Raw genomic sequence first — 72,089 nt, forward strand, 5'->3', positions numbered from 1 at the left:
TGTGTCCATCAGTTTCAACATGATGGCAACCTCCATGGGCAGCTTCTTCCCAGTTTCATCCTGAAACATCACAACAGAGTGGAGGATGAGAGAGAACCATGTTTCATCCATAATACATTCAGAAACAGAGTGCAGTGTTGAATACAGAAGATTTTAACAGCAGCAGGTGTTGCTCACTCACCACATCATAGTGAATGTTCTTCTTGGGAATGTGTTTGATGGCAACCTACGAGATACAAAAAAGACTTGTGTTAGCACGCCCTGACCATATCTCGCGTGCGTGCGTGCGTGCGTGCGTGCGTGCGTGCGTGCGTGCGTGCGTGCGTGCGTGCGTGCGTGCCACTTACAGGTAGATTATCTGCTCTGCGATAGCCATCAAACACAGTTCCAAATCCTCCTTTACCAAGCTGATCCTCCTGTTTGTATTTGGCCCCAAATTCAGCTGAACAGAACAACACATATGATGTCTTAATACAGTTGTAACACCGAATATATGCTACCTAAGCTCTAATATGAAACCTTCCTGTATTATACTTAATATAGATCCTAATTTTACACTAAGATGAGGTCAAACCTTACATTTAATAATAATATAATAACAATAATAATATTAATTTATTTATTAATTAATATTAACAATAATAATAACGTAGTTTATATAGGACATTTAAAAAAAGAGTTTACAAAGTGCTTTGACAGACAAAGCAGCAAAAGCAAGGCAATAGTAACAACACTATACTGACCTTTTAAGGCATATAGAGACTGACTGGTCTTCTTCAGGTCTGTCATTTTCTTTTTGGTCTTTGGTCCTTCATCATCGGCGGCGGCGGCCTTCCTCTTACCGACTCTCACATCCTCCACAGATGTATTGCAGCTTTCTACAGAGGAGAAAAACACCCAGAGGATCATCAACTGTATGGTATTGTTGTGTTAGCTTTTTGTAAAGACTTACACTGATATGTTAACACATGTGAGGCACATGCGAACCCACAGTTACACACCCAAATATTCTTTTAAGTGTGTTTATCCTGGATGTCATAGAGCTTTCCAGAAGTTCAGAACATTGTGTTTCTAAAGTTTTTATTATGTTTGTTTTACAGTCACTCGTCATCAGAGATTGAGGGTACCAGCCAGACTCTGCAGTCAAGTCCTCTTTCAAGGTGTTCTCTCTCTTTATTGTTTTCATTCATGTGTGAGTTCATGCAGTTCAAATTAACTATAAATGTGTATACGACTTGTTATCAAGCTAGACTGTGAAGTAGTTCTATTACACTGTTCTTGATACTACTTTAATTCAATGTTACACTGTTGATGCGAATGAGTTCAGGTCATTAACGATTTTATTGGTTTATTAGTTTTCTTCTAAACATGCAGTACATTGTGAGTTTTGTGATTTAATACAAATGTCCCTTTATTATTTGAGAACAAGTAATGAACTGCAACATTTGTGTATTGAATGTCTTGTGACTATTTTATTTGTTGGGAATTAAATGCAAAAGTAGCGGGTTGTATTACCCTTTGTAAATAAACGGTAACATTATGGCACCGTAAAATCACGGTAAAACCTAGTTATCCTACTATGACCTACCGTAATCCAGTAAATTACCGTTAATTTACTAAGATGAGGTCAAACCTTACATTTAATAATAATGTTATTTATATAGCACCTTTAAAAAAAGAGTTTACAAAGTGCTTTGACAGACAAAGCAGCAAAAGCAAGGCAATAGTAACAACACTATACTGACCTCTTAAGCCATATACAGACTGTCTGGTCTTCTTCAGGTCTGTCCTCCTCTTCTTTTTGGTCTTTGGTCCTTCATCATCGGCAGCGGCCTTCCTCTTACCGACTCTCACATCCTCCACAGATGTATTGCAGGTTTCTACAGAGGATAAAAACACCCAGAGGAACATCAACTGTATGGTATTGTTGTGTTAGCTTTTTGTAAAGAAATATAATTTCTGTTGATGCTAATGAGTTCAGTTAAGCTGGTCATTAACGATTTTATTGGTTTATTAGTTTTCTTCTAAACATGCAGTACATTGTGAGTTTTGTGATGCAATACATATGTCCCTTTATTATTTGAGAACAAGTAATGAACTGCAACAATTATGTATTGAATGTCTATTGTGAATATTTTATTTGTTGGGAATTAAATGCAAAAGTAGTGGGTTGTATCACCCTTTGTAAATAAACTAACATTCTGGCACCATAAAATCACGGTAAAACCTAGTTATCCTACTATCACCTACCGTAATCCAGTAAATTACCGTTAATTTATGGTGAAATAATTTAGTGTGGACAATAGACATCCTCCATACTAAATGACAAAATGGACAGATTCAAAAATAGTTTGCCTGCCAAAACCTCGATAAAAATAAAATGTCTCACTGTCCTCTAGTGTAATCTATCCAAGCAGGTAGTTTTATCTGTCCAGTTTTTGACATATCGGTCTCTAGCCCAATACAATTAAGGTGAATGCAATTTAGTTTCCTTTGCTCACAGCATTGAAACATTTAACAACAACATCTATTTCCAAAAACAGGCTCCTTGTGACTCTGGATAATCTACAAGCCTCACTGTAATCAGTATCTATTGGACCAACCTTCTACCAAATAAATAGTCCAAATGAAACTATAGCGTGTTCGATAGATTATCCATCCAGGGTACGTTTTGGGAAAGATATGTTGCTTTTGAATTTTAAAATGTTAATTGTTGATGCTGTGAACACCAAAAATGAAATTCCTCTTTAACACCTGGGTGAAATCAAAACTCTCAGACACAGATCTTTTAAAACCTGAGGAAACTTGGGAGAAATTATCCAAACTATCTGCATAAATAGATACCATTAGAGGGAAGGGATAATTTGTTTTCTTTGTAATTTAAGTGAACTGAAGTCTATTTAGATCAATATACCAACACCCCAGTTGATGTACATTTCTGTAAGAGATCTGAGTACATCTTCCACCACTGTCTGAACCCCGTGTTTAGTAAACTGATGATTGGATACACTCCCAACAGCAGATTCACATGATCAGCTTACCTTTCCCAGAGTGCTTTGAGAAGGATGCCGACTCCTTGCCAAACAGGTTGAGGTCAAGTCTTCCCTCTTTCTCCTTCTTGGTTGGTTTTCCCTCTCCATCTTCTGTGGCTTTCCTCTTCACTCCTCTCGCACCGAAGCATTCCTTGGAGGTGGTTGGGTCGTTACTTTCTGAAAGCCTTTTCCTTTTGTTGGGGGTTAAACTATCCAGACAGGTCTTTCTTTTAACCCCCCTAGTCGTGTCATCGTTTCCGGGAGCTGAACGTTTTGACCACATGCTGATATAGTTGTGAACTAATTATATGTAGATAGATAGATAGATAGATAGATAGATAGATAGATAGATAGATAGATAGATATACACACACACACGATAACTTCAGAGCAACCAGTGTGTCGAATCAATGCTTGACTCTAACTGACTGAATTTGCCAATGTGTGTGTTCTTAATTAATCTGTGGTGAATAGAATGTGGAACATGATGAGTTGTTCTATGATGAGGTCATGTCTGTACCATCACAGTCAAAGTTCTGGAATATGCAAATGAGTGTTTAGTGCTTTTAATTGAATTGTGTGTATATTCTTATCCACTGAAACGATGCATACAATGCATAAAATAAACAAGCGTACAATGCTTGATATTGACTCCATCAGTCAACTGGATGACTTTACCTATTGAAATACCTGTAGGTTGTTTTTATGAACCATTCATATTGATCTAAAGTCAAACATTTTAAGGAATAAATGCAAAACTATTCTTTGCTTTCTGGTTGGCAATGTTGTTCAGTCTGTCAAGCCACCATTTTGGTCCAGACTGAAATATCTCAACAACTGTTGGATGGATTGAACTTTGGTCCCGTCTATCCTACTGACTTTAGGTGATCACCTCATTTTTATCAAGCAACGCCAAGCGGTTGACATCTGTGGTTTTTGCATGTGAAGAAATACACTTTCCTGCCAATGTTATAACATTGTTCCACTGATCATTAGATAACAGTAATATCAGTAATATGCCAACACAATTATAATGCTGCACTGTGCCAGCAAAAGGCAGGGAACAACACAGCTAGCAAGTGAAAATGGATAAGCAATAACAATGCATTTAAAAAAATAAAAGAAATCCACATTGCTTTTTTTTACAATATAAGGGACATTTTTGTCCAGAGTGAGCTCTTGTCTGTAATTGCCAACTAGCTGGCCTTACTGTTTTTTTCATATTGAACCAAAATGTCGTTTGTACACAGGGGGAAAAGTTGTAATGGGCCGATTGCCATGATATTTACAGAGCACATTCATGTTTTCCAGAGGATACAGTATTTTACGACACCTTTGCGTCTCCTCTGGAGCCACTCTCAATTATACTTTACAAGTTCAGCCCAACACTGGTAAGACTGAAAGACAAGCAAAATCATGTGTGCTTCAACAAGAACGATACACTCACATAGAAAGGCGATGAACACTGACTTTTGTTCTGTTCATTAACATATCAATTATCGTTGCAATAAAAACATTAAGCTAACAAAACGGATATTCAGACACACGCACTTTTGTCCTGCATCTACATTGGCGTTTGGGAACAACATGTACTCAGTCCCAGCAGAGCGTGAATGAATGATTGTTCTCCGTCCTGCCCAGAGTCACAGATCATGCTGGTTGTCTGGGAGGAAAACAAAGCTTGAGACCCAAGATAAAGGGAATGTTGGAATAAATATAAAATATTTAACTGCAAAGTAGTAATGAGTGTTTGATAGCTTAATTTGTTTGCATTAAATCATTCTGCGATGTTTGCTGAAATTGATTGAAACTAGGGATGGGTTAAATGCAGAGGTCAAATGTTGTGTATGTGTATAGGACAATAAAAAGACATTATCTGGTTTCATTACGAACAGAATCATTCCATCTAACTTTCTCCCCTCCGTCACCAGTAAATGCCACAAACAATCTGAATGCTACGAAATGGATACAGTGCAATGCTTTGAAAGTTAATAGATCATTTAGCTTCTGAGACACTTTGTGCATGAAGAAAATAAAGAAGAATTCCTCCATCAAGCAGAAGACGAAGACTTTGAAGGGCAGCCTCCCCTGGACATGGTGCTCTGTGTGATGCTAAGTGAAGTGGACTCAGAGGAGGGTTAGTGAGGTGGCTGAGGCTGCAGTCAACAGAGGACTCTCTGAACATCAGAGGGCTGTATTTTAGCTACAGTTCAAGAGGTTCTGCTATGTCACTGGGCCTCATTCATGAATTTGTTACATTTTCTAAAATTTGCTGTAGAAACAAAATAAAAGAAAAAAAGAGACACCTTTAATGTCCCCAAAGGACCAATTTGTGGTACAGCCAAGTAAACAAACTATAGTATAGACACAATTAAAACACTGAACAGAGATAAGACCATGATCGTGATCAATCAATAAATAAGACAAATTTTGCACATCCCTATGTTTTGCATGCCCTTCAATCTATGAGTCAACATTAGATCCTTTGACTCTTCAGTATGTTGCACGTCGCCACATCACAGCTCGGATACAATCATAAATCCTGTAAAGATTGACAAAAAAACCAATGTGTGTGAATGCGCTTCAGTGTTGGTAACATAACAGACTGTCAAAGTAAACGCTGGTTTGTTTGCGCAGGTAGCTCTGAAAATCACTGCTGAGTGACTCAAAGCAGGAAGAGTCGAAATAAATGACAGAATGTATAGTTCCATGTGGAAAATAAACTATCTTTTTGTAGAGAAATATGTTTCACTATTGTTACGTCCCCGTTCGGATGGTTCAGGGAAGGATTAGGGGCCAACATAAAAACAACCCAAATGATAAACAAATAGCTCATGTACCGTAAATAATATTTATTAAGCTCACTTACAGTCAAATATGAGTGAGTCTTAACACAAGATTGGGAGAGGATGTGACAGGTGTGGTCGTGCCAAACAATTGAAACAAATATAACAAAACTTGGCCTAACTAACTAACCTCCGAAATCAAACAAACAAAATGGCTTCTCAAGTTTATCTAAATGTGCTCGACCAAAACCCAAATACAGATAAGGCACCGACCAATAAGCCTTGTGTATCTAGACACAGAAAATCAACTACGTGTGTGTCAATGTACAGGGTACCCCAGACTCACCTACTGTCCACAACCTCTCACCACAAACTCTAACAAGTTCAGCTCTCAGCATTGACAGAAAAACAGTACAAAGTGAAGTCCCCCTTGAACTCCGAGGATTCCTGCCTTTATCTGCGGCTCTGCCGATTGGCCAGCCTGCATCACGACCGGCCCCCACAGGTGGAATCCAATCAACTGATTGACCCCTGTTAGGAATAGGTGCGAGAGAGAGCGAGAGAGAGAGAGAGAAAAAAAAAGGGCAGGAGGGGGAAAGCACAACACATAACACCCCCACCCATATAATCTCAAACATAATGTTTGATTCTACAGCGCACGCGACAAAGCATCCACAAGAACATTTTCAGACCCCTTTTTATGAATGATTTCCAGATTGTAGTTTTGAATGATTAGAGACCAACGCATAAGACGCTGGTTGTAGTTATACATCCTGGAGATGAACACAAGTGGGTTATGATCAGTGAAAACGTTAATAGGCTTAACACTTGACCCAAGGTAAACCTCAAAATGTTGTAGGGCGAACAACATTGCTAGAGCTTCCTTCTCTATGGTGGAATATCTAAGTTGATGTGTGTGGAACTTCCGGGAGAAGTAACTCACAGGATGATCGATGCCCTGGTCATCCTCTTGCAGAAGAACTGCCCCAGCTCCAACCGCACTGGTATCAACTTCCAGTTTGAAAGGCGAAGAGAAATCTGGGGTGGTCAGGACAGGAGTACAACACATTATACTTTTAAGACTTTCGAAAGACTGTTTGCACTCACTAGACCACACAAAGGGCTTTGAGGGACTGGTTAAATCAGTCAGTGGAGCTGACCACTGTATCTATAATGTAATCTATAATATCCTGCCATCCCAAGGAAACGGCACAGCTCTCTCCTGGTGGTTGGTGCAGGAAATGTCGCAATGGCTGCGATCTTGGCCTCTGCAGGACGAACCTGTCCTTGACCAACCTGCTGTCAGGTTGGTCAAGACAACGTCGTGAGTTATGACAGAAGTTTGGGAGGGAATGTCATTGAACAGACACGGTAAGTCATTAATAAGTTCCATAACATCCGCTCTCTGGTCATCAGGGAGATGAGACAAGTAGTGGGGCAAGTGGGAGAATACCTCAGTATTACTTAGCCTTGCCCCCTGTGGTGTAGCATTACGCATCACCAACCCATCTTCATCACCATTATCAGGAGTGCTCACCTTTGAAATGGATGCCATAGGTGAGACTGCAGTCCTTAACTCATGGACTTTGGATGACCCTTGTTGACCTTCTCGGCGGTGGTACTGCTTCATCATATTCACGTGACACACTCTGGTCCGTCGCCTACGGTCTGGAGTTTGGATAACGTAGTTTGTTTCATTTAGTTTCTTTTCTACAACATAAGGACCGGAAAACTTGGTAGAAAGTGCAGAACCAGGTACAGGCAAAACAATCAAAACTCTGTCACCTGGCTGAAACAAGTGTGTGACTGTTCGCTGGTCATATCGCTTCTTCATCCTTACCTGGGAAGAGGTCAGGGTATCCCTAGCCAAGGAGCAGGCTAGCTGGAGGCGACGTACTCTGGGATACTTCTGACCCTCTTCTCTGGTATGACCAGTTGCTCTTTAAGTACTTTCAAAGGACCCCTAACTTCATGTCCAAAAACCAATTCAGCAGGACTGAAACCTAGGGACTCCTGCACAGCTTCGTGGGCAGCGAACATAACTAGTGGGACACTATCATCCCAATCCCGCTCTGACTCATGACAGTGTTTGCATAACATTGATTTCATGGTCTGGTGAAATCTCTCCAGCGCCCCCTGACTTTCTGGATGGTAGGGACTCGATGTTACATGTTTAACATCCAATGTTCGAAGTGCTTGGGCAAAGACTCTGGATTTGAAATTGGTACCTCGATCTGTTTGAACCACTTTTGGCAGACCAAACAATGTAAAGAATTTTACCAGAGCCTTGGTGATAATTGGAGCTGTGATCCTTCGTAGCGGAATGGCTTCTGGGAACCTAGTGGAAGCACACACGACAGTTAGTAGGAACTGATTCCCCGCTTTAGTCTTTGGCAATGGCCCAACACAATCAACAATCACTCTTTCAAATGGCTCACCCATTACTAGAATTGGGCAGAGAGGAGCCGGAGGAATCACTTGATTCGGTTTTCCAACAACTTGACACACATGACAAGTACGACTACAACTACATCAGACTTGAGTCCTGGCCAAAAGAAATGCCGGAGGACTCTCCCATAGGCTTTTGTGATCCCCATGTGTCCTGACCGTACTAACGATAGTACCTGGGAACGGTAAGCTGTAGGCACAACAACCTGGTAAATCTCACCCCAATCCATATCCTCTGAGATACCACTAGTCTAATCCACTAATCCAATCAACTGATTGACCTGTTAGGAATAGGTGTGTGAGAGACAGAGAGAAAAAAGGGCAGGAGGGGGAAAGCACAACACGTAACACTATCAATGACCACTGCAATACCAATATGAGTTTCGAAAGGTTTATTGCGTGATGGAATGAATGTTAGATTTAGGAAGCGGAAGGGGTCGAGGGACAGGGATGTAGGGCAGAGATAGGGGTAGAGTGATGAAGGGGTTGAGGTAGAGGGATGTAAGATAGGGGTAGAGGGATGAAGGGGTTGAGGTAGAGGGATGTAAGATAGGGGTAGAGGGATGAAGGGGTTGAGGTAGAGGGATGTAAGATAGGGGTAGAGGGATGAAGGGATGTAAGGGTGAAGGGAAGAAGAAACGAGGAGGGTAGTTTTGATCTTCTTAAGCTTAATGGTAGTTCGTCAACTTCCACCAGCAGTGCGTTGTTTGGGGTAGATGTAATTGCACCCATGCTAAGTCTTAGAGCTCTGAACTGGATTCTATCTAATGTTTCTAATGTACTCTTGGCAGCTGCTCCATACACCATACATCCATAATCTATACATGCCCGTATAATGGCCCTATAGATATCCATTAGTGACCGTTTATCTGCTCCCCATTCATGTCCAGCAACTGCTCTCATAACATTGAGCACCCTTTTACATTTAGTTTCGGGCGATGTGTTCAGGTGGCACAGAGAGTTTTAAAAACTTGGTGGCATCCGGTCATAAACCCGGAAGTCCCGCCTCGGCATCCCCGGCCTCGTCCAATTTGGTCAACCAAACTACCTCAGAATTTCACATGTAGGTGTGAAATTGTTTATTGGGGGTTTGGCTGCTATCTTCAACTGAGATCAGGCTGCAGACTTGCCTGCAGGCCCAGCTCAGATCACTTTGCGTAAGAGCACATGGTCAGAGCCAATTTATCTTTTGGGGGCTGCAGACAAGGGGGAGTTGATTGGCCAGTGTAGTGTTCTATCATGCCGCACTAGAAAACTAGATCTGATTCGATCCAAATATATACATACATCTTCCATGAGGCTTTGTGTGTCACAAGCATTGTAGACTTGATTTAGACAAGTCCTCCAAAGGCTCCATATTAGTTGGAAACTGTTCAGTGATTGTTTGATTTTAGAGGGGGCTAAACCTTTGTTCCAACTGTAAAAGTAACCAATATTAACTAAAAGAGGCAGAGCCTAAAGTTAAACTAAAAAGAAAAGCTTTATTTTTATCATCACAGACAATCATATACAGCACAACGTTGTCAAATTCAACCTCAAGGCCACTTCGACATGCAGACAGGAAGAGCCGGGAACCTTGTGATTAAAGAACAACCCGCTCTACTCCCTGAGCCACAACCACCTCATGGTATTTTTTAAGTGTAAGTGCTATAATAATTCTGTGAAAGAATCAAAATACTCAATCCATAGAGAAATACACACAGCTCGTATTCAGACACTGTGCCTTTAAACGAGCTGTCAGGATCTGTAAAGTCACATCTACACAATATAAAGACCATTTAACAGTTTTAAACATTAACATTCTAAGTCGGTCATATTTTATTACATCAGCTGACAGAAAGTAGACGTGGACCCAAGCTGTTGCCTAACAACACAGTTCTTCCGTTAAAATGAGCTAAAACGGAGCATTTCAGACTGAGGGTGAATACAGATATATCCAGACAGTACAGGAACAATAAACCATGTAAACATGTTCTAGTAAAAACCCAAAATACAAGTATGAACCTGGAAATGAGCTTGATATGTGTCCTTTAAGTCTGTGTAATGGAAACAAATAATTTCAAAATTGTACACGCCATATGTTTTTGATTCAGACTCCTCTCCTCTATGGCTCAAGTGCAAAATAGAGACTGGTAGTCTCAGTCATTGCCTGTGGTCTCGCTGCTAAATATGTAAATGATATTATAGGGCAGGGAATGAAACAAATACAATGTACATGCTCCTCGCGATACCAAAAGGCTTTTTTTTTACTGATAAATATAACGGGATCATTTATGACAACATTCTGCGCAAGAAACACTATGTAACAATGTTTTATTTTTGTTAATAAACCTCACACAGGACCTGATGAAATATAATTATGGGATGACAAAAAAGGGAAAAAACACTTCTTTAAGCAAAAAGGAAAATGGCCCTATTCTGTAAAGAAATGACTACTAACACTATTCTACGACCTGGCACCTGGTAAAAAGCTGTGGTCTTGAAAATGCTCCCCACTCTCTCCCACTCTGCCATGTGTTACAGGCAGGTTGGCTCACTACCTGTGGTGGTGACAGTCAGAGCCTGGGGCTGCAGTGACCACAGTGGAGACAAACGAGAGGCGGTAAGTAGGTCAAGGCCCGCTTCTGGATTCAGACTGATGTGTCTCTTCACTAACCTAGAAAACTGTGAGAGCAAAGGCCAGAACGACTGGAAGACACTGTAAATAAAGGGTATTCAATTAAAATTCAGCGAGGTCCAGTTAGAGAGAGTTTCCTCACACAAAGGTTCGGAGCATCACAATAATGTCGAACTATGATTTAGTCCCATATATGTTGAAGTAGCCAACAGTTGTATTAACGTCTGTATGTAGTCAACAACTGACTGTCAAATCCAATAAAAAAAGTTAAATTGAATAATATCTCAACAATATTTATTGTCAGTTTTCAAATTAAAATGAATGAATTATAGGTACTCTAATAATAAATAAAGGTTCTTCTCTCATTTCAAGTAAAGTAAGGGCTGGATTATAAAAAGAAATACACAACAGAATGCTTTAGAGAAATGTGACTCTTAAAATAAAGTTCATTCAGGTATGAAGTGATGTCAATCAAAAAAGCCACGATATTCATATTCTTCTTATCTTCTAATAAGAGAAATGTGTGTGCAGGGACTTCCTCTGTGGTTATTAAACCTCTTGTTTCAGCTCTCTCCTCTCTGTTAACATCATTGTTGGACAGTGTTAGGATCCTGATCATATTGGGCTCTTAGATTTTTTTAATCTTCATTTCAGATGTGAGTGGGTACGTTTGCTCAAAAGAGTTGTGCTTTGTCTCATAGTGGCGCTTCACATTACCGCTTTTAATAATGCTCACGGTCTCTGAACATGTGAGACTTACTGTTTTTAAACTGCCCGTGGGAAGAATGAACCCATAAGAGTCTGTCCATTCTTGGTTGAAGGCTCTGCTCTCACTGTGTTTGTTTCTCTCTTTGGAAAACACCATGTGAAATAACTTCTCTGACTGTTGGGTCTCTCTCCAGTGTGTGTAGTCATATTTAGCATCTTATTGCAATTATTCATCTGGTATAAATATTACCTGTAGGCAGTACAATGGCAGAGAGAAAAATAAAAATAAAATGTTCAAACGGCAAACTACAGTTCCTGAATGAGGAGGTGTAGTGGCGTAAATGTGAAACCCTGTATGGTATTTCATTTCCCAGTCTGTCTGTTTGAAATACTCACCTTCAGACTGTAATAGAAGACATCATGATTAAAGCGTAGGACAAAAGAAAAAATATCATTCACTGAAGCCATGATCACTGGGAAGTCTGGGTGTGACCCCTCTTATAAATGTCCCTTAGTTACCACCAGTTTGCTCTGATATTTGTGAAATGGACTGTTTTTACAATGAGGCAAATTGACCTCATCTAAATATGTGCAAATAACACAGGAGCACTGCTACGCTGTTTACTTGGCGCTGCCGTTCAGGCTGCACTTATTTTTGTCTTATTTGTGCAGGTTTAACAGCCTCATAAGCCGTGCAACCTTTTTGTGAATTGGGCTCTTGGAATTTGGACACTAATTAAATGCATAGCTACTATCTAATAAAGTAAAGTATAGTAAATATAGAGTGGTTTCAGACACAGCCCAGGACATGCATCTGTTCAATTATAGATGAGAAAATAACACCACAGCACCTAAAATGATGACCAGTAAGTGTCACGGGGTGTGGTGGTGGACCCAAATGCAAACATAGACCAGGGAGTAAATGAGTGAAAAGGTTTAATTCCAGGAGGACAATGGGTAAATGTAGTGGAGCAGTGAGGGGCAGAGGACAAACGGGCAGAACAAGGCAGGGCAGGTAGACTGGGGAGCCGGAGGGGATGATCCAAACTACAGTCCCTGGGAGACAAGGTAAGTACAAGTGAAGGGAAAACAGTTGAATTTACTCCGAATATCAATATATCGAGAACAAGCGAGGTACCATGGAGGTTGCAACAACAATTTGGGGAAGCGTGGATGTAAAAGCCGGATAGATAAACTGCTGAGTAGATGGAAGGCAGCTGGGTAGAATGGACAGGTGAGGTGAAGGAGTAGCAATCAGGAGGGAGCCGGGAGCAGACCAGGTCGAAGCCCCCCCTCCCCACACACACACACACACACACACACACCTACACACACACACACACACGGCCTGACCATGACAGTAAGTGTCCAAAATCTCTATTTACTGCTCGCTCACTATTGAGTGTCTGCAGGGAGAAATGAAGGAGTGAATGATGTGAACGTGATTTAGGACTAGGGTTGGGTACCGAAACCCGGTGCCAATATGGCACCGGTACCTATATGACCGGTACCTACCGGACCGAAACGCAACGCAGATTTCGGTGCTTCTTTTCGGTGCCTGAGCCAATTGAAATACTTTTTTTAACAATACTCTGATGACTCCGTCCTGGCAGCAGGTAACGATAGCTACCGTTTGTATAGCTACAGCAGCTAGCTAGCCATCAACCTTTTAACAGAGAAAATGCCGAAAGGTAAACGGTCAAAAGTGTGGCTGTTTTTATTTTGAAAGTCCGTTGCTCACTGGCAGCGGTGGAGGAATGGAGACTACTGGACATCGCTGCGGTAAAGTTAGCAGACACTCAGGTCTCCGTGGTCAACTCAGCAGACACTTACACGTTAGTGACCTATACGCTGAAATTCACGGTAAACGCATTCAAACGGCACAGATCGGGAGCGAGCGAAGGACTTTGAAAGTTAGCAGAAAGATTTAACGTGAGACAACATCCGGTTTCTTCAGAGGAACATCCGGTTTTCAGAATAAGATGCCAACAAAGTATGAATTAAATTCACATTAAGTATAAAACATGCTACCTGCATCTCGTGAGTTAAAGGGAAAATACACCTACATTGTGCGTAAGTGTGTCTTTATTCTTTGATCGCTGGGTAACCATCATCACCTCTGAGTTACAGCATTATATTGATGAACAGTAGAGCTGCATTCACATGCTCTGTCATGAAGACGACACACATTTAGATGAAACGTGCTGAAACATTGTATTCCTGTTGCACAGCAGTGGAACGTTTCACATGAAGTCACACACTGAGCACAGATAGTGAAGAGATATAACTGCTACTGTGTAAAGGGAATACTGCTGTTAAAAAGAACCTTATTTGTTTAAAGTGTTTGCAAACCAAATGTTATTGCACTTTTATTCATATAGCAGTACTTTTAAAATAAAAGTGCACAATACACTACCTTTGAATTAATTATTGAACTTTGCCATAACAATGAGATTAATCGCAAAAATTCCATGCGATTAAAAATTGTAATCGTTGCCCAGCACTAATATGTATAGTATACTTTAAACAGTTAAATATATTGTTAAATTTGACTTGGCAATAAAAAAAGTATCGGTTCAGGCACCGTTTAGGCACCGGTATCGTTTTAAAAGTATCGTTTTAGCACCGGTATCGGAAAAAACCCAAACGATACCCATCCCTATTTAGGACGCAGCACTTCACTAGATGCACCCTTGGTACTTAGCCATGTAACCATGGTGACAATAAGAGTTCATGGGGTGTAGGGGGAAATCCTAATTGTCTGCACATATTTTCCTCCTGTCCTCATGACCCCATCCTTCCAGTTGGGCAGCACAAAGGACTAAGAGTGAGGATGAAAATGCTTCATCTCCCTTCCACTCATACTGTGTTCTCCTGTGCTGTGCACTGGAGTGTGCTGCTCAGTCTGACATGGCGCTCTAGTTTTACCATTAGCTGTGTTTGTGCACTGTTTCCAGAGGCTACAGTTTCACTTCACAGCACACATGGGACTGCTATTTGGCCATAAACATTTGCTGTTCACAGCACGCACTTAAAAACAGAATCTTGTTCAAAACAATCTGTAAGTTATTAAGATTGCACTGGATTGATATACTTCATAAATCCACCAGCAGTTCAGAGGGAGCAATGTTACGTTCATAAACTATATGATTCTTTTTAACAACTCTTAATAAGTATGAGCGAAGGGAACCGAGTCGTGAGAGACGTTCTTTTTATCGTTGTGTTGTATCGTATCTCACTGACTGATCCTGGCTGGGTCACCTGATGTCCCTCTAACTCTAACAAACGTGTCTGTATTTGTGCTTTTTTGTGTTGTCAGAGAACAAGAGAGAGCAACATCCTCAGATCTGGCAGGGACTCTGTGTTTTGCTAAAAGATGCTCGAGCAGGTTAACAGATGCTCATGCAGTTTTATCAGGCAGAACAAAATGGACTTCCAGCATTCACATTTCAAAGCAATGTCTCTTTATTGTCTCTTTTCAGTTATCACACCTTTGTTTCACTGAAAAGTCCTGATCATCTGCAGTAATCAGAACACATAAAGCCCTTTCAAATTAGAGATTACAAATCTAGTTGGCAGCCAAGTAACTGCTCTCTATCACTGGGAGTCTTTACAGGTTGACAGAGCCTCTAACGTCGACCACTCTAAACCCACAAAATAGACCAGCACTGCTCACGGCCCCATATTCTTCAAGACAATGGAAGTTAGCAGTGATAAAGATTTAGCTTATATGAGAAGGGGCATTCCCATTCCAAAAGTGAAAAACAGCGCAGCAACTACTAAAACAGCAAATTGGCCTTTGACATTGAACTGACCAATTAGCATCTAGACTAGAGTATGTCAAAGGTCCCATAGAATGTCTTCGTCAGACATATTCTGAGGGGAAATAAGGGGCAACTGATGATCGATACACAGACAATAGATATGAATGTTCCTTGTCATCAGATTGAAACATTCAATTTCACGAAGACAACATAAAGAGAGATACTTCCATATACTGCTTAAAGGTTAAATGAGCTCATCATATCTGAAACTGGGCTGCACGGTGGTGTAGTGGCTAGCACCGTCACCTCACAGCTAGCAGTCCTTCTTTGTGGAGTTTGCACGTTCTCCCCGTGGCAGTGTGGCTTCCTCCCACAGTCCAAAGACATGCAGCTTAATTAAGTTATTTAAAAACTCGAAATTGCCCGTAGGTGGGAATATGTGTCTGTCTCTGTATGTGCGACTTGTCCAGGGTGAACCCTGCCTTCGCCCAATGTCAGCTGGGATCGGCTCCAGCCCCCCGCGACCCTGAATAGGATAAGCAGTTTGGATAATGGAATGGAATATCTGAAACCATATGGAATATCACCCTTGGTGCCATGAACACCATAAAAATATACAGTGGAAAAATATGGAAATCGTGTCTATGTGCCGTAAACCCATAACGTTTTGATGATACCCTCCAACCTTTTTATCAAATCTCTATCAAGAAACCTGTGAGAGGAAATTACTTCAATGTATGACAGCCTTAATGACATAATTTAAAGATTATTGTGGATGGGAATTTAAATTCAATCCTTGGAGATGTTTGAAGCCAACAGACAGTATGGTGGCTGTTGTTCATCTTAAGGCACTTCTGGCTTCAGCTTTTGGTCGTGGTGGTGGCTCCTTTGCTACAACCCATGCATGTTATGCTATCTCTATTTGGCATTCCTTTATGAAATAGGCAGCTACAATATCATTCAACTTGTGTATGAAGCATAATATCGTCTATATGGTGCTAATTCAGGTCTGCCCTGTTCTATGTGTCTTCAAGTGAATCTACAGTATCTAGTGGACCAAATGGGATTTGGCAGGAAGCAAAGCAATAATTGTGATGGAAATTTAGATGTTTACATTTTGGATGGACAGTATATAAAAAGTAACAAAGTATATTTGCTCAAGTACTGCAGTACAATTTCAAGGTACTTGTACTTGTTACACTTTAGAATTACCATCATTAATAAATGTTAAATTGATAGTCGATTAAACTTTAGTTAATAGTTATTTTACTGTTAACAAACAATGAAATGGTAATTATTGAAGTTCACTGATTATTAGTAAGGTTGGTCAGATTTGAATCCAATCATCCCCACAAGGCTTTACAACAAGCTGCTTCCACCAGTCTCTATGTCTCTGGGTCTTGGACTTCTTTCTGGGTAAAACAAAGGTTGTCAAAATTAGCAAAATAGATTTTCAAACTCTTCAACCATCAGCACTTCATATACCAGTGATTACATTTCACACACAAATGAATAAGTTTGCTGATGATACAGCTCTTTGGGGAATGAGTTCCTGTCATGATGACAGCTTACGGGAACGTCTCCTGTCTGATTGACTGGTGCAGCGATAACAATCTGCAACAAAACTAAAGAATTTGAGTTGGACTCCCATAAAAAAACAGGGAGAGCTAGTACTGCTAGTCATCAAGAACCAGGTAGTAGAGAGAGTGGATTATTTCAAATGACTCGGGACTACACTGAACAAAGATAAGACCGAAGTTATCGATAATTTTGAATGTCACATCAATAATCTCACTAAAACTGCCATTTACCACCTTAGAAACACTGTTAAAGTGCAAACGTTTTCCTCCCAGGCAGATAATAAGAGACTTATTCATGCTTTCATCACTAGCAGGCTCGATTACTGCAATGCTCTACTTTCTGGTCTACCTAAGAAAGCTATAAATAAGCTACACATTGTACAGAATGTAGCAGCAAGTGTAGACCAGACGAGACAAGACCAGAAGGAGAACATATCTCACCTGTCCTGTCTGTTGTATTTCTATTTGTTAAGCACCTTATGTTGCAATTTTGCATAAAAAGCGCTATATGAATAAATAAAGTTCAAGTTTAGAATTATTCACATAATTAAAGCAGCTTTTCACGAGATTTTCATTTTAATAAGTCTCTTGCATATCCATGAGGGAGAACCTCATCAGTCATTTACCTACAAATAGTTTAAACATCGTGGAGCACAATGTAGCGCAAAATAACACCATTACCAATGCAGGGACACACATAAAACAAGATTTATGAATGAATCTATTGCCCCAATGCATGCTGGGACGGTTCACAGCACATCTCAATCAGACAATCATATGAATGCTGCTGATGGTTTCAACCTTCTACTCGTTTTACCTTTTTCAAAGCAGGTCTGATCAGTCCACGGTCAAAGCCACGTAAGAGCGCACTGCAAGATCATTTTATCCAGGACTAACAACTGAATCCTCAAACTGATTTCAAAGAATCAAATCAGTTGGATGATTTTAGCCTGATATCAATGTGTTAGCCAAAATGTGTCCATTTACATTTGAAGAACAGGGCCAAGATCTCAGCCCCATCCAACAGGTAAGCTACTGATAAAACAAATGTAAGTGTTTCAGTAACTTGTAAAAACCAAATGTAAAATGGACAGAAGTTAGACATTCATACTGTATAACATACAGTAAACTGCAATTGTGCCAAGTTACCAGGATCAGTTTTGAGTACATCCTGAGGAGCAAAATAAAGCTTTTGTTGTAAATACATCAGAAAGCTAATTTTCAAATTCACACAACTGGTCTTTCAACAACTAAGATGCTATTGGGCAAGGCACTTACTCACCAGCTGTACCAGTGGACCCTCTCAGTAGAGGTCTTGGGAAGTTCTGAACCACTGAAAACCTACGGAATTCTACACAAACCCTGTCTTTGTAGCCCTCTGCACTCTGGGTAGGGTAAAACATCAAGAATTTTCTACAGTTACTGTACATTATTTTTGCAATTACTTTCCAAGCACAGATCAGCTGCTTTGACTATGATTTATTAAGAAGATGTAAATAAAATTGTGGGTTCTGTCACTGTTGGCGACTGTGGCTAAGTCAAGAGCAGGGTCGTCCTTCAATCGGAGGATGGGCGGTTTGATCCCCAGCTCCCAGTCGCATGTGTCCTTGAGTAAGACACGTAACCCCAAAATTGCTCCCGTAGCTGTGCCTACGGTGTGTAAATGACTAAGTCTGATAGGCAGGTGGCACTTAGCCCCTGCCATCAGTGTATGAATGGGTGAATGATGACATGTAGTGTGAAAGGGCTTTGAATGGTCAGAAAGACTAAAAAAGCGCTATACAAGTACAGTCCATTTACCATTTGTCTGATATGTCAGGATCCAACATAAAGTCGGCAATGTCACGGCAAGAATGTATGAAACTGTGATGGTCTCATCTGACACAATGACCATCTCAAAAGACTAAAGCTTCCTGTAGTCTGATCCTGCCATAAGTCACAGTTTCTTTTTGTGTTGGGTATATTCATTTTTCAGACCTGTGTGGACCAACAGTAAAGGAATGGGTTTTTACTGGTCAGCTCCTACTGGGAGACCTTTTCTTAATGGCACCACATTGTAACATCTGTTGGATGTATTTCCCTTGCAGCGTGCAGTGACGTTTGTCCCTTCACCTCCATCTAGAATACATTTAGTGATCTCAGTCTTAATGACGAACACTGCATACGCATTTTCCAAGAATGGCGTAACAGTCAGTACTGTAGGCAGTAGTAGAAATTGCTACATTCTGTGAATGCAAACCTGCTCACAGAGATACAAGCCTGTCTGATGTCTTCCAAACCAGTCTCTGAGTCTCATGATAGCTCAAGTGTGATTTTGGTTTTGACAAGGTAACCCAGTCTTGATGTAGCATTTTCCTATAACGCCTTTACTCTACCGCTTCACCACAATCTCTCTTGTTCTCATGTTTTTTCTAGTTCTGAGCAAAAGTTGAGTAAGAAACACTTGCATTTGATAACTTCCCTCCCTCTATCTATTCCCCCATCAGTCGTTGCCCTCTTCCTCATCTCCTTTGCTGCCTTTGCTGAGGCGCTGGAAGCAGTGGACTGTGGAAGCGAGGAAGAAGCTGGCCACGATGGCTGCCACTGAGACGGAAATGCCGGAAAAGATGACGATGAGGTAGTCAGTGAGGGTGAGGGCACCACGGCACTCCCGAAAACTGTCTTCAGAGAGTAAAGTTAGGGGAACACGACGCCCATCCAGAGGCAGGGAGCACTCTATCCCCTCCATACCTGGGAAGAGAGACATCAACAAGTTAACCAGCTGACAGGAACCCAGACACTGGACTTCCTGTTTACAAGGGTAAATGTGGCTGTTAGGACTGAATAGCGCAATAGAACAAGGGGTGGGCCGAATGGTTAAAGCTCATATCACATAACTACAACAGTTACGGTTCGACCCCCCTCTACTGTGACAATTGTAATGGTAAAAATATGTATTAAGTATATATCTGTTATTAGTGTCTGCAAAGCAAAATAGAAAAGTACAGAGACACAAAAAGACAGTTGAAACACACATGTCTGCCCTTTTAGTGAACTGTCTAGCCACAGAACGATCTGGTTTCTGTTTATCAACTTCAGTTTCTGAGAATACTAACCACAAAGGTTTGGTTTTCGGTGCGCCTACACAGGTCAGCTGAAACCAGTTTGTATCACGTACAGACAGACCTCCGCTTTGTGTATGACTCATCTTTGGTGTTACTTTCTGCATGTATGTATAAATGACATGTACTGCTATCACTCGTAGAAGTATTCTCCACAGACTACTGAACAAGTGGCTGTGGTTTTTCCTTCCCTCTTGCAAGTGAATAAACGGACAAAGACAACTTTGAATCTTTTGAAGACTTAATTATTGATTTGTGAACAAAACTCTCTTCTCTCGATTAACATAGAAATCTTCCATCACACAATGTTGAGGTAAAATAAAAATAAAGAATTATGCTGCTCTTGCTACTAATTCATCTACCAGAAATGTTCACTTGCACGTTTGATTGGCAAACACAAGGAGTTGTTAGATGAGGTTGCATTGTTTTGTTTTAAAAGTTGAGGTTGGTACAACTTCTTTTCCCCTGATGACCCCTATGTTATTTTCCATGTCCCTCTGCTGTGGCCCAATGGGGTGCTGTATTCTCAATTAAATGAATGAGAGGGCGGCATTTTTTGTGCTAATGATGTTCTAAACATGCCTTCATATGTACACAATGTGAATTTATGGAAAATATATATATATATAATATTGGCCATTGGTGATAAAGCAGGACTTTATGCATGAAAAGTTGAAAACAGATTAATGTTTTTCCTTTTCGACACCAAAGAAGTAACCAGATCAGTGTAAGTGGTTCAACATGAGTTATCTAACCAATCATTCCAACAGTGCAACAAACCAATGGTTTAAGCTGGATCTGGAAACACTGCTTCCTAAAATACAGTTAATCTCCAGTTTTCAGATGCATTGTTAGAAACTAAAGGTTTTGAGAGTCGTTGACTCAAACCTCCAAAAAGTTTCAGTTTGAAAAACAGCAAATGCATCCTAAAAATCAGATCCACTGTAATATTGTGCCTGACACCCCATAAAGAGAAGCTTTGTGTGACTGTACATAATATTACATGACATGTCTGGAGTAACTAATGACATGTCTTCCACTTGATCCATTGAATAAACAGGCACAAAGTCTTCATGGTAACACTTTATAATAACTACACGCTATGAAGCATTAGTTAAGTATGAGTAAACACTTAATTCATTATTTATAAAGCATTGTTCCTACATTAACACTCATTAGTATACAATTTATAACAACAGTTATGTGACCGAGCGTCCTGGGTTCGTGTATGAGGGGCACTTATAAAACGGTAATACGCGGAGTCGGGAGACCAGACATCTCGTTCAGCCCACGGCTTCTCTCTGTATTCCCCCCTTCGACCAGAGGTGGGAATTGCTTTTCCTCTACAGCAACCCTGAAGGCACATATCATCTCCAATACAAAACGATAAACATGAGACGATCTGTTCTGCCCCCACATTTCTGTGTTGTATAATGTTATAGCATTTCATGCTCATATTTATCCCTCCTCTCTTGTCGTAGTTAGTGCCTCGTTGTTTTGGGATTCTGATGAGAGTACACGCTGCACATACTGCACTAATGTATCACGTCTTCTGTTTGGTAGCCTGTAAAGACCTTAGTCTGTTTGTATTTCTTTATGTTGCATTAAAATATGTACGAAGATATATTCTATTCTATTCGCTCTGTTAGTATAGCATTTGTGTTGTATTAAATGCTAATCGCGGTTAGCATTTCTCCATTGACAGTAATGTAAATGTAAATTAGCTTAGAAGCTAGCTAGTCGGACATTCTTACACGATGCTATATGCTGGATTGTTGTTTTGTATTCATGTATGTATATATGGACAGTTTGTAAGACCATATTTCATATTGTGTTTCCACAGTTTTACAATTAAGAAAGATTCACACTAAAGTCCTGAAACTCTTCGACGGATTCCATGGTCTTTATTTCACGGATCTACTGTTAGCTATCTGCTAAGCTTTCCTGCACAAAGCAAGAGCAGAATACAGTCTGTTACATATGTCCCCCCCTCAATTAGAAACGTCCCTGTTTCATAACCAGCAAACACATATGAAATTACACAAAAGTAAACAAGAGAATCAACAAGAGAAAACAACAAATGACCCTAGCTAACAGGAGTAAACCAAACTATAAATGGCACCCGAAATAGCAAGGCGAACAACGAAACATGACACCGTATGATTCAGAACAAATATAACGGCTAATTCACACAAGGATTAATATCCCGCGAGGCAACCCACCAGTGGCAGGCCGTGCATTTTATACCTGGGCCTGCACTCGTAAATATGAAGCTCAACACCTATAAATACACTTTGAGTGCAGATACATGAATACCCGCATGACGGGATGCGGCGGCATTAACGAACAATGCTTATAGTCAAAATCAATTCAGCTAAAACATGCACTCAAGAGCACGGGACATTCAAATATGATTCATATCAGAGAGAACAAAACGACACGATAGACACATTAACAGAGTAGTAACGCTATCACTCCCTCCAGGAAATACACGACTCCATAGTTCTTGTTACTGACGGATTTATTCGTCTGTCAACACCGAGAGGGAAAATGAGTCCACTTGAAAACACATGAATCTTCAAAGTAGATCACTTAAAAACGTAAACGTAACTTTAACACTTTAACTTTAACACTTAGAGTATATAGACCGCTGCCGCTTCGCGCGTTTTGTTGCTGTGCACCGGCTAAATGTGTCCCCAGCGCAACATAGGACGTATAGTTCCTATCACATATAAAACAAAACGGAAAACCATATTCATAAAAACAAGTTGTACAAATAATAATATATAATATAAACAAGCATATTAAATAATGACATAAATAATATATATGGCAGTTAAAGCTACTGCAGTTCACTTACCAAAGCTGCTGTTCACTATTTAAAGACAAAGTCCATCCTCCTTTCTTTGATTACAAAGAGTTTAATCTCATGGTTGTTCAGTACATCCGTGTGTTTTAGTTCCAGTAAGAAGTCCTTCTGGATTCATGGATGCCAGTGAAGACAGTCGAGCCTCCCCAGTTGTATTTCTTGAATACGTTTTAATGCGTTTGAGGCTGAAAATGTCCGCTCCACAGAGGCAGCAGATATTGGGATTGTCACCGCCCAACATGTCACGCTAGCCCACTGACCAATCACGTATGGCTAGGCCAGCTAGCAGCTCTGACACGTCAAAGAATACGCCCAACATGTCAAACTAAAGATCTGATTGGTTGAAGACTATGACAATAAACAATATCGTCCCCATTCACTTAAACTGCACATGGAGGCACTGGTGAGTCTGCAGGCCTGGGGCCTCTCTTCTACCTAGAGACACAGAGGTGAAATCTGATTGGATAAAAGCTCTACTTAAAACAAGCTGCACTGGAAGCAGAGCAACTGAGGAGCACAGTAGCTGTGCAAAGAAAAAAAAAGATAATGGAAAAAATATTTGTTTAAATTACAATACATATAAGAAAAAATTAAATGTATTTAAGAAAAAATATTAAATTATAAAATAGCTATAACTTTGTGATTCTGTTAAGGCCAGCAGAGAAGGCCTTGCAGGCCCTGACGGTCCACCACTGACATATATACTGTGCACGAAACAAGCTTTCAGTTTACTTTTCTAGCGCATGCATAGCCTGCTTGTCAGTCTGTGTGGTGGGAAATTGTGAGCTGCACTCAGATATCGTCTCGGACCCCTGTGATGACTTGGGCAGATTACTAAATTTACATTGCACTAACCCATGTGGTCACATGAATGAGGAACCATGAATTAGCCTTTAGACAGTGAATCTGTTAGTGAATGTAGTTGCTACTGATCCAGGTCTGTGCAAGTTCCGTGTGCTGCTCATTGTTTACAGATGCAAGACTGCAGTTGGAGTTAAGAGACGATGTGTATTACCAGAATGTTTGACAATTAGCCAGTTACAAAGCTCATTTTGAACCAATAAAAAGCGAAATCATCGTCAGATAATAGCCGCTGGGTTCCCAGTTTGCATTTCAGCTAATGGGTTCTGCCTGTTTTGCTCTCCACACAGACTGTCTACCTGCATTCAACCAAAGACAGGTGATTGCTCAACACTTTTCTGACTACAAATAGAAATTAATTTAGCACAAACCAGCTGATACACAGTAAGCATCATGCTGTCAGGGCCCCTGGGGCAATTGTGTGCTTAGCCCAGTTGATAAACCAGCCATGGTGTTACCTCTGTGGCTGCTGTAGTCCTGACGCATAGTTACATTGTTTGAGGTGGTGCGTGTACCGCTTGGGTTTGCCTGCAGCATATATGGAAGCTACCTGTTTGGACTTCATTGCTGAGCTGTAACCCCCTAACGCACCAATAGTAATCCAGCTTCACACCAAAACGTATCAAAATAGCAGAAACCACAGGAGGTATTAATATTATTATTTTTATTATATAGCTATTTTGACCCAAAGGCTAAACTTCCAATCTAAAAACGGACTCTTTTGTGAATTTGTTTTAGTCTCTGCCAGCCCTTTTTAATGAAGATGGCTTTTCTTTTTGGTACTAATGCACTGTAACTCGAAAACATTCCGTCCACTGCACTTCCATCTCATCCTGATTCCTCTGTAGCGCTGCTGCACCCAGGAGTCACGAGACATCATTGTCAAGTGTTTGTATGTGTGTGTCTGTGTATGTGTGAGTCATTGTAAGACCAGAAGGGGTTTTCCACATGAAAAGGGACTCATAACCTCATCACTTGCTGATATTCAGTCACGTGGCGCTACAACATGCTCACATAGACTGACACACACACACACACACACATACACACATATAGGTCAATATGAAAAGGATCAAAAACACAAACACGCCGACATTAGCACATGAGCCACTGAACACAATCACTAACATATATATTTACAAAGGAACACACAGGAACAAGAACACATGTATGTTCATTCACATGGGCACCACGTGAATACAGACAAGAAAAAACATACCGACACAAAGGCACAGATTTACAGGTTTACAAAGGCAGAAAGAGTTGTTTCATGGAATGTGCATATACAGTATGTGTGAAGTCAGGTGCATGCAGATGAACACATACACACAGTATATGGCACACAGATACAAACACACACACAGAGGAGAACACTGATAGGTGTCCACAAACTCGTGTCGACAGGAACACAAAATGGCAATATACTGGCACATATAGCTCAACACATATGTATATATATATATATACACACACCACACACACACAGGTGCATGCACACAAACACACCCTTCTGAATGTAGCCAGGACCACAGATACAAAGTGACTGCAAGACGTCTTGTAAAAAAAGCGTGTTTATTCGCTCATTTCTAGAAGCCATTTAGTCCAAAACAATTTGTTTGTGTGTGTGTGTGTGTGTGTGTGTGTGTGTGTGTGTGTGTGTGTGTGTGTGTATGTGTGTGTCCTGTAGCTGTGTACAGTGTCTTTGTTGTGAGGAAGGAGTCTAGACCTGGGTGTCTGGTGTCAGTGTTGTGGTGTCACAGCATCAGATGTGGTGCTGAATAAAGCATGTTGCTTGTTCACCGTTGACCCGACCGATACAAACAGTGGGGGGATTGTGTTGACAGAATGTAACTCATTCTTATTTAAAACTCCAGAGCCACCACGGCCCAGTTAAAAACCAGCAGGCTGTGTCATTTACACTTTGTCTCTGTATTAAAAAATGGGTCGTTGTTTTTTAGTGACCTCAAAGTAAAAAGCAGGAATGACATGTTACTTTTGGCGTAACGGGTCAGCTTCCCCGTCAAAATCAATCGTAGGCTTGTTGATTGTTGACTCACCTACTTTATGCTATAATATAGCAACGTGCTAACTACAGTATAGACCTTATTGTACTGTATGTGAAAGTGTCAAGATAATGTACGTATATTTAAGTCTGACAGTTACTAGTTACTTTGCAGATTACAGTGTGATTTTGCAGAACAAAAATTAGCATGTAAAATATGACTTATTGTTATACAATAAATTACCAGACACCAAAAGTTCTGGGTCAGTTGTGCAGCTGAGATGGTTTTGGTTTGTGTTTCTGTGAACAGCAGACTAAAACTGGTTACAACATCAACTGGTGAAAGGTTAACGGTAGTTTAGGCCATTGTTGTTATCATGTACACATGGTAGCACAGGCAGGTTGGATGACATGACATTTCTGCCTTCCCAAAACTTTGCATACTGTTATATTAGTGAGCATATTTGTTTCAGTTGATAAAGTTGACATGTTTGCTAACTTGTTTTGCCTGCAAAGGTTTGTGATTGAACTCTGGATAGGAGCAATGGTTTCAAATGAGTGCTGGGCATTATTGAGAGAGTTAGGATAATGAATGAGAAGCTGGGGTCAAAACTCTGGTTCACGGTACTTTTTTACTTTGCTAGCATTGTCTCTTCAAACACATCGCAGCATGTAGAATGGACCATAACATGACATGAAATGATGTACCGTATGTCTGCAGGTGTGTTTGCATTAATTTATGATCAATTTCTCATCATTTCTAAGCGTGTAAGAGGTGATGTCATGGATATGGTTTAGCCAAAGACTGCAGGTCTTTTAAATCAGACTTCCACAGAGAGGGATATACTAGTGTATGGTGTGATCCCTGTCTGTCATACCAGCTACAACATCATGAAAATACCCTGAAAAATGATCTTTAGAAATGAGTGGGAACCCTGAAACTCCAACTGCTGATGAATGCTGGGATATACAGTTGAAAGTTATAAAAGTGGATATGTCATGAAAATAACAAATGAAAGTGACATTTTCACAAGGGGAAATAGAAAAGAAAATCTTTTCCTTCATTTATTGAAGTGGCACCTAAGAGGTTTAAAGGAGTACTTTGCTAAATCTATAGTGTAGTAGATACAGTTGGCCTGTGTGTCAGTATTTGTTTCTGCACAGTTTATGTTTTTAGTTTAATAATACAACGTGAGTTAACTGTGGTGTACAGCTTGCACAGAACGTAAGCAATATTGTTCCAAACATAAGACAGAAGAGAAATCAGTGTACCTGGGATAAACATGATAGAGTCATTGAGTTAGTGAAGATAAACTACATTTATCTGTCCAGAGAAAATAACAGCACTGGCTTTTTGATGAGGAAGAATAACACTTATTATATATTTGTATGTAATACATGAATTTCAATCATCAAATGTGTTGCTACGGATCGATCAAATATTATGAATAAATGTTCGGGAAGTGATTGGATTTCCTCTACTCTGGCATGGGACAAAGACTGAGTCTCTGCTGTAAGGAGCTTCTGTCTTACCCTGTGGGAGCTTGTGGCGGTTCTCTGTCAGCCACACAAATAGTTTGGCAAAGTGGCAATTGCAGAGCCAAGGGTTGCCCTCCAGACGCAGCATCCGGAGGGAGGGCAAGGATTCAAGGACCATGACGTCCAGCGCCGTGAGACCATTCCCATCCAGCTCCAGCTCCCTCAAAGACGCCAACCCTGTGAAAGCATCCCTGCCTACCATGTTTAGGTAGGGGTTGTTCCCCAGCCGCAGTTTGATCAGACTCCTTGACTCCCCGAATGTTCCTGAGAAGATTTCTGTCAGGTTGTTGCTCCCCAGGTCCAAGAAGACCAATCTAGAGGAGGTGCTCAGGGTCCCTGGCTCCAACTGGGAGAGAGAATTATTCCTCAGGTCCAGGTAGACCAGATCGCTGTAGAGGACCAAGAAGTCGGAGGGGATCCAGGGAATCCAGTTGTTGGAGAGCAGGAGACGGCGAACATCCAAAGGGATGGAGTCTGGGACTCTGGTTAGACCTTGGCTGGTGCAGTCCACAGTGTGGTGGTCCGGACAAAAACAACTGGATGGGCAGATGTGGCCTCGCGTAAGCAAGGTTGAGGAGATCAAGGCAAGGAAAGGCTGCAGCCAGTTAATGCATGGTATCATTGTTGAGGGGGCGGCAGCATTAAATAGGAGGTGGGGGGTGAGGGGGTGAGAGGAGAGGTCAGGGACACGGACGGATAGACGGTTTCAGATCACAGGAGGGGAAGGGGAAGGAAAGGCCAAACGATGTTGATGGTGTTCAGCGTGGTGCTGGCATCCTTCCCTGCTCTCTGACCTGCAAAGCGAGAACAAGCCGAAAAGCCATGGAGTAGCGAGGGAGCGTCGTATTCCAGGAGATCATGTAACCAGCAGTCTGGATCAAATGGCAGCCTGCTGGCTTTGAGGGAAGAGAGGGGAGGAGCAAAAGAGAGAGTGTGCAAGAGAGCGGGGGGGGGGGGGGGGGGGGATTAACACTGAGGTAAATAGAGACTAACGAACCAGAGGCGAGGGAGGCGGGGTTAGGGCGTAAGCCATGAGACATGTTTGTGTCTGTGTGGAGTCTCAGGAACAGCCCTCCATGCCTCATTAGTCAGCCACTGAGGTAAACCAGCTGCCCTGTCATCAGTCAGATCAGTGGAGCAGAACCACAGCGAGAGTCCTCACTGCCTGGAACCCTATCGGAGCTCCTTTTTCACCCAACAGACCCCGATGTATACGACGATTCCATCACCATCCATGACTCACGTGTGACGCAGTCTCCTGGAATCACCGCTGTTTCCCCCTCTTCCTCCCTGCCTCCTCCTTCAGTCCCCTTTTTTCTTTTTCTCGCCTTGGCTTCACTCGCTGGATGGGGATGGAGAAGAGCTCCCGTCACCATGACAACGTGTCCAAAACATCTGCCTATAGCAGAATTTGCAGACATACCGTGGAGATGTCATTTTGGAAGGCATTCTGTAGCTTCTTGCAGGCTGATCATAAACAGCTGAAATGTCACCTTTATGAAGTGTGTCATATCGGCTCAGGTGATATTTAACTTGAAGGCAGTGATGTTTGTTTAATCCAGCTATGATTAGAACATATACAGTATGTGATACTGTGGTAATCTGATCAAACCCACACTAAGGCAATACCTCAGTTGTATTTATAAAAGAGCTATTTACTTTATTTGTTCATCCTGTTCATGACTCTATATAAAATGGGAATATAATCTGTATATCTGAATACTCTTAATCCCTCTTCTACTCTAAACTGTTAATTCACAGTAATCTGATAACCGCTGCAATCTCCTCAATGTTTGATCAATCAAATGATTTTACATCATTATATACATGTATACACGATAATCAGTAGTGAATACCATCACGTGCCCCTTATAAGTTTCATAACACTTGGTGGTGAAACTTTTGAAGTTAGGTTAATTACCATAAAACATGTAAACGTTTTTATGAATCTATCTCATCTTTTCACGGTAATTTGGCTTGACATGAATGTGAGAGGCGTCAGTGTAGAATCGACAGATTACTAATTCTAAATCCTTCAATCTTCTGTTTGCCTGTGACGTCAGGCCTGCAAAAACACATTTTATATTACATAAATATCCCTAGAGTCTTACTAAATCATAGAGTGTCTGCTCTGAGAAAAAGATGACAACAGAAATAAATGCACTAAGTGCACCCGCCGTGATCGCTATCATGTAGGAAAAGTAGGTCACACCAAGTGCCATATCAGAGGCAGGACAGCATTGAACTGTACTGAAGTCAGTCCAGTGACAATGACTCATGTAGTAGTCTGGCTCAAGCACTGGGCTGGGTTGGGATTTTGGTGTAGTGTAAAATGGTGAATATATTTTTCAGAGGTCTGCAGCACAGGCCCCCAGACTCTTTCTCTTTTGTCTTTTGCTGCTGGCAAGCTGTTCTCTGGTGTCATCGGTATAAATACGGTGACCAAACAGCTGCTTTATTGCCTCCTCAATGGTCGGCCATCTAGCTCGTTTGTCCTGCTGGAGGTTGTGAGGATCTAACAAAATCTTTCTTCCAGGGAGATGGAGACATGGGCCCCTGTATCTTCTGTCATCCATGAAATGGGCAGCTGGCTGGGGTCTCTCTATTAGCACTGCCAGTCACCACCACTCTTCCATTGGAAAGACCTCTTCAAGGTGTGCGAAGAACTCTTTCATTTTGTTCAGCGTATTCTTGTTTCTGTGAGGTTTGCTTCTCCACATTAACCAAACTCTCAAGACAAAGTTGCTTGTTCCAGCCTGATGAATCTCACCTGTTCGTGAGGAGGAGCATCTTTATCACGTTTCATCATTAGCTAATCAACTATACCCTAAAATGACCATTTAAGGCTACAGTACCTGCTCACTCGGTTTACGGGCAAGTTTCATTCACAACAATGTTACCAAAGATACAAAAGAAGTATTTTATTTTATACACTATATTTATCCCGTTAAGGGGGACATTTTTCTCTGCATTTGCAGTGTGCCGCCCGGGGAGCCACTAGGCCACTAGGCCACTAGAGAGTCCTTGAGCGAGACACTGTCCCCCTAGTGACTAGGGGGACAGTGTCTCGCTCAAGGACTCTTCGACTCAGAACCCGTCCCAGCCAAGGATCGGACCGTCAACCTTCCAGTTACCAGACAACCCTCTTAGCCTAGTGTAACCCAAAGTAACTGTTGCAAGCTTCAAGTCCTGCTGAACTTCTTTCAGATTAATTAAAGCAATATCACGTTTTGTTTGTGTTTCAGGGCAGAGCATATTAACAGAAAGCATATTTATTGATTCATGAAAAGTTGTTACAGGACAACTAAAAGATCTGATAAAACAGAGAATCTGTAAGTATATAAACTGAGGGATAAAAATAAATCATGAATATTGAATATTGTGTCAAAATGACAGTGATTCTCTACTTCCCTCTTCTGTCCAAAGCTTGTATTACAGAGTGAAAACCACTATGTGACTTCATGTCTTTGGGTGTTTTGTCTGCAGACGCTTTTGAATTGCGCTGCAGTAAAGAAGCTCTACAGTGTACAATGGAATATGCCATCTTGTCAAACAAGGTTTTAAAGAATGATCAGTGATGGTATATCTTTGCAGTATTTGTCTCATCATAATCTGCTCATAATCCAAGCAGAAGTCAGTTCATGTCAAAGAATGAAATGCTACGTCTCCTGCATATCACCATTATTTTAGTCTTTTTATTGAAGACAGTTGCTACAAAACTCAGTTTGTTGTGTTTTCTTTTCTTTCTTTATTTTTCATTTTCTTGTTTTATACAAAATAAACCAATAACAGTATTAAAAATAATTAAAACTGATACATCATTCACAGGTATACCATCAAATATACATTTATACAGAAAAGCATAAAATAGAAAAACAAGTGAGATCACAGTGGTAAGGGCTCGAGAAGAGAGGCGTGTTTGGCTGTGGGTGACCCCTCTGGAATCTAACATTGACCCCTGTGTCATGTGCTTTGGACCAAAAAGGGTCCAGGAAATACAGTTAGAACTCCTGTCTGTGCAGAGTACAATGTTTTCAGGGCCATCCCAGGTCAGGCAAAAAGGACGATTGTACAGTGTAAAAGGGAACAGGTACTCCACAGAGCTGAACTATACCATTCTCAGACTTCAGACTGTAAAACAAGGAAACGGAAAATGTGCGTTCAGTTTAGTTATTCAGAATTCTGTGGAAGTATGACACTACCCTTAAAATGAAGTGTGTCTTATTTTTCTACCACTGGGGGGACATAGTTGGTTCCCTTTCTTGCAGACAGTGAGATGAACAGCAGGACTCAGTGACTCTGTGCAGGCTGCAGCAGTCGTGATGTCACATCGGGGTTGTCAGGTTCGAGGTTTACAGTTTTTGAGACCATTACCAGTTTGAAATGACTTTTGGAAAATCTGATAACAATAACTATTTTTTTACAAAGACATGGCACAGAGCATCATATATATATATATATACATATATAGACAAAGTGTCTCATAATTCAAGTAAAATGCAATCTACATTTTGGCATGCCTGCAATTTCTTGTTACTTATCGAGTGGCCGACGTATGTGGCAACAGTGATGTGTATGTGGTAGGCTAATTTATCAGTTGGTGTCTATGATGTCTGTTCAGACTGTGCCTGTACAGAGACCAAAACCCGAATCATGTGCTCATGCATTCTACGTTGTGCAGAAGAACCAGACCGAGGGATAAACTGTTGTTCATCAACTGTTTCCTCATTTCCTGACCTCTTAATTTCCTGTTTGGGTAAACAAATCTGACATGACGTTTTAATAAGTGCCTCCAGTCTTTACGCTCAGCTAGGCTAACCGTGTTTTGACTCCAGCTCTGTAATACACAGACACGAGGTTGCTATCCATCTGAACATCTCACTCCCACAGAAAAGCAAATGAGCAATCCATCATTCCTTTAGAGTCAGAACGTGTAGAATGTGAACACTTCCAACTGTCAGAACCAGAACCATTTCAGCTCTATGTGAGTACTGAGAAGCTGCCACAGTGCAGCTCAGACATGGGCCAGCATATGGCACACACACAGACACACACACACACACACACACACACACACACACACACACACACACACACACACACACACACACACACACACTGAAACACTTACAAAAAAGTGGTTCTCTTTGAACTATACATAGAGAGATCCTATTCAAGTGAGGTTTCTATTCTCTTATAGCAGTGCATCTGTGGCTGGATCTAAACTTGCATGGTCATTTAATAATACAAAAACAAACAAATACAAATAATATCAAGTGGAGGGAATGAGTGAATATGAAAATGTGACACTTGCAATATATCCCACATACAACAACAAGTATTCACTTTGCTTTCTTGATTCTTCCAAAATGAATACGTCATTTTGGAAAACAGATGTGTGATGTTAGTGCAATCCAATTGAGTCCATGTTGATAGCAGACATTGATCCAGGCTGACATACGGATCACATGCACTGTCACTGAGGGCCGCATTCACACTGATTGATTCTTTTTCCCCTCATTGTTGGAATACTCTTACACAATAAGAAATGCTTTAGGGTGAAGGGTGGAAGAGCACAAATATAACCATCCTGGTCACTAAGCATCATCTTTATATGCTCACATTTGCAAGACAGGCTCTGAATAATTACAAAATAAAGGAACTGGAACCAGACTGTGAGAAGTGGATTTCTCAAAAACACATCCAAGTGATGCCAGTTTGAACAGGATCAGCTGAAAACTGTGAGATGTGCAGACCATGCATATGCACAGTGTCTTTGTGCATCTGTACATATAGGACCTTTGTTACAGTAATGCCGCATGACACAGTAGTGCAGACCAGTGTTGAAAACCCAGACTAACCAATATTTATTGTATATCAAAGGTAAAGGGAGGATGTAAAAAAAGAACTTTTTTCATTGAAAATGAACCAAACAAGTTGTGTGACTAGAAAGTGTGACACAGAGCACACCCACAGTTTGTAGACAATATGCACCTGTGAGATGAGATAGTCTCTTAAAGTCCACTAAACATGGATAGTATGTTCAAACAAAAACATGCACCGCTGCATATTATAAGTAAGTTCAGTGCATTTCTTCAAACTCCAGCGTATGACCTCACTGTGTGTATCAGAGTGCGGGGTCGGATTAACCCACCACAGCCTTTAATAAGCCTGGGGTTTCCCACTTTGCCCAGTTGGTAATCCAGCCTGGTGAAAGTGTGAGAAACACATGAAATAAACAATAATACAAATTCCAGTCTGCACTGCACATTTGAAGTGAGAGTTTGGTTTCTGTTTCACCTCACAAATTGCGATTCAGCGAGCAGAACAAAAAGTATTGCATCCCAAAACATCAACTGTCAGCTGGGAGGAAACCTGACGGATTTGGGGCTTCTATCACAGAATCAGGAGTGGTGTCCCTCAAATGAATCAAGAACATTCTGACCATTTACAAACAAGACCAGGCTCAATCCAGGTTAGAACGGACTCTGCACAGAAACAGTGAGTGGGTAAACCTGCGCTCTGTGCTGGTACAATAAAAGGATGAGGATAAGCTTTCTGTCGTCTGAAGTATAAATTACTGTCATTACTACATAGCATTTATAAAAAGCCCAGTTTTATCAAAATTCAACTTTTTTAAAAACCTGTGATCTGTTTCTGTCAAACCTAAAAATCACCCCAGCCACTGTAGCTTCTGAAACCGCCTGTTGGTGCAGTACTTAGCATCTCACCTCAGCAGGTTCATTTTGAACCATAAAGGGAATACGCACATGGACAGATCGTCAGATATTTCATGGGGTCAATATGGAGCACAGGACCTGCAGGTCCTACAGAAAACCTGAGAGGGGAAACACTCACTGTCCTCACAAGAAAAAGAGAGCATCCGCTGTTTACAGCTCTAACGGCCGAGTTAATCATGATGTCAGTCACAAGCAAAGGCAGAAATACTGGAACACTCTTGTGCCACGAACCATAACTGAACAGTTTTGGCTGCCCAAACCTAATCCAACCTTAACCAGAGGGGACGACAGTCACATGGATTGTAACAGTCATGTAATGGTTTTGGAAGCTACTGACAAATGCTGTTGGCCTTCCAATGTAGGCAATAGATAAAAAAAACACTTAAATCAGTAATTTGACCAAAAAAAAAAGAGATTGTTTTCTAATAACTTTTGAATTTGGATATATTTAGATATTGATACACTCAAAGTGGTGAGGAGACACCGCTCAGCTTTTTGTCGGGGTCTATGTCAAAATAAAGCAAAGCCTATTGATATAGAGATATGTAAGATAACGACTGTGACTTTTCATGAACAACTGCCTGTAAAAGATGAAGCATTGCTCCTTTACCTCCAAAACACACGTGCAGCACCGAGAAGACTTGTATTGCAATGTATTAATTGCTGACTCAGACTTTGAAGTAACTCTAATGCTTCACAGTGAAATCTCAGTGAAGGACAGACAGTGTATGGTCCCATCCACATTTGCATATTGTGCATTTCAGGTGTATGTCAAGGTTAACAATGGTATTTTCTCAGTAAGAAGATTTGTGTAAAACATAAAAATATCAACCGATTGGCTTAATATCAGTAGTCATGCATTTTCAATGACCAGCTCAAGGGATTCATTAAGGAGGCCACTAAGGAAGTCTCTGGGTTCTTTCATTTGTCTCAGATGTCCAGTGAAAACAACATCTGTAGCTTGTGACAGCACAGACATTGAAATATGTTGTGACCTTTTAAAGGTCTCTTCACTTCATTCCAGTCTGGGGGCCAACAAACACAATGAGCCAAAATCAACACAACCTCCGTCTGAGTAACAGCGCTGTCATGTTAACAGCGCTCAAATTGCAGCTGGAACAACTAAATAGAAACCGGGCACTGTGCTTCACCAGTGCACACAACTTTATCTTTCGTAGCAGAGCAAAGAGAGTTAGCTTCTATTAACCAAAGAGCGAGCTCTCACCGCTGCTGCACCTGTAGTGACCACGGCGACAGAGCAGCCTGCTGGTCAGCACATGGCTGCAGTATGTTCTGCTCAAACCTTTCTGCGCCTTTTTGACATCATGTGATTTTGTGGTGTTGGATATTGTTTGGCCACTGCCATTGATTCTTGAACATTACAATTTCTCCCCTACATTATTATATTTCATATTTAGATTTTTTGTATTGATGTGTTGGTCTCATGGTTTCTCACATTATACAGTCATGGCCAGGTAAGCTATCAGTCCTGGTTGATTTAGTGCCACCTGTGGTTATTACCTGTTACAGCAAGTAAATGAATGTGTTTACGGTGCAGCCAAACAAAACAGACTAAAATACACACTTACAGATCCTCTTCCCAATGCATGGCGCTGGCTTTTACGTTTCACATCAGACACATGAACTAGTGATTGGGTGCATCATTCCCCGTGTGTCCCTTGTGCGTCAGCACTTTATTTGAATCTTGTGTGGATTTTAGAATTCCAGCAGAAATCAAACTGATAAATGGAGAGGGAGTTACATAACGCAAATCCCTTTCATGTGTATTGCTGTAAAACTGACGCCATTAAGAGTAGAAAATGTTTGTTGATTAGAAGTTTGAATAGGTAACTAAAACCACGAGGGTCCCAGCACTGTGACCTGTGGCTTCTCAGTCAAAATCTGGAGGACCGACATCACTGTGTGACAGCTAGCTGTAAGAGCCTGCTGTCAGTAAGCACCTATGAATTCTCCATTAAACCAAGTAGGTTGCTTTCCTTCATATTCATTCATTTTCATTTCCAACAGTGAGTGTTGTACAAAAAAAGTCAAAGTGCAAGGACAGTTTTGGAAAGTGATTTCTCACTGAATGTTTGACCTTGGTGGTAGTGGAGCCAAGTATAGTGTGTTATCATTGAATAGAATAAATCCAAAAAAACAAGGTGTCCCATCAAATAGACATGGACGGCGCTGTTTGAAGACTGGGTTTAGATGCAGGTGTTTATGGTCAACACCAAGCCCCCCAGCACGACTGTTCCCTGAACATACAGCAGCTACAAGGAAACTACCAAACATCTGCAGGTGCTGCAGACTGATAGAACCTTCTGGAGAGAGTTTGGAGGGGGTGGGGGGGCGGATTGAAGTCACAGTCTGTGTCCTCAGAGGGTTCTAGGAGAATGCAGGAATGGTGGTGGGTGGCTTCTGGGTTTCCTCCTGTAAACAGAGTGTGTGCTCCTGGTCTGCAAGGTCACACCTCCACTGAAGTGATCTGGTTCATCTGGGCCCTCATGGACTGGATGCTGTTGAGGATCTTCTTCTGGTGGCCGGCCAACATCACTCCCACTCTGATGATGTCCCTAAAGAAAAACATTTTGTCAATTCCACCTCAGTCTACCACAAGATGAACACTTCAAGAGATTCAAGGCTTCCCGAGTCGCATTGGAGCGTTTTGCCTTAAGTTTAGTCTCTCAGGCTACTTTGCCCTGTTTGAGGAACATATGAAGATTGTACTAAAACTCATCTGCATGTTTTTTGTGAAGAATTATTGAAGCTATGTTTTCACTTTAAGTTGCTGTGTAATTATAATGTTAATGTAATGTAATTGGAATTGATCAAAGATAAGCAAGTAAAGCATTCTTCTTAATTATCTAATGCAGGGGTGGCCAACCCGCGGCTCCCGAGCCGCATGCGGCTCTTTGCCCGGTTTCATGCGGCTCTTACGTTCATATCGAAGTTTGTATTTGTGTTTTTTTAATGTGCGTGTTCGCTTCGCTTGAGTTAAATACGGTATTTTCGTCAAACGCGCATGTGCGGCCACAGATTACGTTCCTCGTCGACCCATTTAACGCAGAGACGGACTGTTTGAAAGCCCCGCTAGTCACAGATGAGGATGCGGCTGAGTTGGAGATGATCGATCTTTGTGAGGAGGACCAACTCAAACCTGCTTTAAGGGACGGGACCATTGAGTTCTGGAAAAGTGTGCCAATGAAAAAATACCCCAATGTCAAACGGGCTGCGTTAAGATACTGTCAATGTTTGGGTCAACATACGTCTGCGAGTCTGTGTTTTCTACCCTGAAACACGTGAAATCAAAGCATCGATCTGTTCTGACTGACACCCATGTGAAAGAATTGCTTCGAGTGGCAACAACGGAATACAAGCCAGATTTGAAGAGGATTGTTCAAGGCAAGGATGCCAGAAGTCCCACTAAGCAACATGCATAGTAAAATAAAAACACTATTGTAAATTATTATATTTTTGTTTGTGGACTTGGTTGAACTGAGAGTTTGTCTGTGTGAGACAGTGTACACAATGTTCATTGTTGAAAATGACTGGCCTGTGGTCTTAGGAGTCAATTTCTGTCATAATCATGTTGGTGTGTGACATTTACAATAAATCTGGCTGAGCAAAGGTATGTGTGTGTGTGAGGAAGGGATAGGGTGATGTTCATGTGTGCCCATGTGTATGATGTGGCTCTTTGCGGTAACACAGTACAAAATGTGGCTCTTGGTCTCTGACTGGTTGGCCACCCCTGATCTAATGCAATCAATTCATCGTTATATGATAATAAGTTGGTTTAGCACAGATATTTTAGAAGAGTATTTGCTGACTTTTCCGCTAAGGGTGCAATGTGGAAGGTCTGGCTGGAGATTTAGGTTAAAACATCTGAACTAATGTTATCAAGAGAATGTAAGGAGGTTACAGTGTTGACGTTATATCAAAGACGTCTATGTGTTATGTTGCAGAAATATCTAGTGAAATGAGCATGCTAACAAGCTAGCCAAGGAAGCCCGTCCTGTGCTGTAATACCACTTGTACCTCACGAGGCGAGTCACTAGATTTAAATCACATATAGCTAACAATGATCATGATGATCCGTATCATCACCACATCTCTCTAAGTGTGATATGTCTTCTTCACAGTGTGGATATATTAAAAGTATCTAACATACTCCATGGTCATTTGAGACACCACATCAAAGCTGGTGAAGCCTTCGTTGGTAAAGTTCTCCTTGTACTGGCCCATCTTGATGGCGTCCAGCCACTCATCCACGATGCTGAATGAGGAGAAGTCTGGAGCGGTGCGATCAAGCAGAGGTAAGTGAACACTGGTGGACAGAAAGAAGAAGACAGCATCTTGTAAGAAGGTTGATTTGTGAAGGGTGTAGGTCATCCACAGTGTGAAGTGATGGAGGTCCTCTCCTTTTCATACCTTGATGACAGTGGTGTCGTGGCCTTGAGGCTGTTGGGGTTGCGGATCATCTTGTCCAGGGTGCTGACAATCTGGCTGAATTTGGGCCGGTTGTTGCGTTCTTTCTGCCAGCAATCCAGCATCAGCTGATGCAATGCACTAGGACAATCCATAGGGGGTGGCAACCTGTAGTCCTGCTCTATGGCATTGATAACCTAGAAGAATTTAGGTGAAAACTAATGTTGAGTCTCAGAACATGACTGGAACCTGATCCAGTTAAGAACTCAACAGATAAGATACACAATCAAAACCACAATGAAAGGAACTGAAACCGACGTTTGGTTGTTACTTTCTGAGATAAACCGCATTATAGATGGAGCCAGATGGTGATTTAAACACTTTTAAAAACACTACACAACAACAAAGAGTTTTTCTTGACCAACTGTCTTCTTTTACACACTGTATCTAGTTAATTACCAGGTATAGAGGTAGAGATTTGAACCTGAGACACTTTGGTTACCAGAGTTGGAGCTGTTGGCCAGCATATTTTTAGAGGCCTCAAAATAGGCTTAGGGTTAACCTCTAAGCCTATTTTGAGGCCTCTGCTCGAAAATGTCATACCCACACTGAAATGAGCTTATCTCGTTAACTACAAGGTCTATTTGAATAATTTCAATGGGATTATAACACTAACACTTGTGATAGTTTGTTAATATGTGTACATAGTGTATATGTTACTGTTAAATGCTGAATGAATTTATAGAGGTTGGAGTACAGAGAGATCGTTTATTATTATTTTGGCTGAATGAGGCCCCATCATTAAATACATTGGCGGATCACCTTTCTATGTGACGACTGTGATATTGCTGGCTGATTGACAGGGCTTTACTCACATCTTGATTGCTCATGTCCCAGTAGGGCCTCTCTCCATATGACATCACCTCCCACATGACTATGCCATAGCTCCAGCAGTCACTGGAGGAGGTGAACTTCCTGTACTGAATTGCCTCTGGAGCCGTCCACCGGATGGGAATCTTCCCTCCCTAGAAAAAAACAAGTGTGAAGGTCAACAGTGGCTCAGCGGGCCGAAATACACGTGTCATTCCATCACTGATGTTTTTCTAGAAACCTATTGGCCTATTGGCCCATCTATTTCTGTTTGTTTTATGTCCTGTTTTGCTTCCAGTAATTTAATTTAATTCCTAATGTAAACTACAAAGTAGTCCAATATTATTTAATTTATTAATTTATTTAGTTTAATTTATTATTGAAATAACTTTTTTAATCCAATCCAATCTAGTTAGTTTTCATGGTCCTATGTATAGTATTTAATTATGATTCCACATTCACTGACACAGTCTGGTCACCTGTCAACCCTGCCCTGCTCTTAGCTGAGGAGTTCAGTCTCTCAGGAGAAGAGTCTCCAAGCAGCTTTGTGAGGAGCTCTTAAAATCAAACACAGCCATTGAAGTCTGTGATGAAGACTCACCAGAGCGCTGGTGTAGGTGGGGTCTGATGTGTCGTCCTCAAGGAAGCGGGACAGGCCGAAGTCAGACACTTTGCACACCAGGTTGCTGTTGACCAGGATGTTCCTAGCTGCCAGGTCCCGGTGGACGTAGTTCATGTCACATAGGTACTTCATTCCTGCTGCTATGCCGCGCAGCATTCCCACCAGCTGGATCACTGTAAACTGCCCATCATTTTGCTGTAAGAAAAATAACCAAACATCAAGTTCAACTTTGTCTTTTGTGATGACTAATGCAAATGACTGAACACTCCTGACTGAATTTGGAGAGACTGTGAACATGTTGCTGAAGTGAAAGAAAAACCACAATCGGGAGCCATGTGGCCAAACTCTGTCCTGACCAGAGGATCAGATGGGGAGGCTGTGTAACGGGATAATCCTAAAGCCTGTAAGGAGTAAGGAGTGAATTCAATTTGAACCAAAACCTGAAAGTTGATTGCAGATCTGATCGACTTGATTTAGAAAACAAGAGACTCTTCTGAGGTGAAGCGAGATGTCTGTGGAGGTAAACTTAGGGAACCAGAGGGAACCCAAGAGAGCTAGCAGAAACTTTGATTATAGAATACAGGCGAGATGGAGAGAAAGGTGTCTAGAGTGCCAGTGGCGTAGTTACTAGTTACCAAGCACACACACCACACACACACACACACATTTTGCACCTAAACTAGCTACCGTATATATTACACTATAGTCTCGACTCATGGTCAAACATTGGACATCATGACAAAATATCAAATAAACTGTTCATATAATTGAATTATTCTTAGTTTATGTTGAATAAGCAGACCATTTTGTTGTAGATTGCTACTGACTATTTTACCCCCCTCACCCACCCTCTCAAAAGCTACTTGAAATGTTCTCTGTATGAGATTAGTTCTCTGAGCTGTGATACAGACAGGCTGAATGCCTTTCATTTAGAGATTTTACCGGGCAAATATTGTTTGTGCTGTCTGATCATATCAGCAGCTTGAACTTGATTTGTGGGCTTTCAATCAACTTGAGCCGGTTCTATCGGCTGTAAAAGACCATGAGATGTGGTTGAGACCACCTAGCCAGTCCCCTGTTCCCAGAGACCAGCTTTCATGAACTGTCACTTTAATGAAGCAAAGTACACACAATGCAGGACAGATACATACACATTTACACATACATTGCCAAACGTTTAGATTTCACCACATTGCTACCATAGTATAGCTTTAACACGGCCGTTGTGCGTCTATGTCCATGTGCAGACTGATTATAAAATGTACTGAGAACCTCATTGCAGCAGGTGCATTACAATGCATGAGCTGTCAGTGTGTCCTTTACCCTGAGGAAGGAGTCCAGGGATCCGTTTTGCATGAACTCAGTGACGATCATCACAGGGCTGCTCTTGGTCACCACCCCCTCCAGATGGATGATGTTGGGGTGGTCGAACTGGCCCATGATGGACGCCTCGCTCAGGAAGTCCCGCCTCTGACGATCAGTGTAGCCGGCCTTCAGCGCCTTAATAGCCACCAGGATCTCTCTCTTCCCTGGCTGCCGGAGGTTTCCACTGCACACCTCCCCAAACTCACCTTACAGGAAGATGAGGGCAGTCAGTGGACTAACAATAAAGCCTTGATCTAAAACTTTGAGTTACTCTATCACTATCAGAGTTTTCTCTGACATAGTCTTCATATCTTGTTAGACAGTAACATGACATGTTGCATTCATATGGCGAGGCCTGCCCTGATGTACTAAGCAGTGAGTACCCTCAGAGCCCTGCTGAAGAGTTCCTCTGTTCAGTCCTCACTGGCTTTATCTGATACCATTTCCATTTTCATGCACTGTTTTCATTTACCTGCACCAATCACTTGTTCAATCTTGACACAAGACATGTCAATCTCCTTGGCAAACTCTCTGACTGCTTCATTAGGGTCCTCATACGTGAAGGGGTCGATGTAGATCTTCATTCCTGGTGACACTTCAACAGAGAGATAGAAGAGACAGCAACAGCTACACACACACACACACAACTGAAACATACCAGCATCCTGCATTTCTTTTTACATATTCTCCCAAATCAAAAGCTGACACTTGGAACATCAATGTTATCTTTCTGATGACAACGTGTTGTGCACAGTAAACAATGTTACTTACTGTGACCACTGGTGTAATGTTGGAGTTTGTCTGTGTAGTCTGATTCTGGTCTGTCAGGACTTCTCCTGCTGAGGACAAAAACACAGAGGCTTGCATGTCAAGAGATCCGTCCCCATGAACTGTACAACTTTGTCCACTGATGACGTGTGATATGGATGGACTCTGGAAACATCTGGTAAGTGGACCTTGAGTTTTGAGATTGTTTTGCCAAAACACACAAGCAGTGAGGTTTTATATCGGCAAAGAAGAACTTATGTCTGATGCACAGCACTTTAGTTTTGAGCCGTTGTGGTTTTAAACTTAAAACCTTTTATTCATATCGTCACATACAATAGTACTCAAAACAACATAGTGAGATGGGACCTCTGCATTGAACCCATCCTAGGCATTAGAAGCAGTGGGTTGCTGGGAAGTGTCTGGGGAGCAACTTGGGATTCAGTGTCTTACTCAAGGATTTAGCGAAACGTGTCGTGGAGAATAAAATATCTTAACTTTGGACAGAAATGCCGTCTACCGTTACCGTTGTCGGTATTCACTTATGTCCCCATGCATGAACATGATGTCCGGTTTACACCATACTGCTTGATTCCATGGGATTGCAGCATGATTAAAGGCATCTTTTAGTTCATTGTTTTGGTTTTATGGCACATTCAGTGTGAGGTCTAGTTTACTGCAGATAGTTTGCGAGCTGATCTTACAGCTCGCAATAGAAACAAGCTACCATTAGGTGATACTCTTTTAACAGTACTTAAATGGAAACACACATGTTATTATTATATTGTTTCACAGGCCTGTAACATTACTGGCTCACCTGCGGCAGACAATTATGAAGACAGTGATGGCAATGATGAAGACTAGCCCTGCAGCAGCAGAACCGATGATGAGTGGGAGCTTCTCCTGGATACTGGAGTTATATTCTTCTACAGGTGACAGAAAACCAAGAACTGTGACTCATGTTCAGTGATAGATGAGATCACCTTGTAGGAAGCACCTGGGGCGAACGCATGGGCGAATCTAGTTGGTCAGTAAAACTGATTGACATTCCTACCTTCAGTCATAGTTTGGAAGTACATTTTGCCACTAAAGCGTCCAAATCCAGCGACAGTCCGAGCCCGAACCTGGAAGACGTAGATAGTTCCAGGCTTCAAGCCTCGTATGACTGCTGTGTTGGTCTGACTCCTGGTTAGAGATGAGTTCCACTCTGCCTGGTTCTGAAAAATAATCTGACAAATGGATTTAACTAAAACCACTGGAGCAGTAAGATTGACACTCGTCTGTATGAGCCGTCTTAATAAGTCACTAACTCTTCATCATCAGCACTGATGTACCTTCTCATAATACTGCAGCTCGTAGTCCAGAATCACTCCATTGGGCTGATCAGGCTGGGACCAGGACAGGGTGACACTGTTCGGGGCTCTGCCAACCTGGTGGATGATGGACACTGCTGATGGTGCTGAGAAGAACACAAGGAGAAGCAAAATTAGAGGCTGTAGAGAAAAAACTGACCACTGAAACTGAAAATATAACTGAAGCTGTTGGTCTTTCACTCGAAGGGAAATCAGGCTTGTAAGACGTTGGGTTACTCACCAGCCTGGTTGGTGGTGATGTTGACGGACGTGTACTGTGGTGAATAAGGACTCTGGTCAGACACTCCATTGACAGCTTGTATTTCAAAGGTGTACTGTGTGTGAGCCAGGAGGTCGTTGATGTGGACGCTGGTGTCGGTTAGTCCCAGCTGACGAGGGACAAACTGCACGTTGTCTCCACAGCGGGTGCAGCCGCCCCGCCCACTGCCGCAGCTTTTACATATGATGTTGTAGACGACGTCTTCTCGGCCACCGCCCTCCAGTGGGGGGCTCCACTCCAGCCTCAGAGAGGTCTCATTCACGATGGAGATGACGCTCTGTGGAGCTGATGGAACAGCTGGAAGAGAACAGGGTGTTGTACTAACACTGTACTTTAAAACTGTTTTTGTAACTGTAACACTGATTCATTAGTATTTATGTACTTCTACTTTCCATCACTACAGATTGCTGCCTCTTCTGGGTTTATTTTCAGCCTGTGTTGTTTAACTAATACCCAACATATGACACATAAATGAAACAAACAAACTCAGATTTACTTCTAAAGAAGTCTAAGTTTCGGCAGGTGCTCTTATAAGCACAGACCTGAGAGGTAAACATGGCAATAACTCATGATGTGTATACTTGTTTACAGAAGCTCTGAGAGGCAAGTGAGAAAAAATCAATTCTGATGATCCAGTTTTCAGTCTGATGTATCTTGTTTTTTCTCTCCTGTGCTTATGACTTAAGAACAGGTGAAACAAGTTTATTATGTTTTCCTTTTATCTGTACAACAGTTGAAAAAAACGTTTGGCAGGTGAAATGTTTTTTGTGTGTTTGTTGTTTTACTACTAATTTCAGGCTTCAGTGCACCCGTCCCAAGTTTCCAAATAGGACGAAAGCATTCCATGTTTTCCTTGACGGCAGATTAGTGCCTATTAAAATAGATTTCTAGCCAAAAGAGGGACATGTAGGCTCGTCCAGTCCATGTCGATGTGTCCTTGGGCTCCTAAATGAATGGTCCCGATGGCCAGGTGGCACCTTGCATGGTAGCCCCTGTCATTAGTGTATGAATGGGTGAATGACATGTAGTGTTAAAGAGCTTTGAGTGGTCGGAAGACTAGAAAGCAACGGATCACAAAACTACAGTTTAGATCATGTTGGTCAGATGGAGAGGTGTTCACTGCTGTTTGCAGCAGGTACACATGACAGCCTCGTGTATACATACTTGTACAGGGCATCTGTGAAGGGTCGGAGTCACTGCGGTAGTAGCCGTTGCGACAGACACAGTTAGTTGCTCCCTCGCTGGTGGTTCGGCTGTTTATGGGGCATTGCAGACATTTGTGGTCTCCCTGTGCAGCCTTGAAGAAGCCTGATCCACATGCTGTATTGGAGATATGCAACAGTGGTAAAGAGGAATGACAGAAAAAAGAAATGAGACCAGCAAGCTTAAGAACAAAATGCATGATACACTGTACCAGAAGAAAAAAGGTCCACAGTGTTGGCTTAAAATCATGTTGGCTATTGGCTACTTTGGTATCAGAACCATTAGGATTAGTAGTCAGATTCAAAAATACTCTGTCCGAGCTTTTTCATCTCTACATTTTCCCTGGAGGGCGTATGTTAGCTCAGACATCTGCATCTCATAGAGGTCAGCTCATCGTAGCGACATGTACTGGGACTCCTTCAGATGCTGTCAGTTCCACTGTCCCCAGGATCATAAGACATGTCAGAACATGTGGAGCTGAGGACACGGTCTGGGATTACAAAAGGCATGAAAGACAGAATAGGAGAAAGCAAGAGAACTGTAGTATTTATTACTATCTTCCTTAGCAGACCCCCGTGACCATCTAAACCAGGGGTATTCAATCAAAATTAAAAAAGGTCCAGATTGAGAAAATCTCCTCGGGAAAAGGTCCGGAACATTACAATAATATCGAATTTGCGCTATTTAGTGCCATGTGAATATATATTAGTGCTGGGCAACGATTACAATTTTTAATCGTGATTATTCGCATGATTTTCTTTTAGATTAATCACATTGTTATACGCAAAGTTCAATAATGAATTCAGAAGTAGTGTATTGCGCACTTTTATTTTAAAAGTACTGCTATATGAACAAAAGTGCAATAACATTTGGTTTGCAAACACTTTAAACAAATAAGGTTCTTTTTGACAGCAGTATTCGCTTTACACAGTAGCAGTTAAAATACAGTTATAATGATTGAAACCTGCTGTGTCTAATCACCTGCACCTTCCCTGTGTATTTAAACCCTGTGTGTCCCATTGGCTCAGTGTTCGTTCGTCTTTGGTGTAACCTGGTCTGTCTGTCGTCTGCCTGCCAGTTCCTCATGGTACGTTTCGTGTCTGTGATTCTTGTGATTTGTGATTCACTCAATTAAACCCACAATTATCCAACCCTCTGTTTCCCGTGTCTCCCGGCATTTGGGTCCAGCCCTTTTATTTTCTGCAAAAACCTTACACCAGTTGACTCAGAATGCTACAGCCCATGTACTAACACAAACTAAGAAAAGAGATCATATTACTCCTGTATTAGCTTCTCTACACTAACTCCCTGTAAAAGCTAGAATATAATTTAAAATCATTTTACTTACCTACAAAGCCTAATTGGTCAGGCACCCTCATATCTTAAGGAGCTAATAGTACTATATTATCCTACTAGAGAGCTGTGCTCCATTAATTCAGGGTTACTTGTGGTTCCTAGAGTCTTAAAAAGTAGGATGGGAACCAGAACCTTCAGTTATCAAGCTCCTCTTTTGTGGAACCAGCTTCCCGTTTCAGTCCAGAGGGCAGACACACTCACCGCATTTAAGAGTAGGCTTAAGACTTTCCTTTTTGATAGTGCTTACAGTTAGGAAAGGTTTGAACAATTGTAATGTAACTAGTAATTAAAGCTGCCAGACAAATGTGGTGGAGTAAAAAGTACAATATTTCCCTCAGATGTAGTGGAGTGGACGAGATGGAGCAGGTGCTCATCCAGGCTCTGGTCATCTCCCTCCTGGACTACTGCAACTCTCTACTTGCCGGAGCCCCGGCGTCGGCCATCAGACCTCTGGAGCTTGTCCAGAAAGCTGCAGCTCGTCTGGTGTTCAATCTCCCCAAGTTCTCCCACACAACTTCCCTTCTCCGTGCTCTACACTGGCTCCCTGTAAGAGCTCACATCCAGTTTCAGACTCTGGTGCTGGACTACAGGGCAGTGAAAGGAACAGCTCCTTCCTATCTCCAGGCCATGGTCAAGCTCAGAGGTCCCTGCGGTCGATCGACCCGGTCACAGCTGTTCTCTGTCCTGGCCCCACAGTGGAGGAATGAACTCCCCACTGACGTCAGCACAGCAGAGTCGCTGCCCATCTTTCATCAGGCTGAAAACTCACCTCTTCAAGAAGTACTACCCTGAGCCTTCCACTCAGCACTCATTGTATTCATTTGTTTCTGCACTGTACGTTTGCTCTGGTTTATGCTCTTAGATACTTGTTTAACAAAGATGGACTTATGACTTCTGGTGACTAGTAGTTCTCTTGAATATCTATGTTGAATACACTTATTGTAAGTCGCTTTGGATAAAAGCGTCTGCTAAATGACTAATGTAAGTACAAAGTTGAATACAATGGGAACACTCAAGTAAAGTACCTTGAATTTGTACTTAAGTACAGTACTTAAGCAAATATACTTAAGTTACATTCCACCACTGATCATAATATTTACTCTTACCACTCATAGCTTATCAAAACCATATAATTTACAGCTTTTTATAAAGAGGTGGAATAATATTGAGCAGGATTGAGTTCAGTCTATTGGTCCGGCTCTCCACAACAGTCCGTTTCTCATGCGGCTCTTTGGGAAAAAGAATTGCCCACCCCTGATGTAGATAGAGCCCCCTAAATCCTCACTGCTCCTTCAACCTTTTCACAGGTTGTTTTCACTTCATAAGTTAATTGTAACCTCCTTGGTCGCCTAAAATGCCTTAGTCAGCGGTCGGTTGTACTTAGCTTCATGCATTCGCATCAATTTTGATTGCGAAAAAAAAACAGATTTGATGGAATCAGAATAAATAATATAATATAAATCCCAACCAAAAACTACGGCACTTTCACAGACATACCGCATATCAATGAGCACGAGGATTCCATACTGAATCCAACCATATCTTCCAAATTCCTCTCCTTCAAACTATTAACAAGCTGCACTCCATAAGCCACAGATCAACACACAGCCAAACAGTACAAAATTGTAAATGCTTCGCACCTTGAGATGGTTTTCTGGATGAAAATCGCCACAAAAAAAAAATGAATCCTTGCAGCCATGTGCTGCCGGTCTCTCTCCTCCGTTCTGTGAAAAAACTGAGTCTCTACGAGCTTCTATGAAGAAGGGATATCTTATACAGACATTCATGGTCCCAAGACGATGACTCCTACTGACTTTGGTGATCCCGATTTGTCACCATCAACTTGGCTTGAGTGAAATATTTCACTGGATAAATGAAAACATTGACCTGCTGATGGCACTATGAGATTAAAGGTCAGGCAAAGCCGTTTGGAATCATGCGGAGTGGACCACAAATGTACATCCTTTTACTGCCATATCCAATATTTCCTGAGATGCATTTTCTTGTCGACCACAGTGGTGGACCGACTGACCTGTCTATATTTTCATTCCTACAGCTATGCTGCTGGCGTGGCTAAAACGGCTGAACTGTGGTTATGACAACATTTTCAGCTGACTGAATAAAATGTTCTGCTCCTGACACAAGAAGGTAAGCACCATACCCAAGAAGGCACAAATCTGCTGCAACAAGAAATCAAGAAAACAAAACAGAGGTGTCATTTAGTAGGTGGGCTCCTTACCTCTGCAGACTGTACCATTCTCTACTGCCTCATAGCCGGCTTTGCACATGCAGCGCCCAATGGGCACCATCCACTCCCCATCCCCGTTACAGTACAGCTTGATAGGTACATCCACCTCCTCCCCATTGGGAACACACACCCCTCTGGCTGCCACCAGAGAGGTGCTCTCTGCTCCAGACAGAGTCTCAGGGAAGATTGCGCCATTCTGAATCACACGGGGACATTTCCTGTAGAAGACTCGAACGGCAATGAGTGACATGCAGGCGCCATAATCCTGGAAAGCGAGGTAGAAGCCATTGCGCGAAACAGGTCCAAAACTCCGGACTTCACTGTTGATCTTCATGATGCGGCCACCGAGATCAACCTGAGAGAAGCTCTCATCGGCTGCTATAGTGTCCACTTTCACCCAGGGGTTTTCCATCCAGGGTGGGGATAATTTAGTGGCCGTGTCCGAGTCAGACTCATAGTAATACAGGTTGAAGGTCTCTTTGCAGGAACCAGGGACATTGGGTATGGAACTGCAGTCGCGCACTGAGAACTTCATCTGGACATGGATGCGCTGAGCACCACGGCGGCGGATGTATTTGGTGCGCACCCAGTTGTTCTGGCTGCTATCGAAGACATTGCACACCTGGTATGTTCGGATGGTGTTCATGTTTTCATCATACCCGCTAACTTCTTCCCACTAGAAGACAGACAAGAAACAAAATATTCAGCGACACACAACAAATGTACAAAAACTACAACTACTTTGACAGTAACAGCTGTTCTAAAGCAGCAAAGCACCTTATGAATGTTGATGCATAAACATGAGCTGCTGATAAGAGGGACTTTATGGTGAATCACAGCAAAGAACACTTGTTCATTCCCAATTCTTCCACTGACGCAGTCCTAACAGTGCCGGAGAATCTATTGTGCAGCATAACACATCACACAAGTCTCACCGTATTTATATTTTTATGTTTTACAGCAATTAGACTGATCGCGACAATCAGTATATCATCTAAAAAAAGGAAGTTTGATGGGTAAACACAGTTTATTTATTTATTTACTTTTGTTTTCTTATGGCATTATGATTAAGACTGATAAAGAAGATACAGATTGATTATACAAGAGCTGTTACTGGCTTTATTTCCACACTTTGCTAATTCACACAATCCATACAGTATTTGCAGGTAGTTAATATGTGCTGTGTGAGGTGACTGGAGAAGGCACACACAGCTGAGTTTGTGTTTGCCGGAACCTCCAATGCGCCCTGCGAGCATGCCAGCACAGTCGTGTTCACTGCAGTGGGTTTTACACACAAATACGATATGTACCTTTTTATACTATAAATGTATATTATTGAAAAGTGCTGCCACTCTGTTCTGGAATGATTTAATGCTATTTGAGGTGATCTTGGATTTCTACAACCATTTCATTCTTAATTAACAGACAGTCCGGTCCTGCATTCCGTAAAGGGGGAATGTGAAGGCGAGACAGCGCTGATGAATATTGAACAGAATTTCATTTGTGATTCAAGTTGTTTTTTATCTTTTACAAGTGAAAGGTGCTCATGGAATATTTCTGGCTCATTAGCACAAATAACACTGTTGATGATGCCTCACATTTAACTTCTACAATCCGGCTTCAATTCAGTACCTCAACATCTCCGTCACTAATTTCCCCGTGTCTCTAAAATGTTCGTACGAATGGGTCATTTCCGTACAGATGCGCACATTCTCCCCTCAAGTTTGTTTTTATAGATCACAACGTTTGCGTGGGGAGTGGCGTACGCCTCTCCGTTGTACGTACGCAACGGTTTTAAATGAGACCCCTGGAGTTTTTGGTGAGTTCTGACAAGAGGCTAAGCCTTACAAACACACACACAGCTGCTCCCCTAACACACACACAAACAGACACACTCACACACATGATTGCTGCTTCCATCGCTAGCTATCTTACAGCTAAACAGTTGGCTGTTTGGTACAAATACACACAGACTGCACAAACATGAATGAAAGATTTTCTTCACATTTTGTCTGAACGCACCTCTTATTCCATCTCACATCTCACTTTCAATATTTGTGTGACCCACAAGAGGTTGCAAGTCAGGAAAAAAAGGCTGTTTTAAAGGTCAAGTGTGTAAGATTTACACACTTTGGCATCTAGTGGTGAGGTTGCAGATTGCAACCAACTGAATAGCCCTCCACTCACAAGGCCCCCTTTCCAACTGTGTCGGAGAACTACGTTGGCTTTCAGGTTATGTAAAAACATAAAAAGCTCTCTCTAGAGCCAGTGTTGTTTTCCATTGTGGGCTACTGTAGAAACATGGCGGGCTCTGTGAAGAGGACTAGCTCCCTATTCAGATATAAAGGACTCATTCTAAGTTAACATAAACACAATGACTCTTAGGGTCAGGCAATTATTTACTAATGAAAACATAGATATGAAAACTTTATTTCATTTTTGCCATAGATACACAGTATTAGATGAGGAGACGGCGCATGTGCTCATCCAGGCTCTGGTCATCTCCCTCCTGGACTACTGCAACTCTCTACTTGCCGGAGCCTCGGCGTCGGCCATCAGACCTCTGGAGCTTGTCCAGAAAGCTGCAGCTCGTCTGGTGTTCAATCGCCCCAAGTTCTCCCACACAACTTCCCTTCTCCGTGCTCTACACTGGCTCCCTGTAAGAGCTCACATCCAGTTTCAGACTCTAGTGCTGGACTACAGGGCAGTGAAAGGAACAGCTCCTTCCTATCTCCAGGCCATGGTCAAGCTCAGAGGTCCCTGCAGCCGATCGACCCGGTCACAGCTGTTCTCTGTCCTGGCCCCACAGTGGAGGAATGAACTCCCCACTGACGTCAGCACAGCAGAGTCACCGCCCATCTTTCATCAGGCTGAAAACTCACCTCTTCAAGAAGTACTACCCTGAGCCTTCCACTCAGCACTGATTGTATTTTATTAGTATTTATTGTGAGACAACGGTCTCTCTAAACTGGATATCAGAGCATCAATACAAGTTGGTTCATCCACAGTGAGATACTGATTCAATAATTCTCCCTTCACCGGAGGTATTTCAACCAAAAGAGGTCAGTGTAGGAGTTTCCAGGTGTCAATCAAAAGATTTTCATATTATGTCGTCACTGCTCCCGTCACATTGTAACACAACGTTTGTATATTGGCAGTAAGTTTTACAGTGTTCCTGGAGTCTTGGTTTGTTCCACTCACCCCCTGTGATGGGTGGATGGTCCAGCCCAGTTCAGCTGTTGCCGTCGTTGAATCCATTAGTACTTCTGCAGGGGACAAAAATTAAAAGATCAGGGTTAGAAACTTATATATAAGTTTATTACAGAATATTAATTTTTATAATTTTTATAATTTCAGTAATTGTAATTGTTCTGCGATATAGCCTTCAACTTGTTTCATTAATAGAAATATTAATAGAAATATTGAATTTCCTTACAAACAAATCACAAACATCTATTCATAAGAACTAGCCACCTGTGGTGGGCCGTCAGGGCCAGCAAGGCCTTCTCTGCTGGTCTAGACAGAATCAAAAAGTTATAGCTATTTAAGTATTTTTCATAAATACACTACATGTAATCTAAATATTTTTCCCATTAGCTTGTTATCTCATTGCACAGCTCCTGTCTTGCTCAGTTGCTCTGCTTCTAGCCTGCAGCGCTGCTTCCAGTGCAGCTTGTCTTAAGTAGAGCTTTCATCCAATCAGATTTCATCCCTATGCTGTCTCTGGGTAAAGAAATCTGAATTACAAGTAAATCCCTTTGCAGTTTAAGTAAATGGGGACGATATTGTTGATTTTCATAGTGTTCAACCAATCAGACCTTTAGTTTGACATGTTGGGCGTATTCTTTGACATGCCAGAGCTGCTAGCTGGCCTACAAGTACGACATCATTAACGTCCGGCTTGATTGGTCAGTGGGCTAGCGTGACTGTTGTGAAACTAGCAAGCAGAACTTTGTAGTAGTAAGAGTTAAAGTTTAAAGATATGCAAGAAGTTTTTACGTAACATTACATTTTTAGCGTTTTGGCATGTTTGGCGGTGAGAATCCCAATATCTGCTGCCTCTGTGGAGCGGACATTTTCAGCCCTCAAACCCATCAAAACATATTCAAGAAATACAACTGGGGAGGCTCGACTGTCATTACTTGCGACCATGAATCGAGAAGAACCTCTTGCTGGAACTGAACCGCACCAATGTAACGTTACTGTACAACCGTGGCATTGAACTCTTTGTAATCAAAGAAAGGAGGATGGACTTTGTCTTTAAGTGAACAGTAGCTTTGGTAAGAGAACTGTTTTTGTTTTTTTTTACATCTACAGTAGCGTTGCTACTGTGTTCATTTTTCTAACGTGTCATTTTTATGATATGGTTAATATTGTTCCCTCTGATGTGAATACTATTTGAATGGCCTGTTGAATGGTGGTATTTGGGTTTTATGTTATTCTACATGCTTTGTTGTCATAAATATATGTGACTGGTTCTTGTGAGTTTATTCTTGTCATTGTGTTAATTACATTGATTTTGACTATATGCATTGTCTGTTAATGACGCAGCATCCCGTCATGCTGGCGTAATGAGGTTATTAGTAGGTGGTTCAACTGTAATAGGACAGCACTGAAGGCCTATGTATAAACTACACGGTCCGCCACTGCTAGCCACATAATGTTACAGCACAGTTAAACCCAGTCTGGTTATCTTAATGGGAAATTAAGAGCACATGTTCCACAAACCCATTGTTGGTTTCTGCCAGTAGAGAATGATATCATTCTGTAACTCCCCATAAACAACATGAATCCTGACCTGTGAACTTGATTTTAAGATGAAGATATAGAATAAAATCACATTTTGCACACAGTGCTAATGTTAGCTAAAGATCACAACATCCTGACAGCCCCTCTGTCTGCCTTGAAACATCTGCTCTCTGTCACTACATTCATAATCTCTGTGCCACCCCCCGCCCCCTCCCTCCACAGAGTAGAAACCATGTCAGGTGAAAGCGTGCTGCTATCCAACACGTCTTCAATTATTCACTGCATCCTGAGAGTCTGCTGCTGAGTAAAGCCTCTTCCTTGTGTTTGGTGGAAGTAAACGATGGTCACAGAATGTTCGTAGCTACAAATCACAGCTCACAGATCATCACTGCCTCCATGTTCCCAAATTACAAAAAAATGTTCAATCATTGATTTGTATAGCACCTTTCATACAGGTAAGAGCAGTTTAAAGTGCTCCACAGATAACTGACACAAATAAGTGTGGACCTCGAACAACAGAACGGACAAAAGCAATTCAGCAACGTAACAATTTGAGACCAAGTCAATAATATGATAAAAAATGTAAGAAAAAAATTAAAACACTTTTTAAACTTTTGGACAGTTTTGAAGTTACACATAAGGACTATAGTCCCACCTAACAATAACATACAATACAATACAACCACAGGATTTGTGTTATTCATGTCTCAACAGAGATTATAACTTTATATTATCAATGTCGGCCTTGTATTGCTTTTCAGAGTCAGGCTGAGATGCAAGCATCCACTGTTGCACCCAAATGGCCCATTTTTCCGGCTGCTCGCTTCCTGTTAGTATCAGCAGCGATTAATGAGGAGCTGGGAGGGAGCGGCGAGCCAGGTGTCAGAACCACCGCTAAACAGGAATAAAGAGGCCATGAGCACTGACCCGCAACCGATTCCCACAGACTCAACCAAGAAGGGAGCAGGAGACTGGAGATCTGAGTGACACGGCTTATGGTCTTCACTCATTTACAAGGAACTCAATGTATGAGTTAAAACATCATTTTATTACAGGAACAAACTTATTTAATGAAGAATTTTATTTTATTTTGTAAACGTGTTTGCTTATTTTCTAAAATCTGTACTCTGTTTCCAAGACATTTCCAGGCAGTTGAATTAGAAAAATGAGACACATACTGGAATCTTCTTCTAATGCCAGCGTTGTTTTATTTTTCGACTTGCTATGGACACGTCAGTCGGTGTGAGACAGATATTGAGGATATATACTTAGCTCTATCTACAAATAAACTAAATTACATGAACAAAACATATGAATGCAGTTTTTCAAAAGGAAAATTACACAATCAGAGCTGCAGCCATCCTGAAAAAACTAATAACTTCTGTATTTACATGGTGGCTAATTGTCTGCTCTGACAATATTGTATAAATAGTGTGTCACAGGTACAATCTTTATATACTGTAGATTGTATACTTGGAATATACTATATATATATATATATATATATATATATATATATTCGTAGTTGTATACAGTGTATTTATGTATTATCTCTTTATTTTCTTTAGGCTTTATATGGGCACTTGATTCTTTAATAACTGCATCTTTATACAAAATAGCCATTGATTGATACTAACTATAGACACTGCAGTTACATTTTTTGTACAAAAACACATCCGTAAAATAAAACAGGGTCACTTGAGATTAAATGGACCTGTGAATTTACCACCTTACTGCCTGTATTCAGATGCATTTTGCCAACCAGACGACAGGTGTTCAGAACAGCAAACATGAAATCTGTCATGATCAGAGACAGAGAGCGGAGCTTAGAAGACACAAGTCGATATTTGTTAATAATGAAAAGCAGTACTGCAGTAGTGTATTTAAAATGCAGGCGGGCTGGCATTGATTGGAGCAGGGAAATGGGGACAGAATGGGCTGGCGAGGGCGGGGGTGCATTAGTATATGTTGCCCTCCTTTCGTGACTAGACATTCGTCATGCAGGCCCTGAGTCTCTACAGTTAGATCACAACTGACTGGATGATGCTCCTGGAAATTAAAATGACATGAAGGAACGACTGACTTGCCACACAAATAACATCCTGTTCAAGAAGCACTGACGCTTCATGATTGTGATTTAGGACTAGAATTCATATTTCAGTAAAACTTGGGTATGATGCTTTACCACAACGTAGACAGCAGAGCTTGCTCTCTCTTTTTCTGTCCAATAATGGCTCCTCCCCTTCCCACTGGCTCCATCTGTCCTTGCATTCCTGCAGTATATATATAGAGAGAGCTCTTGTTCTGCCTTTCTCTGCATGATTCAATGGAAAGTAGGGCAAAGAGGAGGAGAGAGTGGGCCAAGTCCAGCACACATAATCCTTGTAGGCTGCGCCACGCTCTGTACGCCACGCTGGATTAAACCCACAGGGATACATCAGCGAAATTCACTTTGTTTTATTTCCAAGCGCTGCCTGCCATGCTGCTGTCAGCAACAGCTTTCATACTCAAACAGTTTCCTGAGTTATTCTGATTATGTTTTCTTAATTAGGTGTCGCACATGATCCTGAATGTAACCTGACTTGTAATGTAAAGGTTAAGATGTCAATTTTAGATATGATTCAAGTAGAGATCATTTTTGCATTCACCCTCACTGGACAGTGCAACATCATCTCTTACACAAATTACCATCCAGTATCAGGTTCTTGATATTAGCTAATCTTCTGGCCTGAGTCGTAGATGGACCCTTTTTCAAAATCTACTTTACCCATGTTTTCTTCAGTTCACAGTACATTGGGATCATATATCCTGGAATTCCAGCCTATTCATTCAGCCTGAGAGATTATTTCATTTATTCACACTGTTTATCTATCTGTACCTGTATCTTAGTTGCTGGTGTTGGGACTTCACCATGTGGTTAAAACAAAGACATGGGGCCTACATGTCATTTCGAAAGCCTGGACTGGTTTAAAACATGCCATCCCCCAACAGGTGCTAAATCCGCACCTATGTGTAAGATTTGGTTCAAAATCAGCTTACTGGTGTCTCACTGGACGAGTCGCATGTCGATGTGTCCTTGAGCAAGACACTTAACCCCAAAACTGCTCCCGTAGCTGTGCCTACATGTATGAATGTGATAGAATCTGAATTGTAAGTCGCTTTGGATAAAAGCGTCTGCTAAATGCAGTCATTTAGCAGACTGCAGACTGTGGCCTCGCCGCCATTGTTAAGTCTTTCGTGGCGCAATTAGTTACGAGACTACGTCCACCATCTTTCTTTCTCTCTCTCCTCGCCCTCCTACACACACTTCCTTACCACGTGATTGTTTGTTGTTTTTAGATGGTATGCTTGTAGTTGTATAATAGATGTGTTTGTAAAATGTTTGTTGATTTATATTATTGGTTTTAATCAGTAGTGTTGAGGAAATAAACTCTGTTATATGTTAAGGAACAGTTTTCTGTGATTATTTTGTGCATATGTGTTGTTGTAATAGCTGGATGTGAGGTGTGAGTCTGTGTTCGAATTCAACCCTTCACTGTTCACTCTGAATACTTTGACTATTTTGAGTGAACACCAATTTTGAGACTTTATCTACAGTTTGGTTATTGGTCCCTGTTCCCAGGGTGGTGCCCTGTTAGTGTTGATATATGTTAAAAATCCTATTGATATTAATACTTTTATTGATATCAATGATTTAGTTTTCATTCTTGCTAAAAACTAAACACGCTCCTGCCAGATCCCAACACTGGTTACCTTGTGCTAGCTCTCTAAAATCCAGTCTTGCTTTGGAAAGCAATACAGCACTTTTACTGCGGCAATGAAGGTGGTGAACGATATCATTGGCATATTGGCTCTATTCATTGACCTGTCCAAAGTTTTTGATATTGTTAACCATCTTATTGTGAAACAGACGTTGAATGATATATATCAGGTGGTTTATGAATTACATAGAAAGGTCACAATATGTCCCACCTTATGGGCTCATCTCTCACTGGCTTAACATTTGTAATGGTGTACCCCAGCGTTCTGTCACAGGTCCGCTGTTTTTTATCCATAATAACGGTTTCGGTCAAAGTGCGGATGGTGCCAGCCATTATTTTTATGCTGATGATACAGAGATTTATTGCGCTGGTTCATCCATTATGGAGAATGTGGCCAAATTGCAAGCTGTTTTGAATCTTATTCAGATTCAGCTTTCACATCTAAAGCTGGCTTTAAATGCAGCTACAACTACAGTAATGCAGTTCTCAAATTCTAGGAAGAAGCCTGTGAACACTGAGGATATCATCACTGCTCAGGGAAAGAAGTCAGAAGTTGTCTCATTGACGACTGCCTTTCTTTTAAACCTTAGGTTGTTAATCTAAAAAAGCTGAGACTGAAGTTGTCCGTCTCTGACCAGGGCTCGCTCCTTGATACCTGTTCATTTATAAAGTCATTCTGGGCAAACTCCCATCATACATTTGCACTTTGATTGCACAGAAATCTGACGATAGTTCTAGTCTGTTTTTTGTTCCAAGTGCACAGACTGAACTGAGAGAGAACACTTTGATGTGCTCCGCTCACCTCACGTGGAAAAGCCTCTGAAAACACTTGAAACTGAGAGAATTGGTCTCTGCCTGATTTTCAAGCTGCTAAGTAAAATGGTGAATAAAATAATTGGTAATATTCCAACATGTAATGCATTTCTTAAATCTAACTATTGTTGTTGTTGTTAACTTAAATTTGTAAGTGTATTTTAGTGCTTTAAACTCATTTAAACAACCTATTCTGGGTACATGCAGAAGGGCTGTATTAAAGACCACTAAATCCGAGCCCATGAAACGTCCACGTCAGTTTCAAGTCTAAGACCAAGTAAAGCTTAATAAAGACAAACAAACAATACCCAGTCAATATTCTTCATCCGGTTGTTGTGTGGTTGTTCATAGTGACAATAAAATATTAAATAACAAAAATGCATGCATCCATGCGCACGCGGAAATCAAACAGCTGTGCGCATATTTTACTTTGACGAGCGCTTTTACCGCGAGCCAAAGTCTGTCTCGAGTGAGCAAAAGTCGCTGGCGAAACTTTAATCCGCTCGCTCTCGAGTCTTTTACCTGCTCGCTCGCGAGTAGTTTTTATTTTTGACAGTGTGTGGGCGGACCCAGTCTCCCTTGTATCTCTACATCTAATTGGTTACAAACCTCGTCTTTGGATAAACCGGATATCACTCTGACTCAGACGTCAGGGGGAGATTTTCAGATTGCACTACAGGTCAGGGGCAAATAATGTACATTTTACTGCACGGGTACTTTTACTTTCTGCACATAAAGTACAGTTTGCTGATAATAACATACTTGAATGCAGGTATTTTACTCGTATTGGATTATTCATCCACTAACTACTTGTCAATGATTAAAGTTGGGCAAACAGTTAATATACAAACAGTGGTCCCTAATCTTGGCTCCAGATCTTTGAGCAGGTCCAAATTGTTGCTCATATTATATACAACTACATTATATCTCTTCTGTAAACACAACAGTATGATTACATATGATCACATCATGTTTTAATCAATTAAGATCAAAGAGTTTCTTTGCACGGCCGCGTCAACCAGAGTCCTGCCATTACCCTCGACGTGTGTGAACTTGCGAGGGCCCGATCAATGCTGCTCGCAGCTTTAATTCTTTATGTTGTTCAGTCTGTACACATGCTATTTATTTACTATTGCCCATCCTCTTAGAGCAGGGGTGTCAAACTCATTGTTGCTCTGGGGCCGCATCGGCATCATGGTTGCCCCCAAAGGGCCGGTTGTCGGCAGGGGGGGGGGGGGGGGGTGCTGCTGCTCCTTCGTCGTCGTCGTCGGCGGGGGGGGGGGGGGGGGGCTGCTGCTCCTTCGTCGTCGTCGTCGGCGGGGGGGGGGGGGGGGGGGGCTGCTGCTCCTTCGTCGTCGTCGGCGCCGGGGGGGGGGGTGCTGCTGCTGCTACTCCTTCGTCGTCGTCGCCGGCGGGGGGGGGGGGGGGTGCTGCTGCTCCTTCGTCGTCGTCGTCGGCGGGGGGGGGGGGGGGGGGGGGGGGGGCTGCTGCTGCCACATACGCTGGTGGAGGTGTGTGCGCGCGGATCGGGGAGGAGCTCCGCCGTGCGCGATTTCCATTTTTTTTTTTTTTGCTGGTAGATTCGCGGGCCACATAAAATGACGTGGCGGGCCGGATCCGGCCCGCGGGCCGTATGTTTGACACCCCTGTCTTAGAGCGATCTATTGCTCTCCATTGCTCTACCGGAGGTTTCTTCCCTTTTCCCCCGTTTGTTGGGGAGTTTTTCAAATTTGTGACTTGTAATATTTGGCTATATATTATATTGTTATATTATATTGAATTGAAAGTATGATATATTTCTTCAAATGTGTGCAAGTCTAAATTGGATGCTCGGATGTTTACATAGTAAAGACACTGTTGAAAATAAGAACTACCTGCACGTGTAAATAACAGTGCAGAACAGTGCTGTGATATCAGAGATATTTGATTTTTTCTTTGGGTAACTGACAGAAGATGTAAGTCAAAGGTTATAGCTATAGAGACATCTCAAAAATGGATGAGACTAAAATCTGCCCCAAAGCCTAGTTACAATGAACATTCATCTTTTCTCTCCTATTATGTTTTGCGCACTTCTATAGAGTGCTGCAGGGAGGACGTATTTTTATAGTCCAACAGGAAGTTAGCATCGGTTCCCTCGAGATAAAGCCAAAGGGATTTTTCCATTGGATTTTGGCTTATTGCAGATAATAAGCTCTGTGGCAAAATAAGTTTATGATACTTACACATTTTGTTCAGCAATAAAATCTTCACAAATGTATACCACTTTTGAAGTGTAAATGCAATTGCCAGAAGTAAAAAACTAACCCTTATCCTAAACTACATGCTGCATGAGCGTGACTACACATTGAGGCTGTAAGGCTCAATGTGTCAACGTGACGACGTCTCATTTAGCCACTTGTTAGCAACCACCTTTTCTAAGACAGGTAAGTGTAAAAATGTGCATTTCTTGAGATTTGATTTGTTTGTTATATACTCTACACAGAGTGGGGATTTGTTCCAACAGCTTGGTGGCTACAGAACGGTTGTGTAACTACTATTCGGTTAAGGTTAGGGTCAGTGCATTGACACTGACATTGTACATTATGTGCAGTAGAATCGTCCAATTTGAACACAATTCCTATTGACACTGGCCTGGTCTACCAAATAAAAAAATTACGTGATTATTTCTCCAGATGGTGAGCTCTGAGGAGAACCATAGTGGGCACGGTGTACTTTCCTCTCACTGAACAGATACTGTAGCATATGTACTTCAAGTTCCCTGCTGGCCTCGATGCCATCAGCTGCTCTAACGATCAAAGCAGCATACAGTGGGATTCACCATGCGACATGATTAAAAAAGTAAACAGAAAATAGAGAAAAAAGAGAGGAAGCAAGAGATAAAAAATCAAAGCAGTCCATGGGTGCTTGGCTCTGCCCTACCACTCTCCAGTGGAGCTGAAAGATGAATTCAATTCAAACGGACATTGCGATGTAACACAACGCTGTTTTCAAATTGCAAAGCTAGCTCTTTAGGGGAATAGCTCAGAACAAAGTGTGGAACCAAAGTCAGTGTTCTCTTAAGTTTGTGGGATTTGTTACAAAACTGTTACTGACTGTAGATCAGTAATATTCATGTATTATTTCATATTTAAATGAATGTTCACACTGGGCCTCTGCTGCGTTAAGGGAGAGGGGGTTGTTGAGATTTTATTCATAAGTTATATCAACATGTTCACATGACCATTGGGCTTTAAGTTATCAAAATACGTTTAGAGTGGCAGAGCTATAGTCAGGTGTTGAGATTTGTTATTTTTAATATTTCTGCCCTTTAGTTTGTGTGATTTGTTACTGTAACTGACTGGAGATCAGTAAGATTCATATTTTTCTTTTATTGGTTAATATTCACTCCTGTCTGTTCTGCTGTGCTTTGTAGTTATTTGTTCAGATTTTATTTAAGCTAAGTCATGATGATTATATTGTATCCTACTGTGATTGAAGGTTTTTACAGTTCAATAGCTAAATAACAATATGTTATTCATAACAATGAATGCAACCATTCATCTAATTGTATCAGAATATGAGGCCTGGGTTACATGAAAGAGCAGTTTATATGTTGAGTGTATCCAATGTTGTGTTGGTTCTGCTATAGAATAGGTTTATTGCTAATACAAAATATCATTTTTTTATTCCATACTTGCAATATTATTCTAAAAAAGTCTATTATTTTCTCATATTGTTCAGCCCTACTCTCCAGTAACGAACACCTTTCTGAGAACAGAGAATAAACCTTCACCTGTGCAAAATCAGTTTCTGTCTGTCCATCTTCTTGGGTAGAGTTTGGATGAAGGACAGACAACTGAGCAAACATCCACTGATAAATCGGTGGGGAAAAGCTAGTGAGTGGACCTTGAGTTGGGATTGTTTGATGAAATGGAGCGAGTATTTCAGGTATTACTTTCTGAAGACATCAGCATTCCATGATAAACATGAGTCCTGTTAATACATTGTGAGAGAGATGAATTCTATGTGTGAATGTCTTAAAACCCACAGGAGTTCTTTCTCATCTCTTTCTTGTAAAAGATTCTTTTCTGATGTTGATGGATCATGTTCCTAGTCTGTAGGGCTTTGAGTGTGCACATGTCACTTTGCAAGAATGACAAAATGTGTTTTTCAAACTCCTGTAAATTTAAATGACATGTAATAGGAAAAGCTTCTAAATATAGTAACAATATTCTGATACAACATTTTTTCTGCTGTCTAATGCTGTCAAGCTTTGATAACTCCATGTTCTCTTGTCAAGGCATTAGACTGCTGGATTGCACCATCAGTGCAGAGAGTGATTGAGCAGATGTCACATGGACTAGGTCTACTGATCTCCTGGGGAAAGAGAACACGCTTCAGTGGATTTATGCTTCAGTGAGTTCACAGTCTCAGTGTCTTGTTGGGGAAATTCCTTCGGGGAAATAGAACGTCCACCAGAAGTGTGACTAAAGTTGGGTGTTTTCAAACGTATCCATCCTCGGGAGCATTTTCAAACTCCTCCGTTTTCAGTGCTCGAAAACTCCGGCGTAGTGTGGACGCTCAGTGTAAACGTAGCAAAACATGCGGCGGCATGTAAACACTGACCAGTATGAATGAAGCGAACTCACGGGGGGAGTAGAAGGTTTTACAGTTTATGATGTTTTATGATGTTTATGATGATGAAGTTTATTCCAGATCAGGAGAACAGTGCTGTAGAACCACGGTCACATCGTTGCACCAGCCACTGTTGGTATAGAAACAGATTCCTCCACCCTTCGATTTGCCGGAGAGCTCCGTGTTGCGGTCCGCTCTGAACAGCTGGAAGCCAGCCAGCTGGAACGCGGAGTCCGGTATCGATCCACAGAGCCAGGTCTCAGTGAAGCACAAAACGGAAGATGAAGAAAAGTCTCTGTCTCTCCCCACCAGTAGCTGAAGTTCGTCCAGTTTGTTGCACAGTGAGCGGACGTTTGAGAGAAAAATGCCCGGCAGCGGTGTGCGAAATCCACGTGAGTGGAGACGCACGAGCGCGCCGGCCCATTTCCCTCTCCTACGGCGCCTCACTGCATGAGCTAAGGTGAGAGCACCTTTGACTAGAATGTCCAGTAATTCCACAGAAGTTAAAAGAAAAGTTGGAAGTAAGTCCGCTGGAGTTGTTCCCCTGATGTTTATGAGCTCCTCTCTGGTGAAAGAGCTCCGGGAATCGCAGCAGAAAACAGTATTTACAACAAAAACAATGCAAAACAATGAGCAAAACAATGAGCACCAACACGCCGTCCGTGGCGCCATCTTAGTATCTTATACGCTGTGATATCAAATAGCTTTTGGCAAAATGGCTCTTTGGATAGTAAAGGTTGCCGACCCCTGATCTAGATGAACTTTACAGCAATAAAATAAAATAATAAAAATCAATATAATAAAGTGCTTAACAGTAAAATAATATTCTGTTCACCATATGAATGTAATGTGAATCTTTGCTTTCAAATGTATTCATTTATTTATAGTTGATGTTATTTTAATTTATCCATCCCACTAAGTGTTGGTGAAGGAGAGTTAAAGAGAGTGGAACCTCAAGGTAGTGCATGATGAAAAAATGCATCTATGAGCTGCAAAATGACAGATCCAACAAGCTTTGAGCAAGGTCGGTGTTTAAATGGTGCCAGGAAAAGGAGTCTAGCATGTCTTTTTGTGTTTTATTTCATTCCATGTTTAAAAAAAATAAATGTAGATGACATGTGGTTATGTAAATAGACATGCCAGACACAGACTAGACACAAATAACACTTAAACCCACTGAAGAGATTTCATGGAAGGTCTGGCCATGGACGTAACACTGCGGTGTCTCTCTGTCATGCTAACACACATCCTGTTATCAAGTTCCCAAGTTTAGTGAAGCGACCACGAGCCAGTGAAGAAGTGGGTCAGGCGCTGTTGAGGGCATGGATGATGCTCGATGTTTTCTATCACTGCTCCCAGAGGATAAAGAGCACTGTGCTGCTCCAAACACTGAATATTGATTGGTTTAGGTAACTGATTCCACTGAGAAATGTCAGCAAAGGGCACTGAGACCGGGCTGGCTTCTTTCCAAGAACAACAAAAAGTGATGAGGACAAATATTAGGTTGAATAAGGCCAAATAATAACTGAAATCTTCTCACATTTTGTGTATGAAAATATGAATAATATGAAAATCAAGTCTATCTGCTCTGCTGAGAGAATGTCATATAGAATAGAACACTGAAAACATAGAAGCTGGTTCAATTATATACAGTACAGTGCTCAGCCTGTTGAGATGTTGAACTTTAAGCGATACAACAAACTACTTGATTGCCGACCAACATTGATCAAACACCTATGCAATGACAGTACTGAGATCAGATGGTCCTAAAAATGTACCTTCGCAGAAAAGAAATGCAAAAAAACAATTATAATGCCAGTTGGACTTGAAATAGTTATTGTTTTGCATAATCTATTAGCATATGGAACAATTTAAAATACTCAAGATTAATAAGAAAATAAAAACAAATGATATATATAATAATATAACTTGAACTGCTTTGTCCAAACAACAGGGCTAACAATAGAAATTCAATGAAAATAGACGTATATTATTTACTTTGTAACGTTACTCCTGAAGGCTGATTAGTACCATGTACTGTATCTATTCACAAGTCTTCCTGTTCTGAAAGAAACAGTTATCATGCAACCACACACGGCACTGTCTCTGTGTGAGCTTGTGGAGGAGAGACAGCAGAGTGTGTATGGCAGCAACAGCACAGGTTGGTACAAGACAACCGCTGAGAGGCAACTAGCAGGCATGATACCCTGCTGGATGAGCACTTGGTAACATCTGTGCTCTGCTGCTGCTAAATGTACCCTACCAGGTAAAAAACAGCCAGTGTGTGTGTGAATGAAAGGAGAGTGGAAGCAGAGCAGAGAAAAGCAGCGTATAAAGGAGCAGTGCTGACTGGATTTCCTTTGACATGGGGGGGGGGTTACATAAAGGGAAGTGATGGGAAGATGGCAGCAGAGCCAAGAAGTAGACACAGTCATCGTGACATCTCCCATTGGTTTGTGGACCGTTTCAGAATCGAAGGTTACCATGGGTCAAACCCTTTTTACTGTTTCCATAGGTGAGCTGTTACCGGTAATATGTGGGTCTGACGGGGATCAAACATGAAGAAGTGAAATGATCAGACCCCCATGTTAGCCAACTTTATTCAGGAGAAAAAATAAAGGCAAGCAGTTGAGCTATGAGCCAACGGTTGACCTACAGTTTTCCTGTGCAATGAGAGATTATTAGTTACATTTCATCTGCGCTCATTTTCAGTTTGACTTCCAAATAGTTTATATAATCTGGATAAACAGTTGGCCGATTGGAGCATCATCAAGAACACTTCAATCCTGAAATTGCATCATTAACAGTATGTTAGTTTCTGGGGTGAACTACTTCCACTTCAGAAGGTAGAGCCTCGTCCCTCAATCAGAAGATCAGTGGTTCGATCCACTGTTGAGATGTTACAAACTAAATGATGTTACAAACTAAATGACCAAAGGTATGTGGACATCAGCCATTTCAGCCATAATTGAGAGCTGAACAGATTATTCTGACACCATGAGCATCAATGTGCTGCTATAACAGCCTCCACTCTTCTGGTTTCAGGCTTTCCATCAGATGTTGGAACCTGGCTGTAGGGATTTGCTCCCATTCTGATACAAGAGCAACAATGAGGTGCAACACAGATGTTGGCTGATCTGGATTTGGTTGGTGTTCCACTTCACGTTGTTACCACAGACTTTGAAGAACGCTATTGTCTAAAATATCTGTGTATGGTGGAGGATTAAGATTAAGACCACGTGTCTACATTTTTGGCAGAATATTGGAGTGTAGGATGCTTCCAGAGAACAGGCTACTGGCAGAAAGTGGAGATCAAGCTTGAGGATGACTGGATGTTACAGGAGCTAACAAGCATATGAGTACATTTTCAGCTTCAACACTGTTAGCATCACGATAAAATCACGCTTTAAATCATTGACTGAGAAAACTTTCCAGCCCTGCAGTGATTCATCATCACTGGAGCAGCCTGATGATGGCAAATAAACAATTTGGCTTCCAGCGTGAGAGAAGTCTCACACAATCACATTACCATCCAGACTTCCCACTAACAACCTTAAATGTCTTGGATGCAGTCATATAGAGATTTTGTTTTTTTATGCAGCTTTGTGTTTTAATATGTTTTAAGTTACAAAGTGCCATTGAGAGTTTGAAACAAGGTAAATAAATGAAGTTCAGTTCTATATGACACTAGGACCGCTAGCAGTAGTGTTTTATTTCTTATTTTATTCTATAGTACTTTACTTCCATTATTAAGCTCTGAGTCATCTGCATGTTCACTGATGCAGAGCAGGGTTAATGCATGTTAGGGATGACAGACATGCAGCATATCTAAAAATACTCTCAATGTCCTTTTTCTTATCCTGCCCAAGGTTTGCTCAATGTTCAGTAGGAAATTACAAGATAGTTTCTTTGCTAGCTGTTTCTAACTTTTTCTATGTTTTGTGAATGTATCTTAAATTCAGCTCCTTGCATTACAAGGTCTTACTGTAATAGAGTACTGTAGCAATTTAGTATTGCTTTTCTATGAGGTTAGAGCAAATTATCCTGAATTGTTTGTCTTTAGTGTGGGTCAAGCACCAAGACACTGCGTCCTACATTTCCCATTATGCAACTCAATATTATCTTAGATATCTCACATCTCAACCATAGACTTGCTGAAAGGCATAGGAAGTGGACGTAGTCATCGTGACATCACCCATTGGTTTGTGGACTGCCTTTTTGAAGCCTCGAGTTCTGCGTTTTGGCCGTCGCCATCTTGGTTATTTGTAACCAGTGAACCATATTTGGACTATGGAAGGGTTAAAACCGTGGTAACGACCTGTTAATCACTGTGTAGCCCCGCCCTAAAGCATCCCCTGCTTTATGGTCTGTTTGACTCTAAATGGACCATCATTTACTAAATGAACATCATGCTGTATTGAAGAAGACTTGAAACTAGAGATTGAGACCATAAACTCATGTTTACAATGTTTAAGACACTTCAGCATTGGCAAATGTCCTTTGGTAAGATACTGAATCCAAAATAGCTCCCAAATTGTTGGCAAATTGGTGCGTGTGTGCTTGAATGGACATTTGGTTTAGGTTGATGGGCTGGTGGCACCTTGCATGGCAGCCTCTGCCATCACTGTATGAATGGTTGGAAAGACTAGAGAGGCTCTATATAAATGCATGTCCATCGACATGTATGCCTAAAATACATAATCACCCACTTCATGTATATAAAATAAGCTATTACATTAATAATCCATCATGTATTTCTTTGCACTATTGTATTCTTGTTTGATACAGTATATAAACTTTATGTTGTTGTCCATTGTTGCTTTTTATATATATTTATTAAGCTATTGGTCAGTGAAGTGCTATACATAGAGTTTCTGTGCTCTTAATGTGGCCAAATCTATCAACCTAATTCATATGTAATCCAGTATAGCAGGGGTCACCAATTGGCGGACCCAGACGCCGTTGTATCCGGACCCAGGAACTAAAACCGATAGATAATTGAGAATTATAAAATGTTGACGGAGCGCTTCTATTTTAACCGGCGGATCTATTCCAGCATTTACAGCTTGTTACTTGTTCAGCGGTGCAGGAAACACACCGACCAATGCGTTGCAATTAACACATCACGTGATGCAGCTCAGCCAATCAAATATGAGTATTCTGACAAGTTTCCTGACTCGAGTGCGATGTTCACACACCGTGACACACGGGGCTGAGATGAGGAAATATATTGCAGAGCAGGGACAATGTTGCGTGAGTCACAAATGTCTTCTCACAAGACAGTCTCCAAAAAGAGAGACGTGTTCTGAGAGACCAGTCTTTATTTAAGATATGGATAGACTCATTTAGGTGAAATCTTCCCACGGTGTACCCACTCACATCTGAAATGATGTGAGAAATAATTCACAGAAAATAAACCTAAGAGCCCAATATGATCGGAATCCTAACACTTTAATTCACTGCCCAACATTGTTGTTGACAGAGAGAATAGAGCAGAAACAAGTGGTTAAATAACCACAGATAAAGTCCTGAACACTAGTTTCTCTTATTAGAAGATGAGAAAAATATAATATTGTGGCTTTTTTGATTGACATCACTTCACACCTGAATTAACTGAATTCAAAGCTGCAGGAAAAATCAGTGAAATAGTTTTTTCTAAAATGAATTACTTTATTTTAAGATGCACGTTTTTCAAAAGCTTTCTGTTAGTTATTCTTTAATCCTGCCCTCATTTTACTTGAAATGAGAAGAACATTTATTTATGTATTTCTATGTATTATCAACAATCAGTTCAATTTGAAAACTGAGAATAATAATTGTTAAAATATAATTGTACTTTCTTTATTTGATTTGACAGTTGTTGACTACACATAGAGGTTACTACTACTAGGCTTCTTCAATATATATATATATATATATATATATATATATATATATATATATATATATATATATATATATATAGCACTACATAGTGCAAGTTAGATATTATTGTAATGTTCCGGACCTTCGCACGAGGAGATTTTCTCAATCTGGACCTTTGGGAAATTTAATTGAACACCCCTGCAGTATAGCCTACAGACACATCATAACCAGCTCAAAGTGAACAATTATATTTATCCTAATAACAAATATATACAATTCGGGCAGTCGAGACAACGCGACTGAACTGATGAATGTTCCCGGCGGCTTGTATGTTCAAAAACAGAGTCAAATCCAGAGAAGCAGATTAATTCCAGACTAGCCTACAAACATGTTTGCAGCCTCTGGTTTTCATAGCTCAGTGAGTTTAAGCAGAGCTCCACCCGAACATTATTTCCCTATTTTCTGTATGAGTCCCGCCTGTTGTAAAACGCGGTTGAAATATAGTGTGGTGTGTTTTGTGCGTTAATGTCCCTGTCGCTGACCGCGCGCCGCGCCGTCCCCACACATTCAACCACAGTCAAAGAAGAGTTGAACACCGGCTTACCTTCGACAGCCCGTACCGTTGGCAGTATCCATAGAAAATACAAGATATCCATAATCATAGTAATTCCGGGCACTGGACTGTAAAAAGCCAATGCGTTCCAGCAGCGGGCCATTGAACGTGGATTCAATCAGCGCTTCAGAGCATCCTCCTCCTCCTCATCACCAACAGCAGCAGCAGTAGAGGGATAATGGATGAGGAGCTGCTGCACCGGCCAGATTGGGCGAAACCAATAGGAAGGGGCGGAAAGTCACAGCACAACACCGGCATCCCGCTGACCGCAGGGTTTACCTGCGGGACTCGTCCTGGAGAGGAAGTGAAAGAAGTATTATTACTGAACGGTTTGTTTAGGATGAGTTACAGGTGAAAGGGCTGGTCATAGCAGTAGTGAATTATGTACTCAAGCACTATATGCATACTAATGCACTATTGTAGGTAGTTGTATTTTAGGGGAGGCAGTACTGGACTGCGGTCAAGTGGTCCGTCATCCGCGGAACCTCGGTCACGTCAGCCGGCACTTGAAATGTAATGCTCGTCTATTTGTGGTGCTACAGTACGGGTGCTTGGATAGCACAAAAAGCCCTGAAATAGACCTATATTTCATCAATCATTTGTCCAATTTCATATGAACAAGTCAAAAACAAGTGAAACACAACAATAATGAAATCTGAACTGCTGTATAATCTTATAATATTACCTAATAATAATCTTTGATCTGTAAACAAAATATTTCCTTCATTGGTTAGCTAAAATTTCTGTTGGAGTTCTGTTCATGATGACCCCATATACCTCCATGTCAAATGTAATATCATTTTACTGTACAATTCTTGAGAAAATTAAAGGCTAAGTCAGCTCAAATGGCATTTTGATATTCATAATTTCCCTATATTTGACATTTTATGAAAACTGATCCTTAAGAGGTTATGTCAAAATGTCAATGGATTGTTGTTCATTATGACCCCTACTATACCCATGCCTAATTTCATGAGATATTACTGTACAGCTTTTGAGATGGCAAAATTAGCTCAAATGAAATTATGATATTCACAATGTCCTCATATTTTAGCTGTTAAATAAACAGTAGTACATTTTCAATGGATTCTTGTTCATGATCACTCCGACTATGTCCATGTCATATTGCTGTATGGCTAATGTTTTGATGGTCTATCTAGACATTAAGCTTAGTAAAAGCCTCTGTCTTTTGTGTCGTTTTGGACATATATAGCTCTACCTCCCTCCTTAGTGTGGTGGTGATCAAAGGCATTGTTCTAAAACTAATGTATTTGGATTCGTATTCAGTTGGAACACATGCGCATTCATTGTTTTCTAATTGTCAAGTTTCAAAGAAAAACTTTTAATGATAAAAACACAACACAACATATCTCACCACCCTCTTCACACAGACAGATATAGCAAGGGGGCATATAAAAAGAGACAAAAAACATAACAAATACTGTATGTGGATTTAATTGTCGCACAAACAGCATTTCCAGTCAGTTTTTTATTTTTTTAAAGCAAGGATTTTTCTATCTGCAGGCAGTCGGCATGGAACCATCTGTTACAGCTGTCACACTGAATCTGAAGAAGGAAAAATTAAAACAACTTAGTTTTAGAAAGACAGACTTCAAACAGGAATTCACCCCAAGAGCAAACTTGATTTAAATTTGAAATGAATCAAATGGGACATTGCTATTGTCATGGTCACAGCTTGTACAATGTTATTTTGATTGATTGACAGCCAACAATAGGACAGGTCCTATTTAATCTGAATTTGCCAGCTGCCATGGTGCAAGGAAAAGAGCAAGGCAGAGTATATGGACATATCAGAGTGGCTTGGTGCAGATGATAGTAAGTGTTCCTTGAGACTGTGATGGACAATGAAGCCTCTTTGTCCAATGTATTCAGTTCATTTGAAATTACACACATATTCCTGGAAACTCAAAAGAAGGAACACCATCTTGTTCACATAGCCAAGTTTAAAACAAGAGGTGCCCGAGTGGCAGAGGAGTAAACCGCAATATCACTGATGTGACTTTGAATGGCAACCTTTGTTACATGACATTCCCATTCTCTCTCTACCCTCATTTCCTGTCAGCCCTCTACTGTCCATTCTCAATGAAATCTACAAAATGCCAAAACAAAAACTCAGATCCATTAACAAATGCACCAATACAATTAATTACGGCAACACCTTACCCATTCAGTGATAGCAGGTCCTGGAGTGGGTGGCTTTGTGGTAGAACACATGGCACAGTTATTTTCGATGTCAAAAACTAATTTAGAAATAAAGTAACATTTTAGATCTTTAGTAGTACAATATCACAGTCTAAATATATATGAAGAAAAGATGTCACACACCTGATGCTTCGAGTATTTTAAGTGCCACGTTTCGACGTTCCTGCACCATCTCTTTTCTTGTTGTCCCAAAGGCCATGTTAGGTGTTCCAATATGAATTAAAATAGCAGATAGTCTAAGAAACCCCTTTCTTCTAAATGCTTAAGTTCATTAAACTACAAATGCACTTGAAGCTGCTGTAACCATAAACACAAGAGTTAAGGCTGCGTCTTTCAAAAAATGTAAATTGGTCACAGCCCATATTCCTAGGCAATACCCAGGACATCATCCACTTGCTATTTTCACTAAATAGCTCCTTTAGTCTCTTTACAAGACCACTTCCGTGTCCAACAGATTTGTAGAGCCTCATCATACTAACGACACGGTCGTAGTCATGGTCCAAGTAAAGCATTGACATGTCTTTATCAAGGCTTAACTGCACAATATATGACAGCAATTCTATTGGCAGGAAAGTTTCTTGTAATCTCTTAAGGATGTGTATTTATAACCTCTCATATAGGGAAATTCTGAAAATGAAAGTAATTTGAGCTGATTTTGCCTTCAATTTTCTTAAAAAGTGTACAGTAATATCTCATGAAATTATACATGTACATAGTGAGGGTCCTTATAAACAACAATCCAGTGACATTTTGACATAACCTCTTAAGGATTAGTTTTTATAAAATGTCAAATATAGGGAAATTATGAATATCATATTTTCATTTGAGCTAACTTTGCCTTTAATTATCTCATAAAATGTACAGTAAAATTACATCATATTTGACATGGAGGTATATGGGGTCATCATGAACAGA

The 72,089-nt window shown here is 41.2% G+C and overlaps 2 protein-coding genes across 3 annotated transcripts; both read right to left on the reverse strand.

Annotated features, from left to right (window-relative positions):
- Positions 1–19,417: 19,417 nt before the first annotated feature.
- lrrc38a (leucine rich repeat containing 38a) lies at positions 19,418–27,929 on the reverse strand (the record flags this gene model as incomplete). The annotated part of the gene is made up of 2 exons (XM_079180376.1): positions 19,418–19,665; positions 27,302–27,929. The coding sequence occupies 2 exons, from the start codon at positions 27,927–27,929 to the stop codon at positions 19,418–19,420; spliced, it is 876 nt and encodes a 291-aa protein (XP_079036502.1).
- Positions 27,930–36,514: 8,585 nt separating this feature from the next.
- On the reverse strand, positions 36,515–68,994 carry LOC306709915 (ephrin type-B receptor 2-like; the record flags this gene model as incomplete). Of its 2 annotated transcripts, none has more annotated exons than XM_079178232.1 (16): positions 36,515–36,623; positions 38,219–38,374; positions 38,479–38,672; positions 39,351–39,500; positions 39,947–40,162; positions 41,291–41,538; positions 41,805–41,927; positions 42,104–42,168; positions 42,915–43,023; positions 43,152–43,314; positions 43,432–43,556; positions 43,691–44,026; positions 44,894–45,049; positions 48,528–49,212; positions 51,738–51,802; positions 68,943–68,994. In XM_079178232.1, the coding sequence occupies 16 exons, from the start codon at positions 68,992–68,994 to the stop codon at positions 36,515–36,517; spliced, it is 2,952 nt and encodes a 983-aa protein (XP_079034358.1). The 2 variants fall into 2 exon arrangements, with proteins under 2 accessions (XP_079034358.1, XP_079034357.1); XM_079178231.1 differs by having other exon boundaries at positions 42,104–42,171.
- Positions 68,995–72,089: the final 3,095 nt, after the last annotated feature.

Source organism: Pholis gunnellus (genome assembly GCF_910591455.1).
Source record: "Pholis gunnellus genome assembly, chromosome: 2".
NCBI lineage: Eukaryota > Metazoa > Chordata > Actinopteri > Perciformes > Pholidae > Pholis > Pholis gunnellus.